Source organism: Lathyrus oleraceus, chromosome 2 (genome assembly GCF_024323335.1).
Source record: "Lathyrus oleraceus cultivar Zhongwan6 chromosome 2, CAAS_Psat_ZW6_1.0, whole genome shotgun sequence".
Lineage (NCBI taxonomy): Eukaryota > Viridiplantae > Streptophyta > Magnoliopsida > Fabales > Fabaceae > Lathyrus > Lathyrus oleraceus.
The window spans coordinates 12831667-12903755 of record NC_066580.1 but is presented as its reverse complement, the minus strand read 5'-3'; the positions used below and the strand labels follow the sequence as shown (position 1 = coordinate 12903755).

General features: G+C 38.3%; 1 protein-coding gene and 1 non-coding gene across 2 annotated transcripts; one reads left to right on the top strand and one right to left on the bottom strand.

The window, feature by feature from the left end:
- Positions 1-15204: 15204 nt before the first annotated feature.
- On the top strand, positions 15205-15311 carry LOC127123977 (small nucleolar RNA R71). Its single transcript, XR_007803629.1, has one exon. It is a non-coding gene; the product is annotated as a small nucleolar RNA R71 (small nucleolar RNA).
- A 24610-nt stretch (positions 15312-39921) lies between these two features.
- Positions 39922-51689, bottom strand: LOC127121648 (MDIS1-interacting receptor like kinase 2). The gene is made up of 4 exons (XM_051052103.1): positions 51362-51689; positions 41667-41839; positions 41257-41430; positions 39922-40470 (listed from the first exon to the last, which is right to left on the bottom strand). The coding sequence occupies exons 1-4, from the start codon at positions 51687-51689 to the stop codon at positions 39922-39924; spliced, it is 1224 nt and encodes a 407-aa protein (XP_050908060.1).
- Positions 51690-72089: the final 20400 nt, after the last annotated feature.

The window sequence follows — 72089 nt, the reverse complement described above, 5'->3', positions numbered from 1 at the left end:
TTGGTAATGTTGATTGCTCCCTTTGATTGGTCATCATTATATGCCTGTTTGGTATCCCGATGCCTCTCTTTTCGGTCGATTTATCCTTTATTAACCCTTATACCGGTTGTGGATGATCTTCCATGCGAGTGTATTATTCACGTTCTGACGGTAATGAATAATATATCTCATGCACTCTTCAGTTGAAGCCTTTTGTGTTTCCCTGGTCGAGTAAGATTCGTTATTTCCCTTTGCGGAGTCGAATATTCTTTGTTATCGGATAATTGCCGGATGCTCGCAATTTATCCTCCTTTGAGTTGTCTTTCGTTTACCCGGATGCTTGGTATCGATTGTCTCTCTTCTTGGTTAGTCACCTATTATATACTTCGGTATCCCTGGTGTCTTTTCCTTTCGAGGATATTATTCACGGTCTGCCGGTAATGAATAATATTTCTCATGCGCTCTTTAGTTGGAATCCTTTGTTGATTTTCCCCAGCTGAGCAAGATTCGTATTCTTTGTAGGATCGAATATCCATCCTTTAACCAGTTTGTGTTTTGGATGATGTGTGTTTTGGCATATATACCAATTCACGTTTTCGGTAGATCACCTATTATATACTTCGGTATCTCTGGTGTTTCTTACCATGCGAGTTTATTATCTACGTTCTGACGGTAATAGATAATATGTCTCATGCGAGTATCTTATCCATGGTCTGCCGGTAATGGATATTATATCTCATGTACTCTCTGGGTTTGTGTCCCTAGTTGAGTAAGGTTCGTTTTCCCGTTGTGGATTCGAATGTCCATCCTTTAAGATTTTGCTTTTTCAAGCCCTCCTTTCGGATGATGAGTGTCTTGGCATATATACCAATTCACTTTTTCGGTCGGTCACCTATTATATACCTCGGTATCCCTGGTGTTCCTTCCTTTCTACTCCCTATTATGACATTGGTCCCCTGTGGAGTCGGATTTTCCTGAGTATTATACCCTTTGTAGGTCTTTCTCAGATGTTGGTTGATTGATATCTCTCACCCTTATACCGGTCTCAGATATTCATTCCTCCTGAGTTTGTTACCCTTATACCGATAACACCTCACTTCTTGTTGCTTTCCCAGGAGAGTCTCTTTGTTAGACATTCCCCTGTGGAGCTTCCTTTGGTGATTTTTACCCTTTTGCTATATGGGCGTTTCCCCCAATATATGCATTTTCCCGGCAGGGAGGTTCTCTGTGAATCCTTTCCTGGTCCGAGTCCGGATTTTTATCCGAAGTATCCTTTCTGGATAGTTGAGTCAGCTTATGTCAGTCCAATGGCTTTATTGTCCTCTGGAATTCTTTATTCCCCAGTGTGAGTCCTTTGCTTCCCCAGCAAGCTCTCTAGTCCGATGTCTGTTATCCCCACTCGGAGTCGTGTCTAGGTCACGCTGTGTCGATTTTGTTTTCCCTAATCAGAGTCGTGTCCTACTCACGCATTCTTTTTCTTACTATCCCCTAAAAAAGGAGTCCCAATAAGAGTCTTGTTAGAATCTCTGTTCTTGGTGAGTGTATTACTCCGATGGATCATCTTTTCTTCTGTGCGAATCATATATTCCCCACAGAATTTGTTTTTGCATGCATACTTCTGCACCATGAGGTCTCTTAGGGACCAAAATTCGTCTCATTACTATTATTTAAGCCCATTCTACCGCGTCGAGATGAAGATTTCTAAACTTCACTTCTCCGGCTAGAATGACCTTAAATAGGGGCATCTGTAAGACCCCAATTTTGGCCCTAAGATCCCTCATGGCCCATATCATATCATATCATGGCCTCAAGGATCATTGCATACCCTAGCTGCCCTCCTAGTGGGTGGGTTATCTTGTGAGTGTGATTCTTGATCACCAAGCATGTATTGCATTTGTATATCATTGCTTTTCATATGTCTACTAACCAAAAGTACAAAAATATTGTCATCTAACCTTGTTTCTTGCAGCTGAAACAATCATCAGTCAATCAGTCAAAATCAGTCATTGAGCAATAGATGGTGGCCATTCTTGAGAATTTGGACACCATGATCATTCATAAAGAGTTCATATAAATTGTGATACCATTTGGAATCAAGATCTCAATTGAAAGAGGCTTGGAATTCATCAGAACATGGCCCAGTCATCCAAAACCCTAGAAAAGTCAACTGCAAAGTCAATTGTGGATTTGGAGGTGGGAAGTGATTAAAAATACTCCATTCATGTTCAAACAAGTCTCATTTGACATTTCAAATACTCACATTGAAGGATTTGAGATCATACCAAAAGTTTCCAAAGGGAAAAATTACCTATGGTTTCAAGTTTCCAAAAAAATGGCAAGTTTTTAGAACGACTTCAACTCAACTTTTCATCATCAAAAAATCTTCAAATGGAATTTTGTTGAACATGAAAGTTGTAGCTCTTTCTCTCCCATTTCCAAAAAGTCCAAGATCATGATAATCGGATGAACGGTTGAGGAGATATGATCAAATTACCACCGAGTATGCATGGCAAAATTTTCCATGTATCGATACGTACGAGTTTCGCATCGATGCATGCAAGGCAGAAATTTTCCATGTATCGATGCATACGAGTTATGTGTCGATGCATACTGTTAAAAAGTGTTACGTATCGATGCAAAAAAGTTATGTGTCGATCCATACTGTTAAAAAATGCTATGTATTGATACATACGAGTTACGCATCGATGCATACTGTTAAAAAGTGCTATGTATCGATACAAACAAGTTATGTGTCGATGCATACTGTTAAAAAGTGTTATGTATTGATGCATATGAATTTGGCATCGATCCATACTGCTAAATATGTGCTATGCATTGATGCAGAAGCTTTGGTATCAATACACAACTCTGTTTTGATCATGCATTGTTTACTGTTCACGTCCATATTACTTCATGCACCACTAATTGGCAAATTTGCAAAACACCTTGGTTTTCATTAATCCCTTGGCATCTGCTTAATTGTGATTAGCAAGCATCATTAGTACATCATATATATAGACTAATCATAACAGAAACAGCTAATCACAATTCATTTTCTCAGATCCAAACCAAAAATTCTCCAAATTCTCTCAAAATTCTTCAAACTTTTTCTCGCTTTTTCCTTCGAATTTCATGATTCTTTTTGGTTTCTCTTGTGTTAATCGTCATTTGTAGGTGTTATCGAGGAACTGTTGCAGGAGAAATCTTGAAGAACTTGGCTAAACCGCAACTGTCATCACCTTGTTCATCCATGGCATCTTGAAGTTTCTACATCATCAAGCTGTGTCGAGCTAAACTTCTACTTGCATTCATCTTCCACAACACCATAGGACATCTGTTTTGACAATTGGAGGCTCGAAAAGCTCAAGAACACGAACTGCACATTCATAAGGTGAGATTTCGAATCCTTCGATTCTTGAAATCAGCATGTGGTTTAGGTAGATCGTGGAACATAGATTACACTGCAACTTAGATCATGAATTTTCGTTAGGTATTGATGAAGTTATGTGGATTTGAATGTTTAACTGTGAAACTTTCTTGGCTCGATCCGTGAAGCATGATTAGATTTAGGTCAAATCATTGTTAGATCCATGATCTAGGTGGAATGAGGATTCGATCTATATATGGCATGATGATTTTTGTGATGATTTGCTGTTTACCGGTATGAACATGAAGAACACGTTGATGTTCTTGGAGTTTTCTGGAAAATTCGTGTTTTGATCTTCAGTTCCCTGGCCGCGCATTTGAATCTTGTTTCCCTCCGGAATGGACCAATAGCGTGCTGACATGCAGTTTAATGAAACTGCGTCGTTTTGGCTATGGCGCAAGTAATTACAAGTTTGCCATGCTGAATTAATTTAATTTCATTTAAACTTAGATAATTATTTCAATATTTAACCAATCTTCAAAAAATCCTAATTAACTCATTCTTAATCCAAATTAGGTGGAATTTTTTTTGTTGGATTCAGAATTTCCTCTAGAATTTTTTAGGTATAGTAGTGTAAGTTGTGCCTGGTAGAATTTTGAATGGTATATTGATTTTTGACATGTGTGCAATATTCATGTGTTTTACCATTTTAATCACCAAATATTCATGCTAGCTCCAAATTAATTGAAAATTCATATGATGATTCTTGACACATTCCTGGAGATTTTGATATATGATTTGTAAATTTTAGACCTCTGGTCCATTAGATATGATTTATTCTTTTTGAGTGTGACAATATGTGTCACACTATGCTATGCTGAGTTCATGATTTATTTTTCCATGCTTCCCCTAGGCCTATGGCCCTGATTTTTTGCATGAGATACAATGCTGATGTTAGGTTTCACCCTGAATTTTTGTGGATTTAATTGATCCGTTTTCTAATTGATTTGGATTTTGGATTGCTGTTTAGCAATTTTGGTTTGTTTTATGAGTGACAAATGTACATGTGTCATTAAATACTCATCCCTTATCCTATGAACATGAAAATTTATGGAGTGCTTCCTAACATATTAAGCTTTAATTTGGCTTTGGTCCCACTCATTTCTAATTTGATTTCACTGTTTTACCAATGGATTGAGGTTGATACTCATTTTGGTGACTTAATTTGGTTGTGTTTTTGCATGCTTTAACATGTTGATTTAATTCCCATAGTTCCTTTTGTCCAAATGGCATGAAAATTGATGTGTAGCTCATTGAATGCCCTCTGTTTAGGATATAATTTTTGTGGAATTTACTGTATTGTTTTGATATTTTTTTGGATTGAAATCATTCTGGTTGTCCATATGTGATGCAACATTGCTTACTTTGCCTTAATATGTGCATAAAATGAAATTAGTGCATAGTTTGGATATGAGACCAATTGGAGGCTCTTATTAATTGAATTATCTTGACTTTGAATCATGATTCACTTGCTGTTTTAAGTTTTTTCCCTCCTTTGGACCCTAGGCTTGTCCTAGTGGTCTTGTTACTTATGTTTGAGCTTGACTTTGACTTTTCAGGTTAAAAAGCTAATGCCTTAAGGAGGTTGATTCATGATTGAGTTATTTCTTTTGACTATTGTGAACTAATTTGTTTGTGTTGTAGGGTGCTTGGGCCACTTGAGCTTGGCGCTATGCACATTATTGTTTGATTGTACATTGTTGATTGATCATTATGTTGTTGTTTTGTTTATGCTGGGATGCTGATTATATTTGATTGATTTCAGGTACCCTTTAGTTGCTCAGTTCTCTTAAGAACTTGCATTGCTTTGCTTAAATAGCAATTTGCATTGAGGTAGACTCTCTATTCTTCATGTAGTCTGGAGACCCGGCCTGTTATTTGGCCGGGCAAACTGTCTGAAGTCCTCCTTAAGAGGCAATGTTTGTGATTGTTTATGTTTGTCCCAAGCAGGAAAAGTCCTCATTTGAGGCAATTGGTGGATATAAGAGATATGTAGCCTATCTCCCACTATTCTGTGAGTCTTCTCCTTGCTCCCATTACATGGTTGTAGCATTGAGATCCCAACCCAAGATCTATCGAGTCAATAAAATGTGGAGAGAGTTCCATCTTTCTGAACTCCCACACCTTCTGATATTCAATACTCTCTCTGACCAGAGATAAGAGTGATGAGGCACACCCCTCATATCCTTTCATCTGCTTCACCTTAGCCCCTCAATGGCAAGGTTAAGAGCAACTTGAACCCTATTACAGTTGGCTTTAATGCCTCACCCTTTTGCTTGAGCCTCATTGAATGGTTATAGTGTGTGCTACTTGAATTTATGTGATTGATTACTTGATTCATTTATACATGATTACTTGATTTGCCATTGTGCATTTACTATCATTGATTGCCATTGTGCATTTATCATCTTTGTTTGCCATTAGTGCATGATCATTTCTTTTGTCCTTGTGACATTGATGTTTTCCCATTGAGGACAATTGTAAGTCCATATTGGTTGGCTTTTGTTCCCATGATATGGAAGAGATAGAGTGTAAGACCTCATTGGTCACTCATATCTTCTTTGCTCTTTGTTCGAGCATTGTTGTTGTATGTGAGGATTCATTGTAAGTCCCTGTGATGTGGCATTTGTAGTCCTAGGATCATACTGTGGAGGTTGACATAAGTCCAGATAGATTGGCAGTTGACTTCCCTGTTTTGTTTTTTTGTTTTATTCTGATGGAGATTAGTGTAAGTCCATAGAGTGGCCTCTGATATCCTTACTTGTTTTAGGAGACAGGTATAAGACCATTGAGTGGCATCCAGTATCCGCTTTTATTTACTTTCATCTGTTACCATGTTCATATTATTGCTCATTTGTAGCCTATTCCTAAGGACCCACTTGAATCATCTTCTATATGATTTCAAGAGGTGGACCCTTCTAAGAAGTTTTACATTCACTCTTCTATTCCATTCACCCCATTGTGTCCTAAACCTTTTCACACATGTTTAAAAACTTGAAATAAGTGTTGTGCAAACATTCTCACCTTCTTTTCAAATTAGAAACTTGGACCTTAAGTCCATGATTTTCCAAACCTCATTTTTGTAAATACTTCATTTTGAATTGACTTTAATCATACTTTGACCTTTTTGTAAATAATCCAAATAACTCCACCCATTCAATGATTTTTGTGGCTTTGTCCATGTTTGTTAAGTTTTCATACATTAGCTATAGGTTTGATTTACCCTAGTTGGTTGATATTAATCTCACCTATTTGTCCTTAGTTGATTGAATTGTAAGTCTTCCTTGCTTATTATAGGGTTAACCCCTCTCTAGCAAGTTGAAGCTTTTCTCACATGGTGGACTTGTTGTTTCTTAAGGTTGAGTTTTCTCCCGTGGGTAACGTAAGACCTTTGAGCTTGTGTTTTAAAATTGAATCCACTAACTTTTGGAAGTTTTTAGCCGAACTACGGCGTTTTGATCCTTACCTTTGATGGAAGGTACGTAGGCAACGGGTTCATCCGTTCGAACACAAAAATAATTAACATGTATATTCTTTTCTCATCATCCCACTCATGTTTGCACAATATGTCAAAAACAAATAAATATTTTTCTTATACAACAAATGTGAAAAAGGTTCCCTAGGAGTACCTAGGACGCATTGGGTGCCTAACACCTTCCCTTTGCGTAATTTACCCCTTACCCCGATCTCTGATCTTTTCATTGGTTTTCTACGTGTAAAACTTCTTAGGCTTTTGTTCGCTTTTTAGCCAGTCCTTAGGATAAATAAAAGTGCGGTGGCGACTCTATGTTTATTGTATGCTTTGCTTATGATTTAATCAATAAATCATATAGCGACGAATACACCGCTACAGAAAAGTGGCGACTCTGCTGGGGAGGATACAATTTCCCTGGCGGTATTGCCTACTTTTCACCCTTATTGTGTGATATATTATTATTTGTTATTTGACATATTTTTGTACAATTTGGGATAACTGTATTGATTGTAATGTTTGAATTGCTTGATATACAATTGCTGTTTGCTTTGGTGATCTGTGAGATGAGTTCTGTACCCGAACTCGAGTGCACTCTAGGATAGGAGAATGGCGTAGTCTTGTCGATTGGTGTGGAGTATTCCTTAGCCAGTTGACTTGCGAGTCCATTCACTTGGTGGAGGTCATGTTGGATTGATAATGTCACACAAGTCATTTGTGGTTAGGCATTATTCGTTCAATCATGTGCCTTAGAAGCCAAGAACCTTAGTTTACCAAACCCATCTTGGCCTATTTTTAGGACGTAGTGCGGAGGTCGTTCAGATGTAAGATCTGATGCGATTGTTACGCGATACTACACTCATAAGAGTCTCTCTTGAGAATATTTTTGGAATACGAGTACTCGTTCCTCCGATAATATCCGAGAGATGGGACGATGATTATGGGAACCTCTGATAGAACATGTCTGGCAGGTTTAAACCCTAGTACACTCCCTTTGGGTGGTTCTTAACCAAGACTCCATGCTCGTGACTCTCAACAAACCCGTGATTCGTGGTTGAGTCGTTCAAACATTGTTAATATCAATGGAACCCGGATCAGGTGTAAAACCTAAAATCCACCAAAGCGGCTGGTTGATATTAAGGATGTTTGAGCCGGTTCATGTACCGTTAATATCAATGGAACTTGGGTGTCGATAAGGTGAAAACCTAAATCCACCAAAATGGATGATTGATATTAGGGATACGTTGAGCTTTCCCATGACCTTTGTTTGGTGTGCTTTGCTTGATCCTTGAGTGTGATTGTTGCATTCGTACATTCATGCATTCATCTGCATTTCATGTCATCAGAAAAAGAGAAAATTTTCAAGGAACTTAAAAGGGTTTATTTGCAAAATTTTCAGACATGGAAAGACCAAAAAGGCATACGAAGAAGTACAGCTTCAGACAACCAGATGTAAAAGAGTTAAGGAATCTGACATCTTATGTATTAGATCCCTTGGGTTTCAAGGCTCGCTATGGGAAGCTTCTGCCTCTGCTGACTACTCAGGTTGATGAGGGTCTGATGAGCACTCTTGCCCAGTTCTATGATCCGCTGTATCGCTGCTTCTTATTTCCGGACTTCCAGCTATTGCCTACCTTGGAAGAGTACTCTCACATTATTGGGATCCCGATTCTGGATCAGGTGCCGTTCAGTGGCCTAGAGAGTATTCCATCTGCTAGAGAGATTGCTAGTCTGTTGCATATAGATGAAGACCTGATCAAAGCTAATCTGATTACCAAAGGTGGAATTCAGGGTTCTGGATAGCATTTGTCTTGTGATTCTCCTAGTTTCTTTGACTTGCATAATTTTATAAAAGTAAAGACGAAAATAAAAAGTAAAACTGAAACAAAAAACAAAAACAGAAATTAAATATAAATAAATAAATAACTGAAAAATTAAAATGCAAATAAAATAAATATAAAACATATATAGATAAAAATAGAAATACTAATGTATAATAGTAGTTTATATAATATTCAAATGCGATAATATAAAATGAGTAATGCAAATACGAGAAATATATAAAAGAGAAATAAAATGAAATGAAATGGTGAGATCAGGTAGTAGGGGTGTCGTCTGCCTGAGTGGATCCACAGAGCACGGCTATCTCCTGCCTGAGCTCTGCGATCTCCTAGTATAGACAATCAGCTTCAGTAGCATGGGTGAGACCAGACACTCCCATCTGTAAAGTTAGGTCATCCACCTCCTGTCTAAGCGCTGCGATCTCTCTACGACACTCAGCAATCTGGGTGCGTATGTCGGGTGTCTGCAATGAATAATTATTAGAGAAAACAGTGATTCTAGGAAATGGTGGTGTAGGCGTGTATTCAACAACGGGTGGCGATCTCGGTGCCTCGACGGTCTCTCCCTGGCCCTCTAGAGCATAGCTCCAATTCTCTGGATCATGCACACTGGTCATCATAGGGTCTGGCAGTGTGAAATAATGGATAGCCTCACTGTCGACTAGAAATCGGAACTGACATGGGTGGAAAGAGGCTCTCCTCATCAATCCTCTGGTCAAACAGAAATCGATGTCCATGGTAGTGTATCCACAGTAGGTCCGAAGATGCAACAACTTGCGAGACAGACCTAAAGCGACAACAACTTGTGTGATGATTCCACCAACATGGATGACTCCTTCGGTGGATCTGGAGATACCGCTGAGATTGTCTAATAAAAAGTTCCCACATTCTACTCGGCGAGACTGGGATGCACAAAATAATAGGAAGATCTCCTCTTCACTCAGTAGTGCCTCTGCATCCGGTCTTCCCAGGAAGGAATGTGCTAATATCATTTGAAAGTATCTGAAGGCGGGGTTATGTATGACATGAGACAACTGCATAGATGGATCTTGGCTTCCGCCACCTGATATATCACTCCAAAACTTCTCCACTTCCTTACCTAGGAAATATCCCATAGGTGTCTCCGGGATAGCATCAGGAGTAGTCTGGAAACCCAATAAGTCGCCGAACTCTTTCTGGCTGAAGGAGTACTCAACCCCGAAAAGTCTGAAAGCAGCATACCCATCTGGTCCAGAGTATGGGTCATAGTCGAATGAACTCAGGAACTTCAAAGTCAAGTTCCTATATGTGTTACTCAAATCATCAGCAAACTCCTCCCAGTGAAGCTGGTGGCTAAGGAATCAGATACTAGGCTCGATACCCAGTGCCTCCATACAGTGCTGGTCTGGATAACGTGTGGGTGCCATAGGGCGCTGATACAAAGCGATGTAACGCTCCCTCTGAGCATTATCTCTATAGGCCACATGCATGTCATCAAAATCCTGCATCTTGGTAAAAGTTAAGAAAGTGATCCTGAAAATACAAACAATTCAAATCTTAGTCTTAATGCAAAACATGATAAAATAAAATAAAAATAAAAATAAAAATAAATAAATGCGAAAAAGTGAAATGAACGAAAAACCATGGGTTGCCTCCCACGCAGTGCTTGTTTAACGTCAATAGCTTGACGATTAGAATTTATACACCTGTAGTAGTAGGAATTGGTGGATCAATCAGGGTGTGGCTTGAGTAGTATGCTGGAATGTCTCCTCCTTCGTAGAGCTTCAGTATTTGTCCATTTACAATGAATGAACTACAGGTATTGTTCTTGATTTCTACGGCTCCGGATCTCAGAATCTTGGATACTTCGAAAGGACCAGTCCATCTTGAACGTAGCTTTCCAGGGAAGAGTCGTAACCTAGTGTTGAAAAGGAGAACAAAATCGCCTATATTGAAGTTTTTCTTTACTATTCTTTTGTCGTGATAGGCTTTTGTCCTCTCTTTATATATTTTTGCATTCTCGTAGGCAGATTGCCTAAGCTCTTCTAATTTATGAATGTCTAGGGTACGCTTTTCTCCAGCGGCTAGGCAGTCTAAATTCAAATTTTTAATGGCCCAATAGGCCTTATGCTCTAATTCGAACGGTAAGTGACAAGATTTTCCATAGACTAGTTGGTAAGGAGTAGTTCCTATAGGGGTTTTGAAAGCGGTTCTATAGGCCCATCATGCTTCTTGAAGCTTCTGAGACCAGTCTCTCCTAGAAATAGAAACAGTTTTCTCTAGGATTTGTTTTATCTCCCTATTAGATACTTCTACTTGGCCACTAGTTTGTGGGTGGTACGGTGTTGCTACTCTATGCCTAACTCCGTATTTTCTTAAAAGTTTGTCAAATATTCTCGATATAAAGTGTGATCCTCCATCGCTTATGACTAAACGTGGTGTTCCAAATCTAGGGAATATATAGTTTTTAAATAGTTTGAATACTACCCTAGTGTCGTTTGTGGGTGCAGCTATAGCTTCAATCCACTTAGGCACATAGTCTACAGCTACTAAGATATACCTGTTTCCTAAGGATGGTGGAAAAGGTCCCATGAAATCTATACCCCATAGGTCAAAGAGTTCTACTTCCTGAATGTTTCTTAAGGGCATTTCATCTCGTCTTGAAATGTTTCCAGTGCGTTGGCATCTATCACATTTGACAATGCAAGCATAGTCATCACGCCACATGGTAGGCCAGAATAGGCCAGCTTGAAGAATCTTGGCGTATGTCTTAGAGGTGCTCGCATGTCCACCATAGGGTGCAGAATGACAATGCTCGATAATACTATTTACCTCTTCTTCTGGAACGCAACGGCGAAAAATGCCATCTTTACCCCTTTTGAAAAGGAGTGGTGCGTCCCAATAGAAGTTTCTCACATCGTGGAAGAATTTCTTCTTGTGGTGGTAGTCAAGATCAGGGGGTACTATATCAGCAGCTAGGTAATTAACGAAATCCGCATACCAGGGTACGTTACTTATTGCTAAGGAATTTTGGGGGTGCTCATAAGGATCTAGGTTATTGTCTTCAATGGTTTCTACTCTAGCGATCAGTCTATCATAGGTGAAATCATCATTTATGGGTACTAGTTCAGGTTTTAGATGTTCTAGCCTAGAAAGGTGATCGACTACTACATTTTCAGTGCCTTTTTTTTATCTCTTATGTCTAAATCAAACTCTTGTAGTAATAGAATCCATCGGAGTAACCTGGGCTTGGCATCTTTTTTACTTAATAGGTAACGAATGGAAGCATGATCGGTGTAAACAATAATTTTTGCTCCTACTAGATAAGATCTAAATTTGTCTATAGCAAAAACTACAGCGAGTAATTCTTTTTCAGTTGTTGCATAATTAAGTTGGGCAGCATCTAGGGTTCTACTGGCATAATAAATGGCATGTAATTTTTTATCTTTCCTTTGTCCTAGAACGGCTCCAACTGCATAATCACTAGCATCGCACATTATCTCGAAAGGTTCTGACCAATCAGGCGGTTTCATAATGGGTGCAGATACTAATGCTTGCTTTAAAAGATTAAATGCGTCATTACATTTTTCGTCGAAAATGAATTCAACATCTTTCATTAAAAGTCCGGTTAAAGGTTTGGTTATTTTGGAGAAGTCCTTAATAAAACACCGGTAGAATCCAGCATGTCCAAGAAAGCTTCGAACTTCTCTGATGGTTTTTGGTGGTTTTAGGTTTTCTATAACTTCTATTTTAGCTTTATCTACCTTTATACCTTTTTCGGAAACTATATGTCCTAAAACTATTCCTTCGGTTACCATGAAATGACATTTTTCCCAGTTTAGCACGAGGTTAACTTCCACGTATCTCTCCAAGATTTTCTCAAGGTTAGCAAGACAATTGTGGAAATCAAATCCGCAAACCGAGAAATCATCCATAAACACTTCCATGATACCATCTAGGTACTTTACGAAGATTGACATCATGCAGCGTTGGAAAGTAGCTGGGGCATTACAGAGGCCGAATGGCATTCGTCTGTAGGCAAAAGTTCCATAAGGGCATGTAAAGGTAGTTTTTCTTGATCTTCGGGGTGAATAGGTATTTGGAAGAATCCAGAGTATCCATCTAGATAGCAGAAGTAAGAGTGTCTGGCTAGACGCTCCAACATCTGGTCTATAAATGGTAAAGGGAAATGGTCCTTCCTAGTTGCTTTATTTAATTTTCTATAATCTATACACATCCGCCATCCTCCTTCTAAATGTTTTGCGACATGTTCGCCTTTATCGTTTTGCACGACTGTGATGCCTCCCTTTTTAGGTACTACATGCACAGGGCTCACCCACTTACTATCTGAGATCTGGTAGATTATACCTGCCTCAACTAACTTAAGAACTTCCTTTTTAACAACATCACTCATCATAGGGTTTATTCTTCTCTGATACTCCCTAGAGGGTTTTGAATCTTCTTCTAGCGAAATCCGATGCATGCATACGGATGGGCTTATACCTTTCAGGTAAGAGATATTATATCCTAAGGCTGAGGGATATCTTCGTAAAACGTCTAAAAGTTGGTTTGTTTCCTCTTGGCTCAAGGTAGCACTAACTATCACTGGACGGTTCATCTTTTCATCGAGGAACTCATATCTCAGGTTCTTAGGCATTTCCTTAAGTTCTTAGGTTGGTTTCTTAGGGCATGGCATAGGATCTTGGGTAAGGGATAAACATTTGTAAAGGTTATCATCGATGTAGGGTTTCTTAAAGTCATCATCTTCCCTTATGAGAGTTGATGGTAACTTAATTGTTTTTATAATTTCTTTTTGTTCTAATTCTCTAACACATTCATCAATGATATCTAAGGCATAACACGAGTCTCCCATCACAGGTGCCATAAGAAATTTCGAAAGTATAAATTCTATTTTCTCGTCACCTATCTCAAATGTCAACTTTCCTTTCTTGACATCTATTATGGCTCCTGCAGTCGATAAGAATGGTCTACCTAGAAGGATTGGTATATCATTGTCTTCTTTGATGTCCATGACAACAAAATCAGTAGGGATAAATAACTGACCTATCCTAACAAGAACATCTTCTAAAATGCCTATCGGATACTTAACAGATCTATCGGCTAACTGAAGTGACATCTTAGTGGATTGTAATTCTCCTAAGTTTAATCTCTCACAAACTGCTAAAGGCATTAAACTCACACTAGCTCCTAAGTCTAGAAAAGCTTTTTCGATGACATGATTACCCAAAAGGCAAGGAATGGAGAAATTTCCAGGATCTTTATCTTTCTTTGCTAATTTGTCCTCAGAAATAGCATTACATTCCAAAAGCTTCGGATCGTCAAGTCTACGTTTGTTGGTAAGGATGTCTTTCAGAAACTTTGCATAAGAAGGTATTTGGGTGATGGCCTCTGTGAAAGGGATTTCTACATGAAGTTTTTCTATAACTTTAATAAATTTTTGATACTGTTTATTGATCTGGGTTTGTTTGAGTCTTTGCGGATATGGTATAGGTGGTTTATATGGCGGGGGCGGTACGTAAGTTTTATCTTTAGGTTCTTCTCCTTTATCTCGACCTTCCTGGTTTTCAGATTCCTCTAGTTCCTTTACTTCGTCCGGGGGTTTGGTACATTCCTTAGAAGTTTCGGGTTCACTCAATCTAGAGTTTGGTGGCTCATCATAAGCGTTCCCACTTCGTAGGGTAATGGCATTGGCTTGTCCTCTTGGATTTTGTTGAGGTTGTCCAGGGAATTGTCCTCCAGGAGTAGTCTGAGGGGCTTGGTTTAAAGCTACCTGAGAGATCTGGGTTTCAAGCATCTTGGTATGAGTAACTATTTGGTCAACCTTGGTTCCTAACTGAGTAATCAATTCGTTAACATGAATGTTTTGGTTCATGAACTCCTTGTTTTATTGGGTTTGAGCGGTGATAAAATTTTCCATAATTTTCTCAAGGCTCGGCTTTGGTGGTACATGTTGCATAGGTTGATTTGATATAGGGGCTTGATAACTAGGTCTCGGAGGTGTATTATTTTGAATAGGGTTATTATTTTTATAGGAGAAGTTTGGGTGATTCCTCCATCCAGGGTTATAGGTATTCGAATATGGGTTCCCTTGGGTGTAGTTCACTTGCTCAGAGTGGGTTTCGTTTAATAGACTGCATTCTGCAGATTGGTGTCCTTTGGTTCCACATATCTCACAATACGACGAAACTGCGGCTACAGTATTCGGGTTTATGCACATATGCTCAACTTTGAGGGCTAATGCGTCCATTTTAGCTTGCATCATGTCTATAGAGCTTAGTTCATGCACTCCTCCTTGGGCTTCCTTCTTTTCAACTGTCGCTCGTTCGACTCCCCATGATTGACGGTTTTGAGCCATGTCTTCGATGAGGGCACTAGCTTCAGGATAAGGCTTGTTCATCATAGCACCGCCTGCGGCAGCGTCGATGGTCATCTTTGTGTTGTAATGAAGTCCATTATAGAAGGTTTGAATGATTAACCAATTTTCTAAGCCATGATGTGGGCATGCTCGTAACAACTCTTTATATCTCTCCCAAGCTTCGAACAACGATTCTCCTTGGTTTTGGGTAAATCTAGTTATATGGTTTCAAAGAACGGCGGTCTTACTCGGGGGAAAATATCTAGCAAGAAAAACTCTCCTAAGGTTATCCTAAGTCGTAATGGAATTGGGTGGAAGGGAATCTAACCATGATAGGGCTTTATCTCTGAGGGAAAAAGGGAATAATCTTAAACGTATTACCTCAGGAGAAGCTCCATTGGTTTTAAAAGTGTCTGCTAATTGAAGAAATATTTTTAAATGCTGGTTAGGGTTCTCGGTAGCGAGACCTGCGAATTGTCTATGTTGCACTAGTTGCAACAGGGATGGTTTAAGTTCAAAATTATTAGCTGGTATGGTTGGGTTTACTATACTAGAACTAGGTTCTTCATTAGATGGTTGAGCGAAATCTTTAAGAGGTCTTTGGTTTTGATCTTCGGCCATAGCTCTCTTAATTCTATGAAAGAATAAACGTGCGCGAGCGTAACATTCAGGTTCCGCCAGAGGGTATACTAAGCTTAAACTTCCGGTGCTGCGAGTCCTTCGCATTGACCGGCGGGAAATAACCTAAGTCTAAACGATATAACAACAGGAAAATGAAATTTGACGAAATTGGTCCCCGGCAACGGCGCCAAAAACTTGATGCGTGGTTTTCGCAAGTGTACGAACGCGTCAGAGTAATATAAAAGATTGTCGAATCCACAGAGACCAAGTGTCAATCTATCGCTATCTATTGTTATGGTGTTTATCAAAGGCAATCAAAATAAGTATTTTTGTAGTGTGCAATGAAAAGTAAAGTGTTGAATAAAGATTAATTAATAAAGACAGGGTCGAATGTAATTCACGTAATTAATTGATAATCCAAGTACTTGCTAGTAGAGCTACTTATGGGCAGTGTTTCCTACTTTGAAAAGAACTAATATAACAGGAACTGTCACTTTCGCGTATTCAGAACCGAGTTGTACTCCCTAATCAAACCCTCTTATTGTCACTTATAAAAAGGCGCGCATTGCGTTAGAGTAGTAAACCTATTTTTAAGAAATATAGTATCTTGACTAAGTTGAAAAGTATTATAACCTGGATTTCTTAACCAAAAGAGGTTCTCACGAACCAGACTCTAAACTTATAAACGCGTCCGAAAATAGTTTTAAAATCTCTTTTCTTCTTAATGTTAAAATCTCCTAATGAACTAAACAAAGCGCTTTCGCTGTTTTTGAAATAGTTAAAAACAATTAAGTTTAAAAAGACGTTGGACGACTTTCGATCTTACCCAACGGAATTGAAGTGCGGGAAAACTTAATTTGAAAGTTAAAATAGCCCTTAAGTGTTTCTACGAACAATTGTACGGATTATCGGTTCAATTATGATCCTTACATTCTAACCTTATAAATTTAGCTAGACATGGTAAAGTAAAAGTTCATTAAAATAAATAAAAGTAATGCGAGTGCGGAAAATAAATAAAAGTAGTGCGAGTGCGGAAAGTAAATAATTTAAAGCGAGTGCGAGGAAATAAATAATTTAAAGCGAGTGCGAGAAATAAATAAAGTAAAAGCGAGTGCGGGAAATAAATAAAGTAAAAGCGAGTGCGGGAAATAAATAAAGTAAATGCGAGTGTGGGAAGTAAATAAAGTAAAAGCGAGTGCGGGAAATACATAAAGTAAAAGCGAGTGCGGGAAATAAATAAAGTAAAAGCGAGTGCGGGAAATAAATAAAGTAAAAGCGAGTGCGGGAAATAAATAAAGTAAAGGCGAGTAATAAAAACCTGCTCCAATCGGAGGGCTGAGTAAATTGCAATGCGGAAAAGAAAATGGCGGCAGGATTAACTTCCTTCCAAAGTGCTCCAAACTCGATTACAAACTCTATCACAGACTTGATTACACGATTGTGGTAACACTCCAATGCGAAGCGATTACCACTATAAAATACTGAATATATTCCTAAGTGAAACAAAGTTGCTTCCGAGTTTGCCTCTGCTCTAAGTTTGGATGATTGTAAAAGTGAATTCGCGTTCCTATTTATAGGCAAGTAAAAAGATGGAAATGACTTGAATGCCCTTCAACTTGAAAATAGGAGGGAACCGTTTTTCCTCTTGTGACGCCCGCCACAAGGACATGGCGCCCGCCACAAGCACAATATGGGGCGCCTTAGTGGAAGTAGTGGGAAAACATGGGAGTTGATGGAAGTTGAATTTGACACGTCATGGCTTGGTCTATGGCGCCCGCCATTGGGCATAATTGCAAAATGCTGAATTTTAGGGTTTTTGGCTCTTTTTCGCTCCTTTTCTCGATCGGGGCTCCGATTAAAGTGAAAACCTGAAAATAAAGGAAAACATACCAATAACACAACAAAATGATAATAAAACAGCTAGAATGCATGTGAAATCGGAGTCGAAAATACGTAAATTTTAGTGTGATCAATGCTGCCATTTGCTTTGCATGGTTATCGTACATCCGTCCGTACTTCAACATGGGCAACCCCTTTCTCTCTTGTGTATGGAATGGAGGTTGTGCTCCCCGTGGAGGTTGAGATCCCATCAATGAGAGTCTTGATGGAATCCAAGTTGACTGAGACTGAATGGGTTCAGAGTCGTTATGACCAGTTGAATTTGATTGAAGAAAAGAGATTAACTGCCATGTGTCATGGTCAGTTGTATCAGCAAAGGATGAAGAAAGCCTTTGATAAGAAGGTCAAGCCTCGTGTGTTCCGAGAAGGTGACCTCATGCTCAAGAAAGTCTTGTCTTTTGCGCCCGATTCTAGGGGCAAGTGGACTCCAAATTATGAAGGCCCATATGTTGTTAAGAGAGCCTTTTCAGGCGGTGCTTTGTTGCTTACAACTATGGATGGGGAGGATTTCACTCGTCCTATGAATTCAGATGCAGTCAAGAAATACTTCGCCTAAAAATAAAAATAGGTTAGCTCGCTAAGTTGAAAACCCGAAAGGGAGGCTTAGGCAAAAATGAGCGTCTCGGTGGATTGAAAGCCCGAAAGGGCGATCCAGGAAAAAGTTAGAGACATAAAAAAAAAGTGAATATATATCCCGCTAGATTGAGTACCTCACCCTGGGGCAATCTAGGAAAAAATTAGGGATTTGGCAAGTAACTGCATCCTGACAAGACTTTGCTCTACAACTGTCATCGGTTAGGGATTCTCGCTCAATCATCGTCAATCGAAGCGTTAAATACAATGACTTCAGAGTTGGCGGAGAAACGGTCATTATGTTCAATGTATCCCTTTTTCCATGAATATTACCAATTTCATATTTGTAAAGATCCATGGAGTCTCGCCATTTGCGGACTACCATTCTATTAGATAAATTTGAGCCTTTATCCAGTTCTTTGCACTCTTATTTGTTTCTGTTTAACAAACGTTTGCATGTTTTAATTGATAAATATCATTGTTTTAAACAAATAAAGTTTTATAAACTGTTTTAAACAAAATGAACATTCACAATGACTGAAAGGATAGTCGAAACGTCTTCAGTGCTCTCCCAAGGATAGTACGATTTCCAAAAAGGTAAGACATTTGTTCATATTCTGGCATGTTTATATCCTCTTCATCAACTTTCAGTTGTTTCCTCAGCAAGAAGTTGTCTAGAGCAATTGGTGAAGGGCTTGTTTCCCTTTTTCATCCCCAGCATGTCACGGGTTGACGAAGGATTCATTTCCGATCCCCTCAACCAAGGCAGTTTCCTTTGAGGGTTATTTACAATTTATCCCTTGCAGGGTTGCCTGACCCGAGTTTGATGATTTGTATCCCCTTCGTGTTTGAAGATTTCTTCTAAGTATTGAGAGATGTTGAGGAAGATGTGTTGTTTCCTTCCCCAGCGGAGCAAATTGTTTTTTCTCCCCTTAGCAGAGTTGTCTCTCCAGCAGTTAGAAGAAATTGTTTCGATTAATGGATATTTGTTTGGCGTTAGTTCCCTAATAGAGTTTCTTCTACGACAGATCTTATTGATATTCAGATGCCTATTCCCGAGAATTGGTGAGAAGTCCCCAGAGGTTGGCATTTGTGACTTTGCCTGTCCCCAGCGCTGATCGATATCTTCCGGTATTTGATCATCCCTACCAGAACTAAGTTCTCCTGTAGACCTTGCCCTTTTTGCTGAGATGTTGCACCGGATGTCCGTTCGTGGCTCTTAAGCCTGCTTATGTTAGATATGTCATTCTGTCAGTGTAGCGGGGTATTCGTTATCATTAGAGATATTGACTAAATCCAAGGTAAATCATACAAGTCGAGTCTCCACCGCACTTCTATTTATCCAAAGGAATGGTTAGAAAGCGAACAAAAACCTAAAAGTTTTATCGAATCAAAAACTAGTAAAAATGTCAGAGATCTGGGTACGGGGGTTGGTTATGCAATGGGAAGGTGTTAGGCACCCAAAGCATCCTAGGTACTCCTAGGGAGCCCTTTTCACATTTGTTGTAAGGTTGTTGTTTTTTTTTTGTGAAAATTTATTTGTGCAAACATGATTGAAGGGATGAGAAAAGAATATACAAATTTATTTACATTTTGTGTTTGAATGGATGAACCCATTGCCTACGTACCATCTTAAAAAAAGATTAGGATCAAAACCTCGTAGTTCGGGGTAAAAAAATTCAAAAAAAAGTTGGTGAATTGATTGGTCCAAAAACCTTAAGGTCTTTTGTTATCAAAGGGAGAAAACTCAACCTAAAACCACAAATCCCACCATGTGAGGATAGCTTCAACATGCTAGTGAGGGGTTAACCCTATAATAAGCATGGAAGACTCATTGTCCATCACTAAGGATAAAGGTGAGTATTATATCTACCTCAAGGATAACTCAAACCTAATAGCTAATGGTTATAAAAAAAAGGTTTGATTAAGAAGGTGGCCATTGAAACCACAAAAAGTATTTGAATGGGTTATATTTACCAATTAAAAGTATTTACAAAAATATGGTTAAAGTGGATTAAAAGGTTCAATTCAAAATAAGTGTTATGAAAAATAAGTTTGAAAATCAAAAGCATAAGGCTTAGGTTTCTAATGTTGAAAACAAAAGTTATTGTTTGCACAAAAAGTTTTGGCTTGGGTTAGAATGGGGAAAAAAAAAGAAGGGTTAAATTCCTAAACATACAAGAGATAAGGGAAAATAAAATAAAACCACATTAGGAGTTCCCCTCTTGAGATCATATTGATGATCCAAGTAGCTCCCATCCTTTGGAATAAGCAGTCACAAACAAATATCTCAAGCCATTAAGCACAGGTAATCGGAATAAACCTCCAGGGGGTATCCCATAAATAAAGTGGAACACCAGGCCATCTCTGCAAGAGTCATGTGAGCCCTCACAAAAAAACTCAACAAACAGGTTAGAGAAACAAGATAGGGTAATTAAGAGTTGCCCCCAAATCAAAATGCAACCACATGAATCATGCCATTAAAATTCACAAAAAAGCTCACAAAAAGCAACCAAGGGCAGGAAGCCTAAACCTCTTGTCAAACACATACATTAAAAGGGTATCAAAAAATTTCAGGTTGAAAGTATAAAGTAGTGGAAATAGGGCATACCTGATTGGGGAGGATCGATTGAAATTGAGTTGCACCCGTGAGGTTTGCAGAGCAATCTGAGGGTTTATATGAGAGGGAATTGGTTCTTTGTCAATGAGTTCCCTTCAGCCTCTGGAGGTTGCTCTGAACTCTGTTAGCTCTTCTCTCACTTTCTTTTTCCTGCCAGGGTAATAGGAACGACATGTCTTTGTTTCACTGAAACTCTGAATTTATAACCTGGTTTTTGTGGACCTGTGGGCTCAAATGAGAGAGGCCCAAGTCTATTTTTTTTTTGTTATATTTTCTTTATTTATTTATTTTATTTTATTTTTAATTTTTTTTAATTTTTTTTAGTAAACAAAAGTAAGAGAAACAATGATGTATAATTCAAGCATGCTTGGTGATCTCAAACCAATCACAAGGAGTCCCACCTGTCGCACCTCGAAAAAAAAATGGGGATACGACTACAAAGCGAAGCGTGATCGCACGCTCGCAATGATGGACTGAACAGAGTCGCCACCGAACTTTATTTATTCCTAAAAAGGAAAGGGGAAATATCGATAAAACCCAAGACAAAAGAAAGGATAAGATATGGTCATCGCAACCAATATCAGGGTTCGGGAGTCGTTTACGCAAGGGGAAGGTATTAGCACCCCTCACGTCCGTTGTACTCAACGGGAACCATTAAGTCAGTTGTGTGCGTTAATGTTAGTTTGAAATGTTAGGCTTTTCGAATTATTAGGTGGGAAAGAAAGAATAAAAGAGAGGAGAAATGTTTTTGGATTTTTTGACGAAGGACTAAACCTAAGTTTTTTATTAATGGGCCTGACAAGATTTAAAAATCCTGCTCCTACGTATCTCAAAAGAGAAATCAAGGCTTACGTAGTTCTGGGTAGAAAAATGTTTGTTTGTTGGTCGATTTTAGCGAAAGCTATATTGTATTAATCGACGAAAACATTGTTTTACCCAAAACAGATGAGGAGTGGACGCATACCACACATCGAACGGATTTATAGATCTACATTCGGAAAAGCGTCGTTTATCTCTACTCAACAATCGTGGCCGAAACATTGTTTTGTATCACTTAAGACAAGATACCTTTCGTTTGTGAAAAAGGTTTTGATTAGTCGCACGGCAGCGAGAAAAGAGTTTGATTGGTTGGGTGTATTTTGAGTGATGGCGAGTGTAACACCCCGATTAAAATAAGAGAATTATTTAATTGAGTTAATAGTATTTTATTAATTTAATTAAATAAAGTTGAATTATTGGATTATTATTATTATTATTATTATTATAGATATTATTTATTTTAATAATAATTAAATAAATAATATAATTGGAATATGAAGAGTGGAAGGGTAAAAGTGGAATTGGGTAAAAGAGGCCAAAGGAGATAACTGAAGGTTTTCATTTTCACGTATTTTGCCTCAGAGTCAGAAAAGGGAGAAGCGCTGAAGAGAAAGAGAAGGAAGAGGAAAAGACCAAAGATTGCTCAGAGCTTCCTTCAATCCAAAGAGGTAAGGGGTCTGAACCTTATTAAACGATAATATGCGAGCAATTACATGATATAGGATTGGGTTGTTGATAAATTTGGGGAATTTAGGGAGATTGGGAAAGTTGTGGTTTTTGAGGGAAATTGTCCGATCTGTGAGTATGGTGGCGTTATATACATTGTAATCGAAGTATGTTGTGTATGTATGATTGTTAAATGTTGATATTGGGTTGTAGGCTTAGAAGCCGCGCGTCCACTGTTTCTGCGCTTAAAATCTTGTTTATGCACATAACAGCCAAATGACGTTCGCCATTATGCCTTTGGCGCTCGCCATTTGGGCCTTTTTCCAGAATAAGAGCGTTTAACGCTAAATGGCGTTCACCATTAGCCTAACGGCGTTCGCCATATCAGTTTGACAGACAGTTTTCAGAATAAGAGCGTTTAACGCTAATGGCGTTCACCATTAGCCTAACGGCGTTCGCCATATCAGTTTGACAGACAGTTTTCAGAATAAGAGCGTTTAACGCTAATGGCGTTCACCATTAGCCTAACGGCGTTCGCCATATCAGTTTGACAGACAGTTTTTCCAGAATAGGAGCGTTTAACGCTAATGGCGTTCACCATTAGCCTAACGGCGTTCGCCATATCAGTTTGACGGACAGCTTTCGCGTTTTAAACTCCCAGATGTGATATCGTTGTAATGTTGTTGTTGTTTTGTTGAGTTGTATGTCATGCTATTAAGGATGATGATAACATGACTATATGATGTTGTTGTTGCTATGTTGATTATGATGCATGTTTGATGTGCATGCATTCATGAAAGGCCGATGCCTAGTGATGAACGGACTGAGTTCCAATGATGTTGTTGACTCCGGGCTTGTTGAGAGGCTTGGTTCCTTATGGGGAACTCGGATTCTATGGTGGTGAATCTGGGAGTAGTGATCCTGTAGTGGTCACAAAATGGGTATACCGAGTCGTGTTGAGTCATGCATGGGTGTGTGCATTGCAATTGATGTGTTGTTTTGTTGATATTCATGAGTTTGTTGATTATAATGATGATTGTGATGATCCGTGTTGACATATGTGCAAATTATTCATATTATATTCTGTCGTTATATTATTGTTTAATAATGTAATTCTCACCCCTTCTGCATGTGTTTATGTTCATCTATGATGAGCAATGTGCAGATAATGAGGAGTAGCTTTTGTTGAGGTGAAGAATAAGTGTAGAGTTATTCTACAGAGTCGAGTCAATGCTCTGGTCATGTGACACCGGGGTTATGGGATTCAATAGAGATTATATTATTATTTAAGTTGTGTATGAAGACTAAATTATTGATATGTTTTGTTGAAACATTTTTATAAATCGTTAATTGTGTTGTTGTCCGCTGCGAAGTTTTATTAAAATAAATAATATGTTTTATGTTGTGATGCGAAAAGTGTTACGTTGTAAGAAATGTAAACTCTTCTACATGTTGTACTCTGATAAATTATTTAAATATGTCGTTTGGGTAGAAGGGTGTTACATTAGTGGTATCAGAGCATGGTCAGTCCAGTCGAGTCATAATGTGATGTTTTCCCTGTTGGTCGATTAGTGTAAATGACACTGTCGATATTTAGCGGTGGTGGTGGTGTTGTGCAGAGTATGGCTGGAGAAAATGACCGTGCGATTGCTGAGGCTTTGGCTGCTATGGCGCAGGCTATGCAGGCGCAGCAGAATCCGCCGGTCGACGAGTTTAAGAATTTGGGAAGGTTTCTGAAGAATAACCCTCCTACATTCAAAGGGCGCTACGATCCAGATGGTGCTCAGATTTGGCTGAAGGAAATTGAGAAGATTTTCCGGGTGATGACGTGTACTGAAGCACAGAAGGTGCAGTTTGGTACGCATATGTTATCTGAAGAGGCTGAAAACTGGTGGGATAATACTCGCCAGAGAATTGAAGTACCAGGTGCTGAGATGACTTGGGTAAGGTTCAAGACGGCCTTTCTGGAGAAATATTTTCCTGCTGATGTGCGATGTAAGAAGGAGATGGAATTTCTAGAACTGAAGCAGGGTAACATGTCTGTTGCTGATTACGCTTCGAAGTTTGAGGAGCTGGTGCAGTATTGTCCTCATTATAATGATGCTGATGCTGAGGAATCCAAGTGTGTCAAGTTTGAGAACGGGTTGCGTCCCGAGATCAAACAAGGCATTGGTTACCAGGAGATTCGTAGGTTTCCTACACTGGTTAATAAGTGCAGGATATTTGATGAAGATAGCAAGGCTAGGACTGCTCATTACAAGAGTCTTAGTGAGAAGAAGAATAAGGATCGTGGTAGTCCTTATGCATCTCCGAATGGTAAAGGTAAGCAGAAAGTAGTAGATGAGAAGAAGCCAAGTGGGGGAGGATCTCCCATAGCTGGTAAATGTTTCAAGTGTGGCGAGCCAGGCCACCGTGCTGATAGCTGTACCAAGAAAGTGCTGAGATGTTTCCGATGCGGTCAGGCTGGTCATAGAGTTACTGAATGTAAGGATGCTGGTCCGACATGTTTTAATTGTGGCGAGAAAGGCCATATCAGTTCGCAGTGCTCGAAACCGAAGAAGGCGGCTACTGCAGCTCATACTACTGGTAGGGTGTTTGCTCTGAGTGGGGCTGAAGCTCCTAAAGGAGATAATCTGATTAAAGGTACTTGCTTGATTAATAATGTTGAATTGCTTGCTATTGTTGACACTGGTGCTACTCATTCGTTCATTTCGTATGAGTGTGCGACCAGGATTGGTGTGATTATGTCGTCCCTAGGCGGAAGTATGGTGATAGATACTCCTGCTAATGGTTCTGTGAAGACTTCTGTTGTTTGTCGAGGTTGTCATCTGACGATCTTCGAGAGAGAGTTCGTGGTTGATTTGGTGTGCTTACCCTTGCACCAAATTGATATTATTCTGGGAATGAATTGGCTAGAATTCTATGGCGTGTTTATCAACTGCTATAGGAAGACGGTGCGGTTTTCTGAAGTTGGTGAGAATGATGAGGCAAGATTTCTATCTGCTAGGCAGGTGGGGGATTTTGTGAAAGATGAAGCTCAGGTATTCGCTTTATTTGCGTCTCTACAAGCGGATAAGAAAGTAGTGAGTGTAGATTTGCCTGTTGTCTGTGAATTTCAGGATGTGTTTCCGGAGGATGTAAGTGATTTACCTCCAGAACGTGAAGTCGAATTTGCCATTGACTTAGTACCAGGTACGAGTCCAGTGTCGATGTCTCCTTATAGAATGTCGGCAACTGAATTAGTTGAATTGAAGAAGCAACTTGAAGAATTGCTTGAGAAGAAGTTTGTACGTCCAAGTGTTTCTCCTTGGGGTGCACCAGTATTGTTAGTGAAGAAGAAAGAAGGTACGATGAGGTTGTGTGTCGATTATCGGCAGTTGAATAAGGTGACTATCAAGAATCGGTATCCATTGCCGAGGATTGATGATTTGATGGACCAGTTGGTTGGAGCTCATGTTTTCAGTAAGATTGATTTGCGGTCGGGTTATCATCAGATCCAAGTGAAGTCAGATGATATTGCGAAGACTGCTTTCCGTACGAGGTATGGTCATTATGAATACACTGTGATGCCGTTCGGTGTGTCTAATGCTCCAGGTGTGTTTATGGAATATATGAATCGTATATTTCATCCGTACCTTGATAATTTTGTTGTGGTGTTCATAAATGATATATTGATATATTCTAAGACGGAAGAAGAGCATGCAGGACATCTGAGAATTGTTTTGCAGGTGTTAAGAGAAAAGAAATTATATGCAAAGTTATCTAAATGTGAGTTCTGGTTGAAGGAAGTGAGTTTCCTTGGCCATGTGATTTCGAGTGGTGGGATTTCTGTTGATCCTGCTAAAGTTGATGCTGTATTACAGTGGGAGACTCTGAAGTCTGCTACTGAGATACGCAGTTTTCTGGGGTTAGCTGGTTATTATCGCAGATTTATTGAGGGCTTCTCTAAGTTGGCATTGCCGTTGACGCAGTTGACTAAGAAGGGTCAAGTGTATGTGTGGGATGCAGCTTGTGAAGCGAGTTTTGTTGAGTTGAAGAGGCGGTTGACCAGTGCTCCAGTGTTGATCTTGCCTAATCCTGGTGAGTCCTTCGTTGTTTATTGTGATGCTTCTTTTATGGGTCTTGGTGGTGTTTTGATGCAGAATGGTAAAGTTGTAGCTTATGCTTCTAGACAGTTGAAAGTTCATGAGAGGAATTATCCTACGCATGATCTAGAACTTGCAGCTGTTGTATTTGTGTTGAAAATGTGGAGGCATTATCTGTATGGTTCCAGATTCGAAGTGTTCAGTGATCACAAGAGTCTGAAGTATCTGTTTGATCAGAAAGAGTTAAATATGAGGCAGAGAAGGTGGTTAGAATTACTGAAGGATTTTGACTTCGAATTGAGTTATCATCCCGGTAAGGCTAATGTAGTTGCAGATGCGCTGAGTAGAAAGTCTCTACATAGGTCTATGATGATGGTTCGGGAGCTTGAGTTAATTGAACAGTTCCGTGATATGAGTTTGGGTTGTGAAGTTTCCGCTGATAGTGTAAAGTTGGGTATGCTGAAGTTGACTAGTGGAATTCTGGAAGATATTCGGAATGGTCAGCAAGTTGATGTCGCTCTAGTTGATCATGTTACTATGGTTAACTAGGGTAATGGTGGTAATTTTGAGATTGATGGGAATGGCATCCTGCGATTTAAAGGTAGAGTTTGTGTTCCTGAGGTGTCTGAATTGAAAAAGAGTATTCTTGAAGAGGGCCATAGGAGTGGATTGAGTATCCATCCAGGTGCAACTAAAATGTGTCAAGATTTGAAGAAGTTGTTTTGGTGGGCGGGTATGAAAAGAGATGTTGCTAAGTTTGTGTATGCCTGTTTGACTTGTCAGAAGTCAAAGATTGAACATCAGAAACCGACAGGTATGATGCAACCTTTGAAGATTCCTGAATGGAAGTGGGATAGCATTTCCATGGATTTTGTGACGGGACTGCCGAGGACGGTGAAAGGTAATGATTCTATTTGGGTGATTGTGGATCGATTGACTAAGTCGGCGCATTTCTTGCCGATGAAGATTAATCACTCTTTAGAGAAGTTGGCAGAGTTGTATATTGAGGAGATAGTGAGGCTGCATGGTATTCCATCCAGTATTGTGTCTGATAGAGATCCCAGATTTACTTCTAGATTTTGGGAAAGTTTGCAGAAAGCGTTGGGGACTAAGTTGAGGTTGAGTTCAGCTTATCATCCTCAGACTGACGGTCAGACTGAAAGAACTATCCAATCCTTGGAGGATTTGTTGAGAGCTTGTGTGTTGGAGCAGAGTGGTTCTTGGGATAGTTATTTGCCGTTGGTGGAGTTTACTTATAATAATAGTTTTCATGCTAGTATCGGTATGGCTCCATATGAAGCATTGTATGGTAGGAGGTGTAGAACTCCATTGTGTTGGTATGAGTCAGGTGAGAGTGTTGTACTCAGACCTGAGATTGTGCAGCAGACGACTGAAAAGGTTAAGATGATTCAGGAGAAGATGAAGATTTCTCAGAGTCGTCAGAAGAGTTATCATTATAAGAGGAGAAAGGCACTTGAGTTCCAAGAGGGAGATCATGTGTTCTTGAGAGTTACTCCGACGACAGGTGTGGGTAGAGCTTTAAAGTCTAAAAAGCTTACTCCGAGGTTTGTGGGTCCGTATCAGATTTTGAAGAGGGTTGGGGAAGTGGCGTATCGGATAGCTTTACCGCCGTCGCTTTCTAATCTGCATGACGTGTTTCATGTATCTCAGTTAAGAAAGTATATTGCGGATCCGTCGCATGTTGTTCAGTTGGATGATATCCAGGTGAGGGATAATTTGACCGTTGAGGTGTTGCCAATTCGGATAGATGACCGAGAAGAGAAGACCCTGAGAGGTAAGAAAATTGCTCTAGTGAAAGTTGTTTGGGGAGGTCCAGCTGGTGAGAGCTTGACTTGGGAGCGTGAAGATCAGATGAAGGAGTCGTATCCGGCTCTATTTGCTTGAGGTATGTTTTCGAGGACGAAAACTTCTAAAGTGGGGGAGAGTTGTAACACCCCGATTAAAATAAGAGAATTATTTAATTGAGTTAATAGTATTTTATTAATTTAATTAAATAAAGTTGAATTATTGGATTATTATTATTATTATTATTATTATAGATATTATTTATTTTAATAATAATTAAATAAATAATATAATTGGAATATGAAGAGTGGAAGGGTAAAAGTGGAATTGGGTAAAAGAGGCCAAAGGAGATAACTGAAGGTTTTCATTTTCACGTATTTTGCCTCAGAGTCAGAAAAGGGAGAAGCGCTGAAGAGAAAGAGAAGGAAGAGGAAAAGACCAAAGATTGCTCAGAGCTTCCTTCAATCCAAAGAGGTAAGGGGTCTGAACCTTATTAAACGATAATATGCGAGCAATTACATGATATAGGATTGGGTTGTTGATAAATTTGGGGAATTTAGGGAGATTGGGAAAGTTGTGGTTTTTGAGGGAAATTGTCCGATCTGTGAGTATGGTGGCGTTATATACATTGTAATCGAAGTATGTTGTGTATGTATGATTGTTAAATGTTGATATTGGGTTGTAGGCTTAGAAGCCGCGCGTCCACTGTTTCTGCGCTTAAAATCTTGTTTATGCACATAACAGCCAAATGACGTTCGCCATTATGCCTTTGGCGCTCGCCATTTGGGCCTTTTTCCAGAATAAGAGCGTTTAACGCTAAATGGCGTTCACCATTAGCCTAACGGCGTTCGCCATATCAGTTTGACAGACAGTTTTCAGAATAAGAGCGTTTAACGCTAATGGCGTTCACCATTAGCCTAACGGCGTTCGCCATATCAGTTTGACAGACAGTTTTCAGAATAAGAGCGTTTAACGCTAATGGCGTTCACCATTAGCCTAACGGCGTTCGCCATATCAGTTTGACAGACAGTTTTTCCAGAATAGGAGCGTTTAACGCTAATGGCGTTCACCATTAGCCTAACGGCGTTCGCCATATCAGTTTGACGGACAGCTTTCGCGTTTTAAACTCCCAGATGTGATATCGTTGTAATGTTGTTGTTGTTTTGTTGAGTTGTATGTCATGCTATTAAGGATGATGATAACATGACTATATGATGTTGTTGTTGCTATGTTGATTATGATGCATGTTTGATGTGCATGCATTCATGAAAGGCCGATGCCTAGTGATGAACGGACTGAGTTCCAATGATGTTGTTGACTCCGGGCTTGTTGAGAGGCTTGGTTCCTTATGGGGAACTCGGATTCTATGGTGGTGAATCTGGGAGTAGTGATCCTGTAGTGGTCACAAAATGGGTATACCGAGTCGTGTTGAGTCATGCATGGGTGTGTGCATTGCAATTGATGTGTTGTTTTGTTGATATTCATGAGTTTGTTGATTATAATGATGATTGTGATGATCCGTGTTGACATATGTGCAAATTATTCATATTATATTCTGTCGTTATATTATTGTTTAATAATGTAATTCTCACCCCTTCTGCATGTGTTTATGTTCATCTATGATGAGCAATGTGCAGATAATGAGGAGTAGCTTTTGTTGAGGTGAAGAATAAGTGTAGAGTTATTCTACAGAGTCGAGTCAATGCTCTGGTCATGTGACACCGGGGTTATGGGATTCAATAGAGATTATATTATTATTTAAGTTGTGTATGAAGACTAAATTATTGATATGTTTTGTTGAAACATTTTTATAAATCGTTAATTGTGTTGTTGTCCGCTGCGAAGTTTTATTAAAATAAATAATATGTTTTATGTTGTGATGCGACAAGTGTTACGTTGTAAGAAATGTAAACTCTTCTACATGTTGTACTCTGATAAATTATTTAAATATGTCGTTTGGGTAGAAGGGTGTTACAGCGAGAACTTGGATGAGCGAGATATACATCTCGAATCCTAGCCTCAGGAGTGCATGGTATACACCATGTTCCATTTCCATCTTTATTAAAAAAAGTTAAAATAGGAATTAAGTATTTTGGAATTTGATTGAGAAAAAGGGTTTGAAGAAACCGCATTGACAATTTTAGGCGATGGCGAGAGTTAAGATTGGCGAGGCATACGTCTCGAATCTTAACCTCAGGAGTGCATGGTATACACCATGTTCCATTTCCACCTTTATTGAGAAAAGTGTTTAAATATGAATTAGGTATTTTGAGCTTTTGTTGTGAAAATGACTCGACCATAGATCAAGTATTGATGGACGTTTGAGAAATTTGAATGAGTGTTCGAGAGAACAAAGTGGATAAATTTGAATGATGGCGAGAGCTAGGATTGGCGAGATATACATCTCGAATCCTAGTCTCAGGAGTGCGTGGTATACACCACGTTCCATTTCCATCTTTATTGAAAAAAAGTCTTGGATATGAATTAATATTTTTTGAGTTTTTATTATGAAAAATGGCTTGACGTTGGATCAAGCATTTGATGAAGTTTTGAAATGGGATGGAATAGGAGGGAGAAATGAGTTGGTTCGTTTATTGAGAAAGTACTCGACGTTGGATCGAGTCATATTTTTTGTATTTTTTGGAAATGGTTGATTTTATTCTTGTGTTAGTATCTAAAATAGAGAAATAAAACAAAGACAAAATTATATACACATTGGGGGAGTGGGGTACATTTGTCAAATGGGGATCAAAACAATCATGAAATAATTAAATCGGACCCAAATAAATAATGCATGAGTGTAAGTGCAAGAGAACCGGCTCATTGTAAGAAAGCCCAAGAGTAAGCTATGTGAGGTTGACGGCGAGGCTTAAAAAAGCCATCGACTTACAAGGGTGTGAAAAAGGGGCTCGATATTAAATCGAGAAAAGTATGATTTTTTTTAGTTTTAAAATGGTTTTGCATGCATGATGGATTTAATAAAAAAATCATGGACATAAAAAACTATTAAAAGAAACAAAATGCTAAAAGATAATAAAATACTAAAAAGAAATAAAAATGAAATGCTAAAAAGAAAATGAAATACTAAAAAAATGCTACACATGTGTATCGAACCCTCTACACTAAAGACCTAAACACCACTCCTCTCCACCAGGCCACTTAACAATTAATTGATATTTTAGCACTAATCTAAACATATAAACTAAAGTAAGTTAAAAAAGGGATTAAAATAAAAACTAAAAAAAAAAAGAAGACTATTGGTCTACTGGCAGTTAAACCCAGCCGCATGGCTGTTGGGTTTTAGATGCTGATTGATTGGGAATACTAAAATGCTATATTAATACCCTAGAAAATGCAAATACTATTAAATGAAAATAATTATTTCAAAGTCCTTACTAACTAAATAAGTAAACATGGAATAAATAAAAGGGAATCAAAAAGAAAAAGGAAAAAAAACACTGTAATCATAACGATGCTCTCAACCTCACTCTTGACGAACTCAATCTCTCTCAAAGCCCTCAAACTCGCATCTCTCTCTCGCGATGCCCTCTCTACTTCCCTGCGTCTCAATCGCTCCTCTCCACCTGCGTTTCACTCTCTCACAATGCCTTTCCCTCGCTCGCATCTCAAACTCTCTCACGCTATCAAACTTGAAAACGAAAATGGAAACAGAGATAAAGGAAAACAAACGGGGCTCACCTTTGGCGATATCTCAACGGTTCAGGTAACGGTTCCTCTTCTCTCTTCGCTTCTTTACTGGTTTCTTTCTTTAATTTGGGAATTAGGGTTTTTTGCTTTGGCCGCCTCTCTCAAGAATTTTTCTTTCTGGCTAGGGTTTGTTTGAAACGCCTCCGCCGTTAGCTTTTTTTCAATTTTTTTGTTGTCCCTTCTACTGATCTCTGCTTTTCTATTTATTCTTGCACATTAGGGTTTCGAAAAATGCTCAAAGGTCCAATGGAGAATGGTTCAGGATTGCTTTTGCTGCTCAGAAACAAGTTGTCTTTTTAATGCTTATAATCCGGAAAGGTAATCTGAGTTCTTGCTTTTTCTGATCGCTTTTTGTCCCAATTCCAATTTGGGAAAATTCTGAAATTTTAACAGCTTTACCTGCATTTCCTTTTTTTTACCGCAGTGAAATTTCGGGGTGTTGGTCTGAACTTGAAGATTTTCCTTGATTGCTTGTGTAATCGAGCGACGGCTTCATTAGGCGAACTGGTTGCTCGGCAGAACTACATGGGACATCTTTTGAGGAAGAAATTTTAAGCTGATACAACATGGACAGGAAGCTGACTTGTTGCCTCCGTTGGGAATCCTGTTCTTCTTCTGGAAAAGCTCAAGAGAAGAATTTCCATCTGTTGGATTGTGAGTTACAAGCTGAGAAGATCCCATTCTCTCCTCCATTTGTTTTAGCTCTGACGGTGCGTGAATCCCAACACTGTAAAGGACAACAACTTTCTCCTCAGAATTATATCTGTATTTGAATTCTGTGATATTCATCAGCCCCACCAATTGACAAAACTGTTTGAAACTGCCAGGCTCCTCCTGCAATACCGTTAACAGCAAAGCTTCTTGTTTACGACCAATGTTAACAAGTTCAGTTACTGTCCTAAGTTTATCAAAATTCATGTCTACTCCACTTTTGTGAATTCTTCGGTCGATGGCCCTCATCAACCACAAGAACTTCCCAAGGAAACTCCCCGAAAATGAGGATAGTCGGCAAGAACCCTTTCAATGAGGTTAAAAGCACATTAATCTTATAGGCTTCCGTTTTCTTATTCAGTCCGCTTTGATCACTTGCAGGCCGTTCATACTGTCGAATTATGGCTCTTGCTTTTGCACAACCATGATATTGAATATCATTCACATCTGGAGCCCATAGCGCAAACTCAGTGAGCCCATTGCCCATCCGTACCCATTGTCATCAGCCACGCCGGTAACAAAAGCTCTTTTACCTTTCAAATTAATTGGTAATCCTGAAATTGGGCTTGTTTCACGGTTTTGCCTGGATCTTTGTTATGCAATTTATGAACACAAAATTCAGGATATTTAATGACTTCGTGTGTCTCATTTTTTGCAGGAGGTTCACTTGAATAACGCATCATTGCAGGAATCAGTTTCCTTCACATGTATATCCTTTCCTCCACAATTAACGTGTAAACAAGTCGAATATCTGGGACACTTGAAAGTTGCTTTACATGGAAGAACACCCTGTTATGCATTGGTCCCTAAGGAGCTCCGGAACATGTTTAGATTTAAATTCACATTGCTTCCATCCATCAACACTGAGTCCGGTACGTTACCACTTAGCTTGTTGCCAGTCAAGAAGAGAAATCTCAAATGTCCCACATGAGCCCTCGCTGGAATTTCACCAAACAAATTATTGAAACTGAGATCCAACATATCCAAATCCTTCATTGTCCAGAAATAGCTAGGAATCTCTCCGGTAATATTGCAATTTCTCTGAACCACTCTAATCATTCCTGTCATGTTGCTTAAAATAGGAAAATCCTGACTAGGACCATTGATGTCACTAATCCTTAGTCGAGATAAATTAGTCAAAAGCGATATATTTGACGGAATAGGTCCCTCCAGTCCACTTGCATGCATTTCTAATCTCTGAAGCTGTTTCCAATTCTGTATGAAGCTCGGTATTTTTCCGTTGAAACTATTATCATTTATCCTAAAATCTGTCAAATTTTGTAACTGAGAAAATGTCACTGGTAAATTCCCAGACAATTTATTGGATGATAAAACCGAAGCCTGCAGGTTAAATAGATTTCCAAGTTCAGCGGGAACAAGACCGGAAAATTGGTTTGCTTCAAGGTTTGAGTTCTGATGTGGATTTGGAAGACCAAACTTGTTCAAAAGGTTACGGTGAGTTTTTTCTGGATCTGGTTATGTTCTTCTCACTTTCTGCTATGGCCTTTGTAACCGGAACAAGGACTATTGTGATGTGCTGGAAAACAAAACAGGGTTAATAAAATGACCATTTCTGTGTGTATTATGCAGGTTATGGCTGATGTGATCGGTTATGGACCGGGAACAAAGAAACTGGTTGTAAGCTTCATAATAATTTGCAATTCCTTTATAGCAGTTGTAGGCTTCTGAGAAATTGTTGTATTGTTTGGTTGAGTCAATTTGTCTTCCATTTGTGACGGTATCCGATCCCTTGTTTGGTGGTTTAATAGGTACCCACATCAAAGCATCACTCCCATGGGATTCTTCAATTTCTGGATATTTTTGCTTTGAATACTGGTTTGAGAATCCAACTCCACAAGACATAACGACTGCCCATCTAGTGCCAGCAGTGAAGTTTGGTAAAAGTTTCCATTATTACTTGATCATGACTTGGTTGATGCTGTTATGATTTTGTTATGGATTCGTTACAGGATTCTTGCGTGTCAAACTGAAACCATACAGCCGCTGGATGCAATTCGCCTAGCATCAACTTGCATTGAATTTTGACCTTCACTCAGGTGACGCACCATCGTTTGTTGTGCTGCTGCTGCTGTAGTTTGTATATTCCGACACCGTTGCGCCGAATGGTACCAAACATATCACAACATTTGCCATCGCATTCTGAAGCTCAACCTCGTCGGTTTCATCTGCATCAACTTTGGATTTTAGTAGCCGAGAGAGTGTCTCCTCTGCAGCATCACGAGCTTTTCTCAGAGGGAACTGCTTCCTGCTTCTCTCTTCCATTCTCAACGGAACCCCTGAAAGCTATGCCCATGTCAAAGGCAATTGTAGCCACCATGACTTGCTTTTCATCTCTAATAAATAAATCTATGAGACTCCTTGCTTTTCATCTCTAATAAATAAATCTATGAGACTCCTTTGGTGATCTCTCATCTATTCGCCCATGGTACATTCCAGCATTAATACCGACTTTCCATAAGTGACTTATATATCTTCTCTACACCTTTGATTGTTGTGCAGTAAATTGTAGTTGAACAAACATTAGAAACTTCTTTTGAAATTTCTTCCATAAGCTCATCAATAAATATTGTCTTCGGTTAAATTGCTTGACACCATAGAAAAGATTTGGGCGATCAAATGAACCAAAAGCAATGTAAGGATTATTCAACTTCAAGGAATTGGTGATGTCAAACTGTACCTTTTCAGTAGCCACTGCAGTTAGACCAATCATAAGGAACATCTAACAGAACACCAAGTAACTTGTCTAACGGCTTGTATTCTACCCTAAAGTCATGCCCCCATTCAGATATGCAATGTGCTACATGTATGAAAAAGAGTTTGGAAATGTTTGGAAGTTAAATATTATTGTATGTCATGAAATGAGTATATGTACTATTTTGACTTGGAATGCATTATGGATGGGAAATGGATCATGTTCGATTATAAAATGAATTTTTAGAAATAATCCAAAACTAATTTAAATATCAATTTGAATAATAATAACAAATCAGTAAAAAATCAAATTTAAAATCAAATTAATTTATAATTCATTTAAAATTACTTGGATGCCAACTCTAACATTCATTTGGAAATAAAAATCGATTAGAGTTTTAGTCGTTAGTAAAAATAAACAATTAAGATTAAATTGACAATTGGTCTTTCCCACATGGTTTGCAATCAAGATCCAAGTACCAACAATCACAATAGAACCAATATACAACAAATATATCAATATAATAATAAAGATAATCAAAAGCAATAAATAAGGAAAAGCCACACAATTAAACAAACAAAGGCACACAGACGTCCTAACTAGGCTTGACTCGCTTAGGGATTAGTGTCCCCAGCAGAGTCGCCATCTGTCGCACCTCGAAAAAAAAATGGGGATACGACTACAAAGCGAAGCGTGATCGCACGCTCGCAATGATGGACTGAACAGAGTCGCCACCGAACTTTATTTATTCCTAAAAAGGAAAGGGGAAATATCGATAAAACCCAAGACAAAAGAAAGGATAAGATATGGTCATCGCAACCAATATCAGGGTTCGGGAGTCGTTTACGCAAGGGGAAGGTATTAGCACCCCTCACGTCCGTTGTACTCAACGGGAACCATTAAGTCAGTTGTGTGCGTTAATGTTAGTTTGAAATGTTAGGCTTTTCGAATTATTAGGTGGGAAAGAAAGAATAAAAGAGAGGAGAAATGTTTTTGGATTTTTTGACGAAGGACTAAACCTAAGTTTTTTATTAATGGGCCTGACAAGATTTAAAATCCTGCTCCTACGTATCTCAAAAGAGAAATCAAGGCTTACGTAGTTCTGGGTAGAAAAATGTTTGTTTGTTGGTCGATTTTAGCGAAAGCTATATTGTATTAATCGACGAAAACATTGTTTTACCCAAAACAGATGAGGAGTGGACGCATACCACACATCGAACGGATTTATAGATCTACATTCGGAAAAGCGTCGTTTATCTCTACTCAACAATCGTGGCCGAAACATTGTTTTGTATCACTTAAGACAAGATACCTTTCGTTTGTGAAAAAGGTTTTGATTAGTCGCACGGCAGCGAGAAAAGAGTTTGATTGGTTGGGTGTATTTTGAGTGATGGCGAGAACTTGGATGAGCGAGATATACATCTCGAATCCTAGCCTCAGGAGTGCATGGTATACACCATGTTCCATTTCCATCTTTATTAAAAAAAGTTAAAATAGGAATTAAGTATTTTGGAATTTGATTGAGAAAAAGGGTTTGAAGAAACCGCATTGACAATTTTAGGCGATGGCGAGAGTTAAGATTGGCGAGGCATACGTCTCGAATCTTAACCTCAGGAGTGCATGGTATACACCATGTTCCATTTCCACCTTTATTGAGAAAAGTGTTTAAATATGAATTAGGTATTTTGAGCTTTTGTTGTGAAAATGACTCGACCATAGATCAAGTATTGATGGACGTTTGAGAAATTTGAATGAGTGTTCGAGAGAACAAAGTGGATAAATTTGAATGATGGCGAGAGCTAGGATTGGCGAGATATACATCTCGAATCCTAGTCTCAGGAGTGCGTGGTATACACCACGTTCCATTTCCATCTTTATTGAAAAAAAGTCTTGGATATGAATTAATATTTTTTGAGTTTTTATTATGAAAAATGGCTTGACGTTGGATCAAGCATTTGATGAAGTTTTGAAATGGGATGGAATAGGAGGGAGAAATGAGTTGGTTCGTTTATTGAGAAAGTACTCGACGTTGGATCGAGTCATATTTTTTGTATTTTTTGGAAATGGTTGATTTTATTCTTGTGTTAGTATCTAAAATAGAGAAATAAAACAAAGACAAAATTATATACACATTGGGGGAGTGGGGTACATTTGTCAAATGGGGATCAAAACAATCATGAAATAATTAAATCGGACCCAAATAAATAATGCATGAGTGTAAGTGCAAGAGAACCGGCTCATTGTAAGAAAGCCCAAGAGTAAGCTATGTGAGGTTGACGGCGAGGCTTAAAAAAGCCATCGACTTACAAGGGTGTGAAAAAGGGGCTCGATATTAAATCGAGAAAAGTATGATTTTTTTTAGTTTTAAAATGGTTTTGCATGCATGATGGATTTAATAAAAAAATCATGGACATAAAAAACTATTAAAAGAAACAAAATGCTAAAAGATAATAAAATACTAAAAAGAAATAAAAATGAAATGCTAAAAAGAAAATGAAATACTAAAAAAATGCTACACATGTGTATCGAACCCTCTACACTAAAGACCTAAACACCACTCCTCTCCACCAGGCCACTTAACAATTAATTGATATTTTAGCACTAATCTAAACATATAAACTAAAGTAAGTTAAAAAAGGGATTAAATAAAAACTAAAATAAAAAAAAGAAGACTATTGGTCTACTGGCAGTTAAACCCAGCCGCATGGCTGTTGGGTTTTAGATGCTGATTGATTGGGAATACTAAAATGCTATATTAATACCCTAGAAAATGCAAATACTATTAAATGAAAATAATTATTTCAAAGTCCTTACTAACTAAATAAGTAAACATGGAATAAATAAAAGGGAATCAAAAAGAAAAAGGAAAAAAACACTGTAATCATAACGATGCTCTCAACCTCACTCTTGACGAACTCAATCTCTCTCAAAGCCCTCAAACTCGCATCTCTCTCTCGCGATGCCCTCTCTACTTCCCTGCGTCTCAATCGCTCCTCTCCACCTGCGTTTCACTCTCTCACAATGCCTTTCCCTCGCTCGCATCTCAAACTCTCTCACGCTATCAAACTTGAAAACGAAAATGGAAACAGAGATAAAGGAAAACAAACGGGGCTCACCTTTGGCGATATCTCAACGGTTCAGGTAACGGTTCCTCTTCTCTCTTCGCTTCTTTACTGGTTTCTTTCTTTAATTTGGGAATTAGGGTTTTTTGCTTTGGCCGCCTCTCTCAAGAATTTTTCTTTCTGGCTAGGGTTTGTTTGAAACGCCTCCGCCGTTAGCTTTTTTTCAATTTTTTGTTGTCCCTTCTACTGATCTCTGCTTTTCTATTTATTCTTGCACATTAGGGTTTCGAAAAATGCTCAAAGGTCCAATGGAGAATGGTTCAGGATTGCTTTTGCTGCTCAGAAACAAGTTGTCTTTTTAATGCTTATAATCCGGAAAGGTAATCTGAGTTCTTGCTTTTTCTGATCGCTTTTTGTCCCAATTCCAATTTGGGAAAATTCTGAAATTTAACAGCTTTACCTGCATTTCCTTTTTTTTACCGCAGTGAAATTTCGGGGTGTTGGTCTGAACTTGAAGATTTTCCTTGATTGCTTGTGTAATCGAGCGACGGCTTCATTAGGCGAACTGGTTGCTCGGCAGAACTACATGGGACATCTTTTGAGGAAGAAATTTTAAGCTGATATAACATGGACAGGAAGCTGACTTGTTGCCTCCGTTGGGAATCCTGTTCTTCTTCTGGAAAAGCTCAAGAGAAGAATTTCCATCTGTTGGATTGTGAGTTACAAGCTGAGAAGATCCCATTCTCTCCTCCATTTGTTTTAGCTCTGACGGTGCGTGAATCCCAACACTGTAAAGGACAACAACTTTCTCCTCAGAATTATATCTGTATTTGAATTCTGTGATATTCATCAGCCCCACCAATTGACAAAACTGTTTGAAACTGCCAGGCTCCTCCTGCAATACCGTTAACAGCAAAGCTTCTTGTTTACGACCAATGTTAACAAGTTCAGTTACTGTCCTAAGTTTATCAAAATTCATGTCTACTCCACTTTTGTGAATTCTTCGGTCGATGGCCCTCATCAACCACAAGAACTTCCCAAGGAAACTCCCCGAAAATGAGGATAGTCGGCAAGAACCCTTTCAATGAGGTTAAAAGCACATTAATCTTATAGGCTTCCGTTTTCTTATTCAGTCCGCTTTGATCACTTGCAGGCCGTTCATACTGTCGAATTATGGCTCTTGCTTTTGCACAACCATGATATTGAATATCATTCACATCTGGAGCCCATAGCGCAAACTCAGTGAGCCCATTGCCCATCCGTACCCATTGTCATCAGCCACGCCGGTAACAAAAGCTCTTTTACCTTTCAAATTAATTGGTAATCCTGAAATTGGGCTTGTTTCACGGTTTTGCCTGGATCTTTGTTATGCAATTTATGAACACAAAATTCAGGATATTTAATGACTTCGTGTGTCTCATTTTTTGCAGGAGGTTCACTTGAATAACGCATCATTGCAGGAATCAGTTTCCTTCACATGTATATCCTTTCCTCCACAATTAACGTGTAAACAAGTCGAATATCTGGGACACTTGAAAGTTGCTTTACATGGAAGAACACCCTGTTATGCATTGGTCCCTAAGGAGCTCCGGAACATGTTTAGATTTAAATTCACATTGCTTCCATCCATCAACACTGAGTCCGGTACGTTACCACTTAGCTTGTTGCCAGTCAAGAAGAGAAATCTCAAATGTCCCACATGAGCCCTCGCTGGAATTTCACCAAACAAATTATTGAAACTGAGATCCAACATATCCAAATCCTTCATTGTCCAGAAATAGCTAGGAATCTCTCCGGTAATATTGCAATTTCTCTGAACCACTCTAATCATTCCTGTCATGTTGCTTAAAATAGGAAAATCCTGACTAGGACCATTGATGTCACTAATCCTTAGTCGAGATAAATTAGTCAAAAGCGATATATTTGACGGAATAGGTCCCTCCAGTCCACTTGCATGCATTTCTAATCTCTGAAGCTGTTTCCAATTCTGTATGAAGCTCGGTATTTTTCCGTTGAAACTATTATCATTTATCCTAAAATCTGTCAAATTTTGTAACTGAGAAAATGTCACTGGTAAATTCCCAGACAATTTATTGGATGATAAAACCGAAGCCTGCAGGTTAAATAGATTTCCAAGTTCAGCGGGAACAAGACCGGAAAATTGGTTTGCTTCAAGGTTTGAGTTCTGATGTGGATTTGGAAGACCAAACTTGTTCAAAAGGTTACGGTGAGTTTTTTCTGGATCTGGTTATGTTCTTCTCACTTTCTGCTATGGCCTTTGTAACCGGAACAAGGACTATTGTGATGTGCTGGAAAACAAAACAGGGTTAATAAAATGACCATTTCTGTGTGTATTATGCAGGTTATGGCTGATGTGATCGGTTATGGACCGGGAACAAAGAAACTGGTTGTAAGCTTCATAATAATTTGCAATTCCTTTATAGCAGTTGTAGGCTTCTGAGAAATTGTTGTATTGTTTGGTTGAGTCAATTTTCTTCCATTTGTGACGGTATCCGATCCCTTGTTTGGTGGTTTAATAGGTACCCACATCAAAGCATCACTCCCATGGGATTCTTCAATTTCTGGATATTTTTGCTTTGAATACTGGTTTGAGAATCCAACTCCACAAGACATAACGACTGCCCATCTAGTGCCAGCAGTGAAGTTTGGTAAAAGTTTCCATTATTACTTGATCATGACTTGGTTGATGCTGTTATGATTTTGTTATGGATTCGTTACAGGATTCTTGCGTGTCAAACTGAAACCATACAGCCGCTGGATGCAATTCGCCTAGCATCAACTTGCATTGAATTTTGACCTTCACTCAGGTGACGCACCATCGTTTGTTGCTGCTGCTGCTGTAGTTTGTATATTCCGACACCGTTGCGCCGAATGGTACCAAACATATCACAACATTTGCCATCGCATTCTGAAGCTCAACCTCGTCGGTTTCATCTGCATCAACTTTGGATTTTAGTAGCCGAGAGAGTGTCTCCTCTGCAGCATCACGAGCTTTTCTCAGAGGGAACTGCTTCCTGCTTCTCTCTTCCATTCTCAACGGAACCCCTGAAAGCTATGCCCATGTCAAAGGCAATTGTAGCCACCATGACTTGCTTTTCATCTCTAATAAATAAATCTATGAGACTCCTTGCTTTTCATCTCTAATAAATAAATCTATGAGACTCCTTTGGTGATCTCTCATCTATTCGCCCATGGTACATTCCAGCATTAATACCGACTTTCCATAAGTGACTTATATATCTTCTCTACACCTTTGATTGTTGTGCAGTAAATTGTAGTTGAACAAACATTAGCAACTTCTTTTGAAATTTCTTCCATAAGCTCATCAATAAAATATTGTCTTCGGTTAAATTGCTTGACACCATAGAAAAGATTTGGGCGATCAAATGAACCAAAAGCAATGTAAGGATTATTCAACTTCAAGGAATTGGTGATGTCAAACTGTACCTTTTCAGTAGCCACTGCAGTTAGACCAATCATAAGGAACATCTAACAGAACACCAAGTAACTTGTCTAACGGCTTGTATTCTACCCTAAAGTCATGCCCCCATTCAGATATGCAATGTGCTACATGTATGAAAAAGAGTTTGGAAATGTTTGGAAGTTAAATATTATTGTATGTCATGAAATGAGTATATGTACTATTTTGACTTGGAATGCATTATGGATCATGTTCGATTATAAAATGAATTTTTAGAAATAATCCAAAACTAATTTAAATATCAATTTGAATAATAATAACAAATCAGTAAAAAATCAAATTTAAAATCAAATTAATTTATAATTCATTTAAAATTACTTGGATGCCAACTCTAACATTCATTTGGAAATAAAAATCGATTAGAGTTTTAGTCGTTAGTAAAAATAAACAATTAAGATTAAATTGACAATTGGAATTTAAACTTAATTTGAAATTAAAATCAAATTAAAAATAAAAAGAAGTCAAGATATTAAAATCCATCTTATAATCAAAAGCACCATGATCAAAAAGGCATAGGCAATGACCAATGTGCAACAAAAATATGGAGTTGGGAATGAATGTATGCAAATGAATTTTAGGCCAAGTGCCAATCAAAAATAAAAAAATCAGGGTCAAAATCGGGGTATGACAGTTGCCCCTATTTAAGTATCTTCTACTAGATCATATGAAGCAGGACACTCTTCATATGATCATAGTGGGAGATGGTTAAATACTAAAAAGACCCGGTTTTTGATCCTGAATCCCTATGACATGGTGTGATATGATATGATATGACATGACATGATATGCATGGATGCAGGATTTTTTTTGTAATTTTCATCTGCTAGGGATATGATGGACCCTTGACAGGAGATGCTACTGGGCAGACCAAACTGTGGGGAATACTGATGATCCACAGGGAGACAAACAAATGGTAAGAAATAACTTGCTGGGGAAACAGTCCTGCTGGAGGGTCAGACACACACTGGGGAGTATTCAAAATGAGATTTGATAAACGGCACTTAGAATACAACCGAATAAAGAAAAAGATGCTATGACAGGTTCATATAAGACCTGACAACGCTGGGGAATAATCAAGGAGAAAACTCTTCAGAACAGGTTCATGTATGACCTGACACCGGAATAAGGGTTCAACAAACAGGTTCATACATGACCTGAATGGTATTGAACAAAGAATCTTCAGAGCAGGTTCAAGTATGACCTGACACCGGAATAAAAAGGTTCAATGACAGGTTCATATAAGACCTGAATAGGATTGAACAAAGAATCTTCAGAGCAGGTTCAAGGATGACCTGACCCCGGAATAAAAAGGTTCAATGACAGGTTCATATAAGACCTGAATAGGATTGAACAAAGAATCTTCAGAGCAGGTTCAAGCATGACCGGTCCCCGGAATAAAAAGGTTCAATGACAGGTTCATATAAGACCTGAATAGGATTGAACAAAGAATCTTCAGAGCAGGTTCAAGGATGACCGGACCCCGGAATAAAAAGGTTCAATGACAGGTTCATATAAGACCTGAATAGGATTGAACAAAGAATCTTCAGAGCAGGTTCAAGGATGACCTGACCCCGGAATAAAAAGGTTCAATGACAGGTTCATATAAGACCTGAATAGGATTGAACAAAGAATCTTCAGAGTAGGTTCAAGCATGACCGGACCCCGGAATAAAAAGGTTCAATGACAGGTTCGTATAAGACCTGAATAGGATTGAACAAAGAATCTTCAGAGTAGGTTCAAGCATGACCGGACCCCGGAATAAAAAGGTTCAATGACAGGTTCGTATAAGACCTGAATAGGATTGAACAAAGAATCTTCAGAGTAGGTTCAAGCACGACCGGACCCCGGAATAAAAAGGTTCAATGACAGGTTTGTATAAGACCTGAATAGGATTGAACAAAGAATCTTCAGAGTAGGTTCAAGCATGACCGGACCCCGGAATAAAAAGGTTCAATGACAGGTTCGTATAAGACCTGAATAGGATTGAACAAAGAATCTTCAGAGTAGGTTCAAGCATGACCGGACCCCGGAATAAAAAGGTTCAATGACAGGTTCGTATAAGACCTGAATAGGATTGAACAAAGAATCTTCAGAGTAGGTTCAAGCATGACCGGACCCCGGAATAAAAAGGTTCAATGACAGGTTCATACATGACCTGATACTGGAATGACAACAATTGGACTCTGACCGTAAGCAATGGACTACAACCACCTTTTAACGGATTTTGCCAACAACAATTGGACTTTGAAAATGACCGGGAAAACTGGATGTTGGTTTAGGGATACCAAAGACAAGCTGGAATTAAAGGTCAAAGGATCTAGGATTGACAACAAGGCCTGGGTCAATGCAAAATGAGCACAAAGTACATTTCGGCTATGCATGATTTGAATTTCCTTTTATGCATGATATATGAATGATCATGATTATGAGAATGCTGACACTGGGCAGACTGGGAGTTTGTAAAGGCTTTTTATGGAAGCTCATGATTCCTCAACACCGAGAACTCAACCAAATATTTGTGATAGATGTTGTCAAAGGAGAATTCTATCCAGCTTGATAGCCACAACTTAGCCAATGAGATCCTTTTTAAGGATCAACGAATCGTGCTAGCATAGTTTTCGGGCACTCGTCTTAAACTCAATAGTTGTTGACGTATGGCAGAATTTGTTTGAACAGTTTGAAAGCATGAAGGGGGGTCTGCCCCTTGGTGGCTCATCTTGCCCCAGTTTGTTGGGTCTTTGGAAATGTTCACCTTGAAAGTGAGTTTGGAAACAAATTGCCATGAGACTACCTCGAGATGGCTTGCCCCAAGTGTTTGAAACTTGCAATGGTCTGAACTTGACTAACCAAATGTTGGAATGGTAGACTCTTGATTGATTGTCCTTTGGATAGCTGGACTCATTGAGCTCCGAGGTGGCTTGCCCCGGACTAAGTCTTGAAGCAAACTACTCTTGGCTAACTGAACCATGGAGTGATTGGACTTACTGAACTCTGAGGTGGCTTGCCCCAGTCTGATTCTTGAAACAGATTACTCTTGGCTAGATGATCCTTAGGGTGATTAGCTCGAATTAACGGATGCTCAAAGTGATTTTCCCCTGACTAAACTTCTTTCACTCCATCAAGTTCCTCAACTGTATTTGGCATTTCTTTGATGCTAAGTGTTGACTTGCAAATAAGATTGTTCATTCAAAAATGGTAATTTTAATTCAATGCTTATGCAAAAATTTGAAATCAAAATTTATTGATATGAACGGGTAAAATACAGTGAACGAGTCGTTGATAAGAACACAATGGTGATCAAGTCATTCACAGTATGCAAATTGGTGCTATCAAATGATTAACAAAAATCGTTTGGAGTCAAGTTAACACAACCTTGTTATAGTATGCTTTCAAAATAAACCCTGCCTCAATTAGGTCTTTTAAGGGTTATAACGTGGTCTGGTTCGCGGTTTCTTGAAACAAAAGGATATAAGGCTCAAAATTTATTTTTACCCACCCCTTCTTCTTGATGATCTCCAGTTCCTACGTTCAGTTAATTCGATACACGTATTCGACTTCCAAGAGGGTTCGAAGGTGTGATGAGGGTTCAAGACGAATTTTCTTGAAATGGCAGTCACCTTTTTTTTTTGTTGAGGATTTAATGACCTCTTTTGATTGATTTTCCTTATCCCTGATTTTTTTTTTTTGGACCGCTTCTTTGAAGCTTTCGGTCCATCTGGATGCCCTGACTTTTGCCTAAGTCATTTTGTGGTATTTGGCTTAGCGGGCTTTTTCTATATTTTTTTTTTTTACGTGTTGACTGCCACATTATTGGTGGATGAGGATCAACCAACACTAATTTTAGTTTTTCTTAGCTTCTTCAACACTTCAACATGTGTGCGAAGGATAACACGTGGTTGAACCTAATTGGAGGGTGTTCATATGGACGATTTTTGAAAGATCGAATACATGATCAAAATATCTGAACACAACTACCCTGCCCCAGGTTAAGATTAAGGGTTTTAGATCCGAAATAAACACCAACTTCTAGGCTCAAAGTGGTTGTCTAGGGATTAACTCCTTATCACTCCAGTGTTTGGGGATTTGAAACAATGCCTTACATCGTCGACAAGGTTTTACTCAAAAGCATACCACAACAATTTCAGGTGTTTCGTTTTCATCATCCTCCCTCCAATCTTTGTTAACGTAACAGTTTGATAACAAAAGTGAATGAGAGGAGTATTTTCGCTTTTTTATAACATAAATGAAAAACGAGTGAATACGAATGGATTAATTCAAAAGATGCATAAACATTTCATTAATCCTACCAATTCAAAGAAAACAACAATGCTTAAAAGCAATTAACAGTCAACATGCAAAGAAACTACAAAGAAATGCTGAGACACCCAAATGATTGCCAGCTTTAGGGAACGACTTCTTCAGACTTGAAGGTTTGGATCAACAAGCTTTTTGACATGATGATCTTCAAATTCTTTTATTTCAATCTCATCGTCGAACGCAGCCCTCTTGGATCCACTACTCACTTCTCCTTTCCTTTCATTGGTATAGGTCGTGACATTGGAAATCCAAGGCGGTATCTCCATGCTCTTACCAGGAAACAATGATAGCTCACTAGCCACATCCCTGACATCTTCCTTGTGGTACAAAACCTTGAGGGGTCTCAAGGGTCCTTTCCCTTTCTCATTACCTGGCCCAGAAATCAAGGTATATGTACTTGAGCCTTCCTCCTTGAGTGTTAGTGACCCTATGTCAATCAATCTTTGCAGCTTGAGTTTAAAACTCATACATTCCTCGATGGAGTGCCCCATTGTTCCAGTATGGTATTCGCACTTGATCTTCGGGTGATCTTCTTCAAAGACTAAGCTCTTCTTGTTAATCAGTTCTCGTACCAAATATTTTAGCGCACAGCAAGAATCTAGGTCATGTCCCAATGCCCCTTTATGGAATTCACACGTTGCATTTGGATTGTACCATGGTAGGTCTGGTGACACAGGCGTGAGAGCTCGAGGGGTCACCAAAGCATTCTGGATCAGTAGCGGGTAGAGCTTGCTATATGGTACCGGAATCGAGTCATCGTGATCCTGGTTCTTCTTGCTCTGATTCTGATTTTTGTTTTGAACCTGACTTCGGTGATTTTGAGGAGGAATGGCCAGAGGATGTTGATGACGACGTCTTGAGGGAGGTCCATATACTGGTAAATGAGGAGTTGCCACATAGAACTTCCCTTGACTTGAGGTAACACCGGATGGATGCGGGGTAGTAGCTCTCTTTGTTGCAGCAGCGTATATTGGGTGACCCTCTTTTCTCAACAAGACTTGCAGGGTTTCCAAGACCCATCTCATTTGGATCTTCAAAAGATTAAGTTCCTCCTTCAGTGCTTCTTGGCTTTTCCTTAGCTCGTCCATCATCCCCTGAGACATGGTTCTTTGCTCTAAACGCGTGTTGAGAATCACTTTGCTTCACGGACAAAAGATGGATGAGTTTTTTTTTGGTATTTTGTCTGGAGAATGACATGCATTATGATGCGATGCAAATGCAATGAATGAATGCAATGCAAGCCATGCATATTTGTGTTTTTTTCTTTAATACACGGGTTCAAAAGTCCGAGGTACTGATAAATCTGATTGTTTTTCCAAAACGGGGTTCTCACCGGGTATGATCTAGGGCTTTGTTACAAAGGATCCCCAGAGTCATTGATTCACAAGACTGTTTGACGCTTACGGGAAATACTTCCCGGTCGTCAACTCCATCAAGGGAATCTATTCTGGGTGAGGTTCTCGTACCGACTCTTACGAAGCATACACCTCGCGAGTCCGTACTACGTAACCATCGACTGGGTTCTAGACAGGGTACTCAGAGTCATGGATTCGAAAGACTGTTTGACGCTTACGGAAAATACTTTCCGGTCATCAACTCCATCTAGGGAATCTATTCTGAGCGAGGTTCTCGTATCGATTCTTACGAAGCATACACCTCGGGAATCCATACTACGCAACCATCATTTCTAGTCGGCCAAAGGTTTAATGTTCTAAAAGGTTCTTAGAGTCATGGACCCCTTTGAAACATCGCCGCTTACGAGGTATACACCTCGGGCGACAATATTTGCAAAAGGATCTACTCTAAGTGAGGTTCTCGTACCGACTCTTACGAAGTATACACCTCGGGAGTCCGTACTACTCAACCATCGTCCTATCTTATGTTTTTTCACTCTAGACTCGGGTGTAGAGTCTTTCCCACATGGTTTGCAATCAAGATCCAAGTACCAACAATCACAATAGAACCAATATACAACAAATATATCAATATAATAATAAAGATAATCAAAAGCAATAAATAAGGAAAAGCCACACAATTAAACAAACAAAGGCACACAGACGTCCTAACTAGGCTTGACTCGCTTAGGGATTAGTGTCCCCAGCAGAGTCGCCATCTGTCGCACCTCGAAAAAAAAATGGGGATACGACTACAAAGCGAAGCGTGATCGCACGCTCGCAATGATGGACTGAACAGAGTCGCCACCGAACTTTATTTATTCCTAAAAAGGAAAGGGGAAATATCGATAAAACCCAAGACAAAAGAAAGGATAAGATATGGTCATCGCAACCAATATCAGGGTTCGGGAGTCGTTTACGCAAGGGGAAGGTATTAGCACCCCTCACGTCCGTTGTACTCAACGGGAACCATTAAGTCAGTTGTGTGCGTTAATGTTAGTTTGAAATGTTAGGCTTTTCGAATTATTAGGTGGGAAAGAAAGAATAAAAGAGAGGAGAAATGTTTTTGGATTTTTTGACGAAGGACTAAACCTAAGTTTTTTATTAATGGGCCTGACAAGATTTAAAAATCCTGCTCCTACGTATCTCAAAAGAGAAATCAAGGCTTACGTAGTTCTGGGTAGAAAAATGTTTGTTTGTTGGTCGATTTTAGCGAAAGCTATATTGTATTAATCGACGAAAACATTGTTTTACCCAAAACAGATGAGGAGTGGACGCATACCACACATCGAACGGATTTATAGATCTACATTCGGAAAAGCGTCGTTTATCTCTACTCAACAATCGTGGCCGAAACATTGTTTTGTATCACTTAAGACAAGATACCTTTCGTTTGTGAAAAAGGTTTTGATTAGTCGCACGGCAGCGAGAAAAGAGTTTGATTGGTTGGGTGTATTTTGAGTGATGGCGAGAACTTGGATGAGCGAGATATACATCTCGAATCCTAGCCTCAGGAGTGCATGGTATACACCATGTTCCATTTCCATCTTTATTAAAAAAAGTTAAAATAGGAATTAAGTATTTTGGAATTTGATTGAGAAAAAGGGTTTGAAGAAACCGCATTGACAATTTTAGGCGATGGCGAGAGTTAAGATTGGCGAGGCATACGTCTCGAATCTTAACCTCAGGAGTGCATGGTATACACCATGTTCCATTTCCACCTTTATTGAGAAAAGTGTTTAAATATGAATTAGGTATTTTGAGCTTTTGTTGTGAAAATGACTCGACCATAGATCAAGTATTGATGGACGTTTGAGAAATTTGAATGAGTGTTCGAGAGAACAAAGTGGATAAATTTGAATGATGGCGAGAGCTAGGATTGGCGAGATATACATCTCGAATCCTAGTCTCAGGAGTGCGTGGTATACACCACGTTCCATTTCCATCTTTATTGAAAAAAAGTCTTGGATATGAATTAATATTTTTTGAGTTTTTATTATGAAAAATGGCTTGACGTTGGATCAAGCATTTGATGAAGTTTTGAAATGGGATGGAATAGGAGGGAGAAATGAGTTGGTTCGTTTATTGAGAAAGTACTCGACGTTGGATCGAGTCATATTTTTTGTATTTTTTGGAAATGGTTGATTTTATTCTTGTGTTAGTATCTAAAATAGAGAAATAAAACAAAGACAAAATTATATACACATTGGGGGAGTGGGGTACATTTGTCAAATGGGGATCAAAACAATCATGAAATAATTAAATCGGACCCAAATAAATAATGCATGAGTGTAAGTGCAAGAGAACCGGCTCATTGTAAGAAAGCCCAAGAGTAAGCTATGTGAGGTTGACGGCGAGGCTTAAAAAAGCCATCGACTTACAAGGGTGTGAAAAAGGGGCTCGATATTAAATCGAGAAAAGTATGATTTTTTTTAGTTTTAAAATGGTTTTGCATGCATGATGGATTTAATAAAAAAATCATGGACATAAAAAACTATTAAAAGAAACAAAATGCTAAAAGATAATAAAATACTAAAAAGAAATAAAAATGAAATGCTAAAAAGAAAATGAAATACTAAAAAAATGCTACACATGTGTATCGAACCCTCTACACTAAAGACCTAAACACCACTCCTCTCCACCAGGCCACTTAACAATTAATTGATATTTTAGCACTAATCTAAACATATAAACTAAAGTAAGTTAAAAAAGGGATTAAAATAAAAACTAAAATAAAAAAAAGAAGACTATTGGTCTACTGGCAGTTAAACCCAGCCGCATGGCTGTTGGGTTTTAGATGCTGATTGATTGGGAATACTAAAATGCTATATTAATACCCTAGAAAATGCAAATACTATTAAATGAAAATAATTATTTCAAAGTCCTTACTAACTAAATAAGTAAACATGGAATAAATAAAAGGGAATCAAAAAAGAAAAAGGAAAAAAACACTGTAATCATAACGATGCTCTCAACCTCACTCTTGACGAACTCAATCTCTCTCAAAGCCCTCAAACTCGCATCTCTCTCTCGCGATGCCCTCTCTACTTCCCTGCGTCTCAATCGCTCCTCTCCACCTGCGTTTCACTCTCTCACAATGCCTTTCCCTCGCTCGCATCTCAAACTCTCTCACGCTATCAAACTTGAAAACGAAAATGGAAACAGAGATAAAGGAAAACAAACGGGGCTCACCTTTGGCGATATCTCAACGGTTCAGGTAACGGTTCCTCTTCTCTCTTCGCTTCTTTACTGGTTTCTTTCTTTAATTTGGGAATTAGGGTTTTTTGCTTTGGCCGCCTCTCTCAAGAATTTTTCTTTCTGGCTAGGGTTTGTTTGAAACGCCTCCGCCGTTAGCTTTTTTTCAATTTTTTTGTTGTCCCTTCTACTGATCTCTGCTTTTCTATTTATTCTTGCACATTAGGGTTTCGAAAAATGCTCAAAGGTCCAATGGAGAATGGTTCAGGATTGCTTTTGCTGCTCAGAAACAAGTTGTCTTTTTAATGCTTATAATCCGGAAAGGTAATCTGAGTTCTTGCTTTTTCTGATCGCTTTTTGTCCCAATTCCAATTTGGGAAAATTCTGAAATTTTAACAGCTTTACCTGCATTTCCTTTTTTTTACCGCAGTGAAATTTCGGGGTGTTGGTCTGAACTTGAAGATTTTCCTTGATTGCTTGTGTAATCGAGCGACGGCTTCATTAGGCGAACTGGTTGCTCGGCAGAACTACATGGGACATCTTTTGAGGAAGAAATTTTAAGCTGATACAACATGGACAGGAAGCTGACTTGTTGCCTCCGTTGGGAATCCTGTTCTTCTTCTGGAAAAGCTCAAGAGAAGAATTTCCATCTGTTAGATTGTGAGTTACAAGCTGAGAAGATCCCATTCTCTCCTCCATTTGTTTTAGCTCTGACGGTGCGTGAATCCCAACACTGTAAAGGACAACAACTTTCTCCTCAGAATTATATCTGTATTTGAATTCTGTGATATTCATCAGCCCCACCAATTGACAAAACTGTTTGAAACTGCCAGGCTCCTCCTGCAATACCGTTAACAGCAAAGCTTCTTGTTTACGACCAATGTTAACAAGTTCAGTTACTGTCCTAAGTTTATCAAAATTCATGTCTACTCCACTTTTGTGAATTCTTCGGTCGATGGCCCTCATCAACCACAAGAACTTCCCAAGGAAACTCCCCGAAAATGAGGATTGTCGGCAAGAACCCTTTCAATGAGGTTAAAAGCACATTAATCTTATAGGCTTCCGTTTTCTTATTCAGTCCGCTTTGATCACTTGCAGGCCGTTCATACTGTCGAATTATGGCTCTTGCTTTTGCACAACCATGATATTGAATATCATTCACATCTGGAGCCCATAGCGCAAACTCAGTGAGCCCATTGCCCATCCGTACCCATTGTCATCAGCCACGCCGGTAACAAAAGCTCTTTTACCTTTCAAATTAATTGGTAATCCTGAAATTGGGCTTGTTTCACGGTTTTGCCTGGATCTTTGTTATGCAATTTATGAACACAAAATTCAGGATATTTAATGACTTCGTGTGTCTCATTTTTTGCAGGAGGTTCACTTGAATAACGCATCATTGCAGGAATCAGTTTCCTTCACATGTATATCCTTTCCTCCACAATTAACGTGTAAACAAGTCGAATATCTGGGACACTTGAAAGTTGCTTTACATGGAAGAACACCCTGTTATGCATTGGTCCCTAAGGAGCTCCGGAACATGTTTAGATTTAAATTCACATTGCTTCCATCCATCAACACTGAGTCCGGTACGTTACCACTTAGCTTGTTGCCAGTCAAGAAGAGAAATCTCAAATGTCCCACATGAGCCCTCGCTGGAATTTCACCAAACAAATTATTGAAACTGAGATCCAACATATCCAAATCCTTCATTGTCCAGAAATAGCTAGGAATCTCTCCGGTAATATTGCAATTTCTCTGAACCACTCTAATCATTCCTGTCATGTTGCTTAAAATAGGAAAATCCTGACTAGGACCATTGATGTCACTAATCCTTAGTCGAGATAAATTAGTCAAAAGCGATATATTTGACGGAATAGGTCCCTCCAGTCCACTTGCATGCATTTCTAATCTCTGAAGCTGTTTCCAATTCTGTATGAAGCTCGGTATTTTTCCGTTGAAACTATTATCATTTATCCTAAAATCTGTCAAATTTTGTAACTGAGAAAATGTCACTGGTAAATTCCCAGACAATTTATTGGATGATAAAACCGAAGCCTGCAGGTTAAATAGATTTCCAAGTTCAGCGGGAACAAGACCGGAAAATTGGTTTGCTTCAAGGTTTGAGTTCTGATGTGGATTTGGAAGACCAAACTTGTTCAAAAGGTTACGGTGAGTTTTTTCTGGATCTGGTTATGTTCTTCTCACTTTCTGCTATGGCCTTTGTAACCGGAACAAGGACTATTGTGATGTGCTGGAAAACAAAACAGGGTTAATAAAATGACCATTTCTGTGTGTATTATGCAGGTTATGGCTGATGTGATCGGTTATGGACCGGGAACAAAGAAACTGGTTGTAAGCTTCATAATAATTTGCAATTCCTTTATAGCAGTTGTAGGCTTCTGAGAAATTGTTGTATTGTTTGGTTGAGTCAATTTGTCTTCCATTTGTGACGGTATCCGATCCCTTGTTTGGTGGTTTAATAGGTACCCACATCAAAGCATCACTCCCATGGGATTCTTCAATTTCTGGATATTTTTGCTTTGAATACTGGTTTGAGAATCCAACTCCACAAGACATAACGACTGCCCATCTAGTGCCAGCAGTGAAGTTTGGTAAAAGTTTCCATTATTACTTGATCATGACTTGGTTGATGCTGTTATGATTTTGTTATGGATTCGTTACAGGATTCTTGCGTGTCAAACTGAAACCATACAGCCGCTGGATGCAATTCGCCTAGCATCAACTTGCATTGAATTTTGACCTTCACTCAGGTGACGCACCATCGTTTGTTGCTGCTGCTGCTGTAGTTTGTATATTCCGACACCGTTGCGCCGAATGGTACCAAACATATCACAACATTTGCCATCGCATTCTGAAGCTCAACCTCGTCGGTTTCATCTGCATCAACTTTGGATTTTAGTAGCCGAGAGAGTGTCTCCTCTGCAGCATCACGAGCTTTTCTCAGAGGGAACTGCTTCCTGCTTCTCTCTTCCATTCTCAACGGAACCCCTGAAAGCTATGCCCATGTCAAAGGCAATTGTAGCCACCATGACTTGCTTTTCATCTCTAATAAATAAATCTATGAGACTCCTTGCTTTTCATCTCTAATAAATAAATCTATGAGACTCCTTTGGTGATCTCTCATCTATTCGCCCATGGTACATTCCAGCATTAATACCGACTTTCCATAAGTGACTTATATATCTTCTCTACACCTTTGATTGTTGTGCAGTAAATTGTAGTTGAACAAACATTAGCAACTTCTTTTGAAATTTCTTCCATAAGCTCATCAATAAAATATTGTCTTCGGTTAAATTGCTTGACACCATAGAAAAGATTTGGGCGATCAAATGAACCAAAAGCAATGTAAGGATTATTCAACTTCAAGGAATTGGTGATGTCAAACTGTACCTTTTCAGTAGCCACTGCAGTTAGACCAATCATAAGGAACATCTAACAGAACACCAAGTAACTTGTCTAACGGCTTGTATTCTACCCTAAAGTCATGCCCCCATTCAGATATGCAATGTGCTACATGTATGAAAAAGAGTTTGGAAATGTTTGGAAGTTAAATATTATTGTATGTCATGAAATGAGTATATGTACTATTTTGACTTGGAATGCATTATGGATGGGAAATGGATCATGTTCGATTATAAAATGAATTTTTAGAAATAATCCAAAACTAATTTAAATATCAATTTGAATAATAATAACAAATCAGTAAAAAATCAAATTTAAAATCAAATTAATTTATAATTCATTTAAAATTACTTGGATGCCAACTCTAACATTCATTTGGAAATAAAAATCGATTAGAGTTTTAGTCGTTAGTAAAAATAAACAATTAAGATTAAATTGACAATTGGAATTTAAACTTAATTTGAAATTAAAATCAAATTAAAAATAAAAAGAAGTCAAGATATTAAAATCCATCTTATAATCAAAAGCACCATGATCAAAAAGGCATAGGCAATGACCAATGTGCAACAAAAATATGGAGTTGGGAATGAATGTATGCAAATGAATTTTAGGCCAAGTGCCAATCAAAAATAAAAAAATCAGGGTCAAAATCGGGGTATGACACCACCCAAAGGCAAAGGGAACCAAGATGCTCATGATCCTTGAGGCTATGCAAATGCAATGTTATGATGCCATGAGGGATCTTAGGGTCAAAATTGGGGTCTTACAGTCAGCATTAATCATACATAAATCATGCACATACATGCATAATCATAGCATTCAGATATTCATGATTGCATTCTTTGCCATATATCTTTGTTCGTTATATCCTACTGTTGGTGAAATATTCTTCCACAAGAAGATGTTTGTGTCTGATCTCTCTATATAGAGTCAGCCCCATAGGCAGAAAGTGTCTATCTCTCCTTCTTTCTTCCCCACTGAGTTATGTCCTCGTGGATGATTATTGTTTCAGTTTCCTCCCCAATTGTGTATCGGGATGGAATTACTCCCCTGAGTTATATCCTCATCGGATTGAGTCTGGTTTGGTTGTGTATTTCTAGTTTGTTCCTAGATTGACTCCTTTCTTGTTATCCCCTGCAGTTTCCTGTGGTTTAGTTGTTCAATTGCTCAGTAACCAGTAATTGATCATCCTTTTCCCCAGTGGACTTTATGGCCTTCTACCCAGTAACTGGTAGTTGTAAGTCCTATTTCTGTGGTTTTCTATCCAGTAACCGGTAGATGTAGTCCCCTCTTTGTTGGTTGTCTTTACCCAGTATTCGGTATTGATATTCCTTCATTTTTGAGTATACCACCCAGTAACTGGTGATATATCTCCTGGATGATTGCTTTTGCCATGCAATTTATCCCTTGCGAGTCATCTTTCATTTACCCTTGTTTGGTAAGGATTGTTTCTCCTTCTGATTGGTCATCATGTTATACCCAGTAACTGGTATCCCGATGTCCTTTCTTTTCGGTAAATTTATCCTTTATTAACCCAGTAACCGATTATGGATAATCTTCCATGCGAGTATGTTATCTATGTTATGACGGTAATAGATAATATATCTCATGCGCTCTTCAGTCGAAGTCTTTGTTCTTCCTCAGTCGAGTAAGATTCGTATTTCCCTGTGGGATCGAATGTCCATCCTGTAAGTCGAGTTTGCTTTTTCAGCCCTCCTTTCGGATGATGAGTGTTTTGGATATGTTCCCAACTCACGCCTGGTTGGTCACCTATTATATGCTCAGTAACCGGTATCCCTATGTTCCTTCCTTATGCTCCCTATTATGACTTTTTGTCCCCTGTGGAGTCAGATTTCTCCCTGAGCGTGTTGTTCTCTCACCCAGTAACCGGTGTTTTGGTAACATGTCTCTCTTTGAGTTTATTACCTAGTAGCCGGTAATATCTCATCTTTTCTTCCTCAGCTGAGTCCTTTGTGGATATCCCTGTCTGAGTCCAGATTCTTATCCGATGTATCCTTTGTGGATAGTTTTGCTGTATTGGCATATTCCCCAATACACGTATTTTTACGTCAGCTCGAGTCTTTCCATTGATTTATTTTCGTGGAATCCCTTTGTGTCTTCCAGCAAGTTTTCAAGTCGTGACCTACTCACACATTTTTACCTTATTTCCCCAGAGTCTCTGTCTCCCTAGTGAGTGTGTGACTCCTATGGATTTTCCAGTCTCTTCTGATGTGTTTGTCAAATGAAGATCACTCCAAGAGAAAAAGTGTTCTTAAGAACCATATGAACAACTTTCATGTTCATCAAAAATCCGTTTGAAACTTGGAAGGTCATCATTCATTTCAAATGAATTGGAAAGTTTAAGATGTCTAATTCAAATGTTATGTTGTACAAAATTTCATAATCCTAAAAGAAACACATGTGATAATACAAAACATTATAGGCCACTTTGGACCTAAGTCATTGAATTTGAAAAAGTGCCCAACTTCAAGTGCCCATAACTTTCTCATGAAAAATCCAAATGATGTAAATTTGAGTCTAAATTGATCATTTTGAAAATATCTATAACTTTGATGTTCTAGGTTTTTCCATTTGAAGCTTGCATCATGGAAATAGGGGGGCTTGAAGAGGCTTGCTTTTGGTGAAAATTTTCAAAGGGTGACTTAGACATGTTTTGTACCTAAACTTTCACAGCCATTTTTCACTAATTTCCAAATGCCAAATGAATTTTTGTCCAACATGACTTTTGTTCCATATTTCAAAGGCTTTCCAACCATTACTCACATAACTTTTTTGGACTTTCCATGTGGGAGTTTCGAAGAGTTCATTCTTTATGTCCATTTTTGCATTTCATGTTGAAACTTCATGTGCAAGCTAATTTCACTTCAATTGCACGTCCAATTCATCTCAGCATGGTGTATCACCCATCATTGGGCCTTACATGCGCCCGTACAGGCCCATGCAAGGAGAATTCAAATCCCATGCACACGAGGGAACCATGCTCTACAACCCTCTTCAGCTATAAATAGAGTTGCATTCTCATTCATTTAACAACCAAGTGGAGACCTGAAGTGCTGCAGAATTGAAATCCCAACCCTCACTAAAGGAATTTTCAGTTTTCTTTCTCTTTTTCAAGCTTGAAATTCAAAATCATTAGTTGATTTTCAAATCTCAATTCCTTAGCCTATCATCTCTATCACACATCTAGAGCAAAAGCAAATCAAGATCTTGAAGAATTCGTGGCATTTGAAGCTTCATTTCAGAGGTAGAACCTCAAACTTTTTTGATCTAGATCTTGCAATTCAATGTGATTTTCTTTGATTTATGAGGTTTTCTGAAGTCCTCTCACTTGAGGCAGGCCAGTGGTGGTCTTAATTGTTCAAATCGTGTCATTCCAGTTGACATACCATGATCTTCCATCTCATATTTCTCTCTAAATAGGAAGAGTGAGGATGACACATGGTTACAGTGGTGATCTACATCACTTGAGCTTCATTTTGATGTCCTCATTTTTTATTTTCATTACAATTTATTTTCCTGTGCGTGGTGGATGGAAATATTTGGATCACCGGAGAAGATGGTGGTTTCCACCACCATCCCCACGTGTATGCTTCCCAGCTTTTGGATCATGTCTCAACGTTATAATCTTGACCATCCAATGTGATTACTTGTTTAATACCATGTGCTGCACGCTTGACTTGAGTTCACCATGCATCCGCGCCTCTGAGCCTTTGATCCCTTGCCACGTCAATTAATGAATTGATCTGATGGATGCGCATTTTCCTATTATTCCTATTTTATTTTAATTTCAGTTAAATCCTTCTATTTTAAAAAATTCATAAATATTTTATTTGAAGTCACAAAAATATGAGACCAATGCCAAAAAAAATTCTTGAAAAATCTAGTTTCATATTTTGATTTTTAATTATTTTTGTGGCTTCATTTAATATTTTTTGTGAATTATTTGGTTTTTAATAGTTTTAATTCATTTTTAATTACTTTCTGATATTTGAAAAATCCAAAAATATTTTCATAACACCTTTGGATCATGATAAGTCAATGAAAAATAGTCTCATAAATTTCTTATTTGATTTGAGATTTATTTGAGATTTTAGTTCATATTGTGTTATTTTTTATTGTTTTTAAATAGTTTCTGATTTCCAAATTTTTTGAATTTTTTTGTCAAAGTTTGTTTGAACATGTTAGACCTATGAGAATTTAATTGGACTTGTTGAAGTTGATTTGAATTAAGTTTGAGGTTTGACCATATTTTGTTTATTTTATTTTGCATTTATTTTTAATTCAAAAATTACCAAAAAACTATGGTTGACTTGTTGACTTGTATATCCTCATTTCCCTTCTGTTTGCCATTGATTGATGATGACTTGGTTCACATTTGATCAATTGGGTTTGATACTTGATTTCTCTTTCCATCCATTTCATCTTCTTCCCCTTATTTTCTTAATTTGGCCTATGAGTTAATGTCTTATGGTTGGTCTTGACAAATGAGAGGTTTAACCTTCTTTGATCCAAACCAAACTCAACTTGATCCAAGATCAAGTGAGTTGCTTTATGTCCAAGATAGGTTGCTTCTTGGTCAAGCAAAAAAAAACCTAAAGTCCATACAAGGCCCTTCCCCTTTTGTTTTGGCATGGCAAGTTTTTGGAGCTTGGCTTACTAGTCATGGTCTCTAACTTGTGTTTATTTCCCTATAGTTTTATTGACCGACCTCAGATAGGTGTGACTACTATATTAGTCCACTTACGATTGCTTAACATAGCGCTACATTGTCTTATGACAAACTAACATAACCATACTAATCACTGACTTTAATTTGAGCATTTAATTTCTTGCAATTTACTTTTAATGCCATTTATTTCTTGCTCATTTATTCATATTGCTTTTCATTTTGCTCATTTGAGCACATATTTTATGTTTATGTCATTTTCCTTTTGCTCATTTGAGCTCATTATTGTATATAAATATATTGTTGTCTTTTGATTGTTTTGTCTTTGTTTTGTGTGAACCTAATGCAAAAAGGAGAAATGACTTAGAACTAGGACATGCCCATGCTTAAAGGAGTTCAAGGGCAACTAGGCCTCATGCCTTTAGAATGCTAAATTTCAAAGTTGACTTTAAAGGACTTCTCATCTGAACTTATTCTTTGTCAATTCCTCTTATTGTGTTGTGAAATTTTTGATTTGCTTTTGTGTGATAGGGATTCCATCTTGAGATAGTAAAGAGGACCATTGTCATGAATAGCCAAGTTAAGAGAGACAAGCCAAATGGAGATCCTAAGAGCTTGAATCTAAATTGTTTGATTGCTTGATTGTATGCTAAGTCCAAAGGAAAGGAGCATCTTGAATCATCTATATGATTTCAAGAAAAGGAACTCCAAAGGTTTTATCTTCTCCCTCTTATCTTTGCATTACTTTAGGACTAGCCTTTCTCTTCTTCTCCTCACTCTAACCCAAGCCAAAAATCATTTTCAAAACTTTGAATTTGTTTCAAATTAGAAACCTAGGCCTTATGCCTTTGACTTCTCAAAACCATTTTCATCAATACTCATTGTGAATAAATCTTAATCCAACTTTGACTTCATTTTGTAAATAAATCTAACTTATCAATATAACTCATTTCAAGTTGTTTTTGTGGTTCCAATGGCCACCTTATTAAAACCTTTTCATAAACATTAGTCATAGGTTTGAGTTATCATAGTGGTTGATGTGAATCTCACCTTATCCTTAGTGATTGGATTATAAGTCTTCCATACTTATTATAGGGTTAACCCCTCACTAGTATGTTGAAGATCTCCTCACATGGTGGATTGTTGGTTTAGGTTGAGTTTTCTCCCTTTGATAACAAAAGACCTTAAGGCTTTTGAGCAAATCAATTCACCAATCTTTGAGATTTTTACCCCGAACTACGAGGTTTTGATCCTACCTATGTGATGGTACGTAGGTAATGGGTTCATCCATTCAAATAACAAACTTGTAAATATAATATATTCTCTTCTCATCCCTCCAATCTTTTGCATATCTTTTCATAAATACCAACCTACAACACATATTTGCAAAAAGGGTTCCCTTAGAGTACTAAGGATGTTTTGGGTGCGTAAAACCTTCCCATTTTATTAGTTTTTGATTTGATAAAACTTCTTACCTTGGCTTTTGTTCACTTTTTATCCTTTCCTTTGGACAAATAAAAGTGCGGTGGCGACTCGAATTGTATGTTTACGTTTGGTTTAGTCAATTAATGAGTGACTTCATGGGCCTGTAGACGCCCATGCAAGCAAGCATCATCCATTGCCAAATTTGGATGTGTAATTTGAGGGTGCAAATATCATGAATTGCAACTATAAATAGAGACCTCTAGCATCATAATTAAGGACCCTTTCGCGCCAGCTTTGCTCCAATACCCTAAACCCTTCCATTTGAAAGGAGAAACCTGAGAATTTTCTTTGAAAATTGAGTTTGAATCTCACTGTTTTTAGATTCAAAACTCCAGGGATCCAAAGCCTTTTTTCAATTCTAATCCACTTTTGCAAGCTTCCTAGCAAGAATCAAGGCAAGAGCAATCGAGTTCTGCACAACATTGAAGGTATTTTCCAGATTTTTTCATCTCTTTGATTCTCTCTCAATTTTCATCAATTCCCTTGGATCCTTAGTTGTCTGAAGTCCTACCAATGTAGGCAAGAAGGTTGAGTTGCTTTGAGGTCAAATCGAAGTAACTCAGATCATGTACCTCAAATTTAAACTCCATGTATCTCTTAATATACTTGAGGTTAGGATGAATTGAGGTCAGATTCGTGATCAGTGCCATTTTTAATTTGAAATCATGTCCTTCTTTTTTATTTTTGTGATGGTGATGAATGGACCAGTCCGACGAAGCTCGCCTGAGAAGATGACATGGTCCAAAGATGATCATTTCATTTTATTTTAATCACGAGCGTTGGTGTTGAATACCATGTTTATGGCATGCTGACTCAAGTGCATGGTGGAATGCGCGTTTGGATCCACTTGATCTGCCACCTCAATTAATGAGGAGATCAAGTGGTCCACATTTTTTCTGAATATTTGAATTTCATTTTATTTGTGTTATTTCCATTATTTCATATTAAATTTAATATTGATCCAAAAAATATGGGAGTTTCACCAATTTTTTTAAAAATAAAATCCTCTTTCATTTTCTGAATTAAAATTATTTTTTGGATCATTATTAATATTTTTTATAGTTTATTTGATTTTGTGAATATTTTTAATTGTTTAAAAATACTTTTAAGTTTCCAAAAATTATGCAATTTTTCTCCAAGGTCCTTTGACCTTGTTTGACCTATGATAAATCTAATGGCCATTTCTTTGGTGTTTTGATGAGGTTTTAGGAAATTGACCAACCATAATTTAATTTAATGCATATTTTTATTATTTTTTAATTGTTTAAATGCCAAATAAATTGTGTGGAGCCATTTTAATTGACTTTGTGAGTTTGACTTGTGTTGTTGAGCCTTTGGTCAAGGTTGATTTGACTTTGTTAGGTTAAGATCATTGGATTTAGGGGATTGATGGAATGTACATTCCATCTCCCAAAATTAATGAATGATCTTAATTTGGTAAAAGTCCTCCTTTGACCAATTTGTGTTGAATCCATTCCCCCTCCCTCTTCATCTCATTCCCCTTCTTTATTCATTCATGTCATGGACCTATGATATCTCTATATCCTAAGGCTTGTTGATTACAAAATCAACATGAGTATGGATGAGATTAAATCCACCTCTTTGCATATTCTTTTTGTGTGTGGTATGTTTCATGAGCATAGTCCATTATACTATGTCTCTAACATGCATAAACACCAAAATTCTATTGTCCGACCTCAAATAGTTGTGACTTCTACATAAGTCCAATTATGATTGCTTAACATAGCGCTAAATTTGTGACACAAAAAGGCATATCATTCTAGTTAGTGAGATTGTAAGTCTCCCCTCTTTCATGGTATTGTGTGGGAACTTGGCCTTTTTTCCTTCCTTTGGAAGATGTCTTGGTTCAAGGACCCATGCTTGTGATAAGTGGGTTGAGTGTTCTCCAAAGAATGACTTAAACAAAACAAAGCAAAAGCAATACTAATTTCTAATCAACTAACAACTAACATTTAATTTCAAATCATTTACTTTTATGCACTTTAATTTTTAAGCTTTTAATTCATTTGCCATTATTCATACCATTCAACTTGTTTACTCTAATGCCATTTTCACTTTGCCCACTTGGGCAATAATTTATGATACATTGTGTTTGTATATATTTGTTTGCTTGTGTGGTCTTTTGACCTTAATGTATATAATAATAACAAAACCCCTAAAAAACATCTTGTCAAGACTGTTGGTTTGATCTGAGATTATTGGACTTAGAATTTAGGCAACACTCCCCATGCAAAGGACTTGGCCAATGCCAACTTTCATAAAACCAAGTGCTTGTGAAGTGAATATTCATATGATACAATATTGAAGATCCATTTAAGTTCATCTGCAACATGATCATTGTGAAGCTATTATTTTGAATCTGTGTCTCATGCCCTCTTTGAAGTCATCTGATACATGGGAAATTTTGAAGAAGATCATGGAGTTGCTAATCTTGGATGTGGCTATCTTTATTTGATGCCTTGCTCTTCATCTTGCTATTTGTATATTGATATTGCTTGATTCTAAAGTACAAGGGAAATTTGGGTTTCTATATGACATTCTTGTCTATTGGATTGCAGCTCATTGGTCAGATCTTTTCAACTCTTAACTTTTAAATTTTTTGCTTAGGATTAGTCTCTTCATCTCTTTCCCACTTCTTTAATTTCAAAATCTCTCCCTCCTTTTAAAAAATCTTCTTTTCTTGTGTTTTCTTAATTTAGACCATATTGCAAATTAGAAACTTTGGCCCTATGCCATTGCATTTTCAAACTTATTTTCTTAATCAAACTTATAAATAAATTTAACTATACTTGACTTAAAATTTTCAAAAGACAAAAAGAACTAACACTCATTCAAACCTTTTTAGGCCTTTTGGGCCTTTGTTAAACTTAAATTTTGCTAAAAGCAATGCACTCACTTTGAAATTGTTACCACGAACTACGAGGTTTTGATCCCTCATTTTATGTTGGTACATAGGCACAAGTCCGAAGGTCTTGTCAAACACAAAAATATAATTAGTGAATTATTTTCTCATCCCTCCACTCTATTTATTGCAAACATAATTTTGTACAAAAACACATACGCACACAAGAAAGGGCCCCCTAGAAGTACCTAGGACACTTTGGGTGCTAACACCTTCCCTCTGTGTAACCAACCCCCTTACCTGTAATCTCTGGCATTTTATTAGTTTTGATTTGAAAACTTCTTATCTTTTGGGTTTTGTTCATACTTTTCCCTTTTCCCTTGGAAACAATAAAAGCGCGGTGGCGACTCTGGTTTTATTGATGTCTAGCTTATCCATAGCTTGATGATCATGAATTTACCGCTACAGAAATTAAGTGGCGACTCTGCTGGGGAGTAGTCTCCAGTGGGTTTAGCCTACTTTTTTTTGTGTGTATATAATTGTATATTTGATGTATGTATATTTGTTTGTATGATATAATCTGCTTGTTGTGCTTGGTGATCTCTGAGTGGTAAGATAAGTTTTAACCCGAACTTGAGTGCAATTAAGACAGGAGGATGGTATAGTCATGTTCGACTTGTGCGAAGTAGTCCTTAACAAGTTAGCTTGAGACCCATCTACTCAGTGGAGACCCTTTTGGAGTTAGGAATGTCACACAAGTTATTTATGGTTAGGCCTTACTATCGCTGATTTGGGGTCCGAGAAGCTAAGGACCATAGAACATTTAACCCCTATTAGCCTATTTAGGACGTAGTGCGAAGACTGTTCAAGTGTAGACTTGATAACAGTTGTTACACGATACTACACTCATATGAGTTTCTCTTGAGAATATTATGGGTTGATGAGTAAGTCATCCTAACCTGTAATATCCGATAGATGGAATTAAGACTCTGGGAACTTTTTAGAACATGATCTACAAGTTTTTATCCTTAGTTCACTCCTTTGGGATGGTCCTTACCCAGAATCCATGCTCGTGACTTACAATAAACCCTTGATTCTTGGTTGATCCAATCAAGTCTTGTCAATATCAATGGAACTTGGGTGTTGATAAGGTGTAAACCATAATCCACCAAAATGGATGATTGATCTTGACAATGATTTGATTCATCCCTTGACCTTTGTTTATTTGCCTTGTGTGTGATCCCTTATTTGTGATTGTTGCATTCATGCATTCATGCGCATCATAACATTCATCACGCGAAAATTTCAAGGAACTGAGGTCTTATTTGTAAATATTTCCAGACCATGGATTGTGGACGAAGGAACACTAAGAAATACAATTTCAAATGTCCAGACTTGAAAGAGTTAAGGAAGCTATCATCTTTTGTATTAGATCCGCTGGACTTAAAACAACGTCATGGGAAGCTTCTGTCTATCTTATCTGCTGATGTGGTTGAAGGACTTCTGAGTGTATTGGTTCAGTTCTATGGTCCTCTCTACCGTTGCTTCACTTTTCCTGATTATCAGCTTGTCCCTATGTTGGAGGAGTATGCCCATCTCTTGGGAATACCTATCTCTAACAAAGTGCCATTTAGTGGATTGGAAGAGATTCCTATATCTCATATTATTGCTTAAGCTCTTCACTTGGAGAAGTCTGAGATAGAGGCTCATTGGGTGAAGAAAGGAGGAATGTTTGGATTGACTTTTGAGTTTCTCATTGGGAAAGCTATTGCCTCTGCTCAAGCCGGTAGTGTTGATGTTTTTGAAGCCATCTTTGTGTTGCTCATCTATGGGTTTACCTTTATTCCCTAACATTGACGGTTTTGTTGATGTTAATGCCATTAGAATTTTCTTGATTGGGAATCTTGTGCCTACCTTGTTAGGTGATATGTACTTCTCTTTACATCTAAGGAATTCTAAAGGCGGTGGGATGATTATGTGCTGTGTTCCTCTTCTATACAAGTGGTTTATTTCGCACTTGCCTCAGACGCCTGCTTTTGTAGAGAACAAACAATGTCTACGATGGTCTCAGAGACTTATGTCTCTCACTAATGATGATATAGTTTGGTATGATCCTTCATTAAGCAGTTTGGAGATTATTGATTATTATGGTGAATTCTCTAATGTGCCTCTCATTGGTACACAAGGAGGAATTAACTACAACCCGACTTTGGCTCGTCGTCAATTTGGGTTCCCCTTGAGAGACAAACCTAATAACACTTTGTTAGAAGGTCTTTTCTATCAAGAGCGTAAAGATCCCCAACATTTGAAGCAGAAGATCGTGCATGCTTGGCATAACGTGCATAGGAAAGGAAGATCCGAGCTTGGCCCGTGCAAATGTGTAGCTTTGAAAGCTTACACTCTTTGGGTGAAGAAGAGAGCTTTGAAGTTGAAGATGTCGTATGCTTGTGAAATACCTATGTCTATGGTTGTGGTTGAGCCATTAACTCTCCCTAACCAAGATGTAGAGGAGTTGGAAGACGCGCTCGCCAAGATGAAGCAAGAAAAGGATATGTGGGAAGAGCGTTTCCGTGCTTTGAGCGGAAAGCATGAGGAGTTGCAGCTTGAGTCTAAGGACAAAGATTCACTTATTGAGATTCTTGAAGACCGAGTAACGAAGAGACAGAGAGAACCAGAGTTTCATCTTCCTCTAGTATGCCTCAGCCTTCCGTTGCTTGGAAGAAGATTGTTGATCAACTTGTCCTCGAGAAGACTCAGATGAAGGCTTCTTTTGAGACCGAGATTTGACGCATTCGAAGGAAGTACGCGCCTGCAGCTAGATCTTCTGATGTTGTTATTAGGGATCCTTAGGATGATTAGTCTCCTTTACTCTTGTATTTTTGGTTTCTCAATTTATTGCAATTGTTATTTTATATATATATATATATATATATATATATATATATATATAAAATAGTAAGTTCCTTGATAATAAAAACAATCAAGCATTACATTTCATGCATCATTTGCATAACAGGTTTCTCTTTCGCCAGATGTCTTATTGGTATTTCTTTTGTGCTTCAGCCAAGCTGACTCATCGATACAATACCCGCGCTAATCACTCAAAGATTATGGAGCATCTAGAGCAAGAGAACAGAGATTTGAAGGACGAGATCGCTCGTTTGACTGCCATGATGGAGTCAGTGTTAGCTACTCAGAGCCAATCTTCTCCAACGCCTGTAACTTCTCCTCCTCAGAGGACTGTCATTTCCGAGGTTGTTATCTCTACCATTCCTGCAACCGCTGCTCACTTTGCACCTAATATTCTTGCCCGATTCCCGTGGGGAATGCCGCCCAATTTTATGCCTGAAGGTTTTGCGCCTACCTTTGCTTCCATGCCGGCATCTAGCCCGGTCATGTTTGTGCCGCCACCAGGTGTGCATACTCTACCCCGTGTGGAAGAAACCATCTATCATTCTGAGCCGTCTGAGGGCCCTGATGTGTATGAGAAGATGGACGAAATGAAGGACCAATTCCTTGAGCTACGTAAGGAGTTGAAGACTTTGAGGGGTAAAGATTTGTTTGGAAAGAGTGTTGCGGAACTTTGTTTGGTTCCAAATGTGAAGATCCCGGTGAAGTTCAAAGTGCCTGACTTTGAAAAATACAAGGGGAATACCTACCCACTCAGTCATCTTGTGATGTATGCTAGAAAGATGTCAACGCAAACTGATAATGATCAGTTATTGATCCATTATTTTTAAGACAGCTTGATCGGTGCCGCTTTGAGGTGGTACATGGGATTGGATAGTGCGAGCATCCGCACATTCAATGATTTGGGTGAGGCTTTTATGAAACAGTACAAATATAATATTGATATGGCACCAGATAGAGACCAATTGAGGTTGTTGTCTAAGAAAGACAAGGAGACGTTTAAGGAGTATGCTCAGAGATGGAGAGAACTTGCTGCTCAGATTACCCCTCCTTTGGAAGAGAAGGAGATGACCTAGATTTTAAAGAGAAATCGATTTCATTAAGAAATATGAATAGCAGTCTGAGAACAGGTAAGTCCTAAAATGCGAAGCATTGTTGGTCTTCCCCAAGCAGTTGGTTCAACAATTCAGCTTCACCAGGCGAGTTTTGTGATCGCCTCCCCAGTTGAGTTGTAGGCGCATACTCTCAATGGTTTACATAGATTAAATACAGATTTTTATTGCCCTCAAGTCACCAACAGAGTTCTCTCCCGATCCTCACCAACAGTGTTGATTTTTGAATAGTACTTCTGGTCTTCTGCGAAGTTGTCTCCCATTTTGGTATGGTGTTGACCTAAAATTCTCCGCAGAGTTGATGACTCAAATCCTCAGCAGATTCGTTATCTTTCCCCATCCAGGGTTTAACCTTTGAGATGGATGATTTATGTCTATCCCCAACTCTTTTTCTCCAGTCGATGCCTCCATCCTGTCGAGATTAGCCGAGCGTTGTACCAATGATTCATATCCGTGACATATGTATCCTTTGTGATTGTTTTGTCAGCATGATCATCAATCATATATACATATACATATACATTCATATATTTCATTATGCATTATTATCGCATTTGATTCCTTGTTCCTCTGCTATGGTGTTATCCTTTCGTCGTGCAGATTCGGTACGTCTATCCTCCCTTAATGGTAGAGTGTCAGCCTATTAAGTAGAAAGAATTTAACCATTCTCATTTCCCCACTGAGTTATTTCCTCGTGGATGATTATTATTTCATCTTCCTCCCCAATTGATTATCTGGATGGAATCATTCCCCCTGAGTTATATCCTCATTGGGTCGAGTCTTTGTTTGACAGTTTTCTTTATAGCTCCTATCTAGATAGATACTTTTAGTCCCCTGAGAATCTATTACCCAGTAATTGGTAATATTCTTCTCAATTCTTGACTACATTATTTTTGCCAGTACCCGGGAAAATTGTAATGTACTTCCTTTTGTTATCCCCAGCGGATTCGTTTTACTTTTCCCAGGAAATCTATCCTTGATATGTTCATCCTAACTGATGACGAATATTCTTTCCTTTTGAGTCTATCCTTGATATGTTCATCCTAACCAATGACAGATACTCTCTTTGTGGTTTTCTACCCCATAAAAGGGTAATTGTAATCCCTATTTGCTTTCCCCAGAGAGTTAATCCTTGATATGTTCATCCTAACCGATGACGGATTTTCTTCTCTTTGCGGTCTTCTGCCCTGTAACCAGTAGTTGTAAATCCTGCTTTCCCCTCTGAGTTTATCCTTGATATGTTCATTCTAACTGGTGACAGATATTCTCTTTTTGGTATTCTATCCAGTAACTGATAGATGTAATCCCTACTTTTCCCCGGAAGTCTATCCTTGATATGTTCATCTTAGCCGATGACAAATATTCTTCCCTTTGAGTCTATCCTTGATATGTTCACTTTAACCAGTGACGAATATCCTCTTCCTTTGATCTTCTGCCCAGTAACCGGTAGTTGTAAATCCAATTTGATATATTCTCTAGCAGGTTGTTCTTTCCCAGTAACCGGTAATGAAAACACCTCATATTTTCCTCAACGAGTCATCCTTGATATGTTTACCCTAACCTGTAACGGATGTCCTTCCTATCAGATTATGTTATCTCCTTTCCCAATAACCGATAATAGATGATATATTTCTGGTACTCCTGTGTTGAAGATCATTCTTCTCCAGTCGAGTTTGATTCAGGCAGTTCAGTTTTGTTCTGATATACCTGTTTCCCCTGCGGATTTTCCTTTTTTTCCCGACCCAGCCCTTCCATCGATTTATTTTCATGGAATCCTCTCGTGTCCCCAGCAGTTTTTAAGTCGTAGTCTGGCCTACGCATAACTCCCCCCCCAGAGTCTCTGTCTCCATAGTGAGTTTTTCCTTACGAAATGCATTATGCTCATACAGAATTTCGGTTTCTCCGAATTCTTTTCCTTTGTGGCCATATTTTTCCCCATAAAGATTATTTTTAACATTCATATCAGATGCATCATGAGGTCTCTTAGGGACCAAAATTTGTTTCTATTGTTGTTATTTAAGTCCATTCTCCTGAGTCGATACAAAGATTTTAACCTTCATCTCCTCATCTAGAACATCCTTAAATAGGGGCAGCTGTAAGACCCCAATTTTGGCCCTAAGATCCCTCATGTTATCTCACCATATGCATTAACATTAGGATCACGTCTTGGAATCCTCCTTACCCCTACATTCATTGGGTTTGCATTGGGAAAGATCACCAAGCACTTTTGATTGTATCATACTTTTTTTTCATTATTTACTAACCAAAATACCAAAAATATGTCAATGTATAGTTTGTTGCTTTTGTAGGTAGTGTGCATGCTCACCTATGCTCCATCAAATTCATATCTAGGGTTTGAGACCCTCAATGCAAGGAGCACAATCAAAAATTGGTTCAAATTGGCTCTAAGAATCATATATGGATCCCCATGATCTTCACATGTCATTTTTGATCAAGAAATCATCAAGAGTTTGAAGTTTGTTTGCCTTGGAAACCCTAATTCACTTGGGTATCTTGTGTGACTTCTTCAACAAGTTTCTTCAATAATTGGTCAAACATTTCAAGGGATATTTCATTATACATCATCTCAAGCATATATGATCCCCCATTAGTCCCAAAAGTCAAGAGAATGTCAAGCTAGCAAGTTGGTTCATGGTGGTTGACTAGAGAAAGTCAACTAGTCAAAATTGGGGTTCCCTAGACCCTATCTCCTACAGGTTTTGTCATATGAAAATGATCCCAAGAGAAACTTTACTCAAAATGACATTCCAAACAACTTTCATGTTTAAGTCAAGAGCTATTTTTTCTTGGAAAGTCATTTTTTATGGTGAAAGATTATAGGTCATTTTGTCTGAACCCTAGTTGGGAGGTCAACTTCGCAAGACCATAACTTGCTCAACTTTTATGATATTAAAGCCATTCAAGTTCCATGATAAAATTCAAGATGTCTAATTCAACTTTGATTTTTGGAGTAAGTTCATATTCAACTTGCAAATACATGTGCCAAGAGGAAACATTATAGGTCATTTTGGGCCAATACCATTGAACAATTGATTTTCCTCAACTTCTAAAATGCATAACTCCTTCATGCCAAATCCAAATGAGGTCAAAAATTTGTGACCAAATTGAAGAGGTTTGAAAGATCTACAACTTTGATGAAGGAACTTTTCTCATTTGATGTCCATAGAAAAAGTTATTCAAGGTGGAAGAAGTGAACATTTGACTTGGGACTTAGAAAATTTTCAAATATGTTTGATTTCCCAAACTTCCACCTCAAAATCCATCATGATCCAAGCTTAAAATGAAAAAGTGTTCAACATGAAAGTTGTTACCCTTGATCTCACCTTTCCAAAAAGTCCAAGATTATCTCATTTGGCCAAAGTATGAAGGACTTGTGCATGGGTGCAATATGAAGAACCATTTGGACGATTTCCACTTCCACTTTTCATACACGATTGCATGGCTTTCCAACATGAATTCAGCATGACTCTTACTCATTTTTGGATCATATTACATCACTTGATGGGCCTAGCACATGCCCATGTAAGCATGCAAAGAGAATTTCACAAAATTGCCAAATTTGGAAGTGTGTAGAAATCAATCTCATGGCCAATAAATAAGACCCTCATTGCTCAGAATTAAGAACCTCATGCCCAAGATTTGAACCTGCAACCCCAAATCCTCACCGTTGAAGGATAAGCTTGAAGATTTTCTTTGAAAATTAAGTTTCAAATCTCCATTTGTTTTGAGATTGAAACTCCAATAGTCCATACCTTTCATTGATCCTAATCACTTCCAACAAGCATCTGAAGCAAGGCCAAACATAATTGAAAGCAAAATCGTGCCAATCTGAAGCTCCATTGAAGGTGAATTTTTAGAATTTTCATATTTTCGATTCTCCCTCAATTATTCACCATTCTTGTTGATTTTTGGTTGTCTGAAATCCTATCAATGTAGGCAAAAATATTGAGTTACTTTGAGGTCAAATCGAAGCAACTCAATTCATGATCCTCAAAATTCAAATCCCTGTATGTTTTCATATACTTGGAATTGGAGAAAATTGAGGCCATATTCTTGCTCCTGAGTATTTTTCCTTAAAATTAGTGTATTCACTTTTCATTTTACATTGAGTTGAGCTTGGACCATACCTGTGGTGCTCACCGGAGAAAATGACCGGAGTTAGGGATCCAGTGGTGTGTTGGCTTGTCCAGGACCATTTGATCTGAGACTCAGGTTCTAATCTGATGCGTCCATTGTGATTACCATGCCTGCAACATGTTTGACTAAGGACTTTGTGGAATGTGCGCTCCTGACCATCTGATCTACCACCTCAATTAATGAGGGAGATCAGATGGCCCTTGTTTTTTTGATTTTTTTGATTTTCCATTTAATCCTTTTATTTTGATTAATTCATATTGAAATTCTAGTTAACAGACTTTCGATGTCACACGGGATGTTATGACATCCAATTCTGCGCAGACAAGAATTATGCAGAACTTAAAAAGTAAGTGCAGTAAATAATCACAAGGAATTGTTTACCCAGTTCGGTCCAACATGACCTACGTCTGGGGGCTATCAAGCCAGGGAGGAAATCCACTATCAGTAGTATTAATTCAGACCTTAAACCAACTGTTTAACCCTATCACTTAATACCTACCCAATGCAATTTCAATCTTACTCTAAGATCAGAGTTCCTACTCACTCCCCCTCAATCACCTCAGTGATTACAACCTTTAATTAAGATTAAAGACAATTGTGAAGTCACACTTCAAACAACTCTTGATTGTGCTTAGCAGCTTTAATCAAGATACAGAGCACTCATGCTTAAAAGCTTCGAGTGA

Coding starts and splice junctions, on each gene's coding strand:
- LOC127121648 (XM_051052103.1), bottom strand. CDS start 51,689: ATGAATTTTGATAAACTTAGGACAGTAACTGAACTTGTTAACATTGGT. Junction 41,840..51,361: donor GAACAGGATTCCCAACGGAG/GCAACAAGTCAG, acceptor GTCTAACTGCAG/TGGCTACTGAAAAGGTACAG. Junction 40,471..41,256: donor CAAATGTTGTGATATGTTTG/GTACCATTCGGC, acceptor TTTAACCTGCAG/GCTTCGGTTTTATCATCCAA.